The sequence below is a fragment of the Pelodiscus sinensis genome, chromosome 9 (genome assembly GCF_049634645.1).
Source record: "Pelodiscus sinensis isolate JC-2024 chromosome 9, ASM4963464v1, whole genome shotgun sequence".
Taxonomy (NCBI): domain Eukaryota; kingdom Metazoa; phylum Chordata; order Testudines; family Trionychidae; genus Pelodiscus; species Pelodiscus sinensis.
The window spans coordinates 64932582-64994891 of record NC_134719.1 but is presented as its reverse complement, the minus strand read 5'-3'; the positions used below and the strand labels follow the sequence as shown (position 1 = coordinate 64994891).

The following is a 62310-nucleotide window of genomic DNA, read 5'->3' as shown; positions in this document are numbered from 1 at the left end:
CATGCCAGGGTAACTGCCACTCGCCAGCCAGCGCCCCCCCCACACCTTGGCCAGGCACAGCCTGGGACTCTGACCCTCCGGGCAACAGCCTCCAGCCCCGTCTTGCAAGGCAGGCCGCCCGGCCAGGCCACCCTGCGCAGATGTTAATCAGAAAAGGCTTCTGACCGTAAGCCAGGTCTCCAGCCCCACCCTGAGCTCAGCAGGCCTTCCACTGGGGGTTGGTACATCCCTCTTCCTGGTGCTAGTAGCAGAGCGGCCAGGTGGGGTCAGGCCAAAGGTCTGCCGACTGCGGCCAAGGCCCGGTGCCCCCGAGGGCGTGACCAGGGAATTAGCGCGTGCTCCCTCCCGTCGGCCATTCCCAGCTGCTGCCAGCTGCGTGCCCCGGCCGAGACCTGTGGAACATGCGGGGGGCGAATCCCTGAGCAACTTGGCCAATAGCCACCACGCCGGGATTGCTGGACGCCACACACCCAGGTCACCCGCGGCGAGAAGGGCTGGCCGGGGCAGTCACAAGCAGCGCAGAGGCGGTTAGGCTAATACCCGCCGGGGGAGTAAGCAGGCACGTACCTCACAGTAGCTTTGAAACAGACGTTGGGCCTCAGAACCGTTTTCTACTGGTGCGGCCTACTGGCCTCAGGGAGCCTACTCCTGACCTACGGCCGTTTGCAGACAACCGCGCGCTCACCGGAGGACGTGCATTGTGGAGCAGGCGTGGTCGGCGCACATTCTACACACAGGGGTGTCTACGCTGCAGTTTTTCTGGAAAAACGGCCTTTCCATGTGGACACAGACGAGCGAGTTTTTCGGAAGAAGCTTCTAGGAAAAAGCACATGCCCTGTGTCCATAGTAATCACAACATGAGTGCGAGCTAGTGGCCACACTGAATGGATGCTAACTGTCAAAGAAGCAGATTGCTTTTTTGTTGCGTTTTTGCTGGGTGGATGCTCTCTTTCGAAAGACGTTTTTCCAGACGCTGTCTTCCAGAAAAGCTTCTTCCGAAAGATGCCTGCAGTCTAGATGTAGCCTGAGTAACCTCGACTGATTCCTTTATGCTCCCTGTTTCCAGCATGTAGCCACAGAATCTATTTTCAGTGGATCATGACTGTGCTGCGACTTGTAGCTGTGTATGACAATCGCAGGCAGGACTAGACGCGTGTCTGAAATGGTTTGGAGCAGTGGGGTACGCAGCGCTGTTCCAGTGGACACGGTGACTCACCTAGCCATTTGCCTCATGTCACAACAGGGTACATAAAGCCCTAGCAAAGTCCATTCAAAGCACCGTTTCCGCAGCCAGTGCCATGCTTACACTGCGCGGTGCACTGAAGTGTGAGCACAATATTTATAACACGATTTATTTTGTAGGGCAAAACTGAGCGGTAAGCACTGGGTCAGCACGCTGTGACACGCTTGTAGTGTTATATCTGAGTTTGTAAGTGAGGCGACACTCGAGGCCTGCCAGACAAATCAGCCCCCTGGAACGGTACAGTCGTCTGGAACGGCTGAGCGACCCTGCCAGGTTAGTTAGTGGGCCCACGGGAGGGGCCAGCCCTCAGCTGGAACACAGCAGCACAGCTGTGGTGGGACGGTGTTTCTGCCCAGCCTCACTCAGGCTGTCTACACTCGCCGCTTCTTGCACCAGAAATATGCAAATGAGGCTGTGTGTGGCATATTGCTATGGACGGAAAGGAAGCCCCAGATACTGAACCTGGCCCCGGCTGCCGCGACAGCCCGTTGGGTGAGGGGCCCTGGGCTGCCAAGTCACTGACACGTCCCTGGCAGGGGGCCAAGGGTTATGGGCACCGCGGCTCCCTCCGTGCGTCTCATTGGGCTGGCGCGTCCCAGGGGCCAGAGTCCTGACTCGTGCAAAGTCCACGGCTTGGCTGGTTAACCCCACCCACTTTTCACCAGGGACCAAGCCCTAGCTGGGATTCCTTCTTGAGGCTGGCTGCCATGTTCGGTCCAGTGGTTTCCAGCGGCGAAGCGGGGTGAGAGAGAACCAGGGGAGGGGTGGGCAGGAGCCGTAGCTGCTCCTGTTATTCTCATAGAGCAGGTGCTGGACAGTCCCTGCCCCAAAGAGCATGCAGCTGATCTTGGGGGTACGGCGCTGCCGCTTCCCACACTGTGCGGGGGGCAAGGCGAGGGTTACGATGGGCATCTCGGTAGCGTGTCAGAGGCTGCGGCTTGGCCTGGTGCTCGCCAATCCAGGAGTGGGAGAAACTGAGGCCAGAGGGTGTGTAGAGGGCACTGGAACACTGCTCTGGTCTGGCCCTGCACTGCGAGAGGCTGCTGCCCCGTAGGCAGAGCAGCCACGAACGAATAAGCGAATCTCTGCAGGGGGAGGAACTCTAGCTGGGCTTGCCAAAGGCCTCAAGGCACCCAAATGGCACAAGTCTGGCTCCGCGCTCTCTGGGTGGGATGCAGCCCGTGGTAACTGTCTACAGCCAGGGCAGAGTAAAGGGGATAAAGCAAAGCAACGGGTGAGTCTCCCCAAGGGAATAACGGAAGCCCCGTGGTTTGGAGCACCAGCCCGAGACTGGGCTGAGCCAGGTGTGAGGGGCTGACAGGGCCACAGTTTAACACCCAGGGGGGTGGCACCAGCTCCGGGGGAAGAGAGCCGAGGGCATGGAGGAGTCCGCAGAGCAGCCTGGGGTCGAGGAGAGGGCGGGGGCAGGCTGCGCGCTGCTCGTCGGCGCCGAGAACCGGACCAGGACGCGCCGGGAGCTGACACGTGGGAGGGAGGCTGCCTCCTGTGCAGACGCAAGAAGCAGCCCAAAGGGAACAAGCCGCCTTCGCTGCACACATGGAATCGAGTCACCCCAGCTGCTGGTCCCTACAGAGCCCCCCAGACGCCTGGCGTGGCACCAGCACTGGCCCTGCCAGAGACTTGCAGGCGCTCCTGGCGTCCCTGCCTCCCAGCTGGCCGGGGGGGGGCACAGAGTGGGGCCTAGCGTTGGAGGAATGGGCCACCCCCAGCGGGAGTCTCTTTCCCTGGGCTGCCCGTGGCAGTGCTGGCCGTGGTGGGGAGTCCCACATGGGCTCTGGCCATCTGGGCCTGGGGGCACCGGGTGACCAAAACACAGGACTCAGGTGCGGAAGCGGCTTCCCCACTGCCTGCGGATACGAGCGTGGGGCCCGGCTCAAAGCTGGGCCACGGTTTTGGCTGCAAGGGGACCAGAGCCCGTCTCTTTTCCACCCGGCTTGCTGGGATGCCGGCCAACTTCCCCGTTCCCTCCCGAGTGCGACGCCCCCGCCCCGCGCCCCATCCCGACAGACAAACGGGCTCTCCCATGGCCACCAGCCCCACTCCGCCAGGGCGTTTATTGCTTTTAGCAGGCCAGTGACACAGCGACTTGGGACTGCATTTGTCCAGGCGTGGGCGTGGTCCTCAGACTCTGGCCGGAAGCCCCTCCGTGCAGCCCTGGGGGGAGGAAAGGGAGAGGCCGGTGAGCGGTCAGCCAGCAGGCTGCAGGGCTGCGCTTGTGGTGCATGGACCCGAAACAAACCGGGCTGCGAACGCCCCACCTCCAGGCCAGGGGCCGACCGGGGGAGGGCAGCGTGAAGGGCAGAGGGAGACGGCCGGGCTGGCTGGCGCGTCCCAGACTCGGGCGCCACGCGCGTTGGTGGCTTTCCGCGGTGCCGAGCATAAGGGCAGCGGGACGGGCTCTCCGCGGCAGACGCCGGCCGGCTCTGGCGTAGGAAGGCGGGGGAAGGCGTGTGACCCACTTGCCTATGGGCACGGGGCTGCAGCATGCCCGTGCGAGGGGCGCGCAGGGAACCCAGCTTGCCGAGGGGAGCTGGACCCGTGTCTGGCGCATGCACCGTGGCCGTGGGAGAGACTTTACCTGCAGGTTACTTGAAGGTGTGGCTCTCGGTCCCGCCCCGGCCAAACCCTGCAAGAGAACCAGAGCGGGGTCACCGCTGCGCCGGGCAGGGAGCCCCACCCCACAGGCAGCGCTTGCAGCAGGCGGGCAGGGAACCCTCCGGCTGGCCGGCCCGGGCCCAGCGCGACAGGCCAGACCTCCAGCACCCGGCGCCACAGGGCTGAGGCAGGGGGAGCGAGGGGGGCTGGCTCCAACGCCCAGGGGATGCTTCTGGGCCCGAAGGCCGGGAGACAGAGCCCCGCCGGCACGCAGCAGCCCGCCCATCCCTGCTGGCTGGAGAACTGACCTTTGGGGCCAAACAAGGCAGCGTAGCACGGCTGGTTGCAATAGGGCTTCCCGTCATGCTGCAGAGAGAAGAGGCACCTCAGGCCGTGTTACGCGGGAGCCCGAGACGCGCAGGCCCCAAGAGCAGGTGCTGCTCAGGCCCCTGCGCACGGGGAGCCCTGCGGGTATGGGCCGCGCGTCGGAACATCTGTGCCCCTGGGCACCCCGCTTTCCTGCCCCCTCCCGCCTGCCAGTCCTGGGGCCCGGACACTGCTCTGACAGCTGTCCCCCGCAGGGTCCTGACCTCACTCCCAGCTGTGCTCGACACACGGCCACATGCCGGGAGAACCAACCCCTGGCCTGGGCTAAGGCCCGACCCCCGTCCCTCCTCAGCTGGGACCTGGGGCCGCCCAGCACGGCAGCAGCGGGGCCAGGCTGGTGTGAACCGTGCAACCCGCCCTCGGCGACACCGACGTGTGCGGCTGTGCAGGGCGAGCGTGCGAGAGGCGTGGCACTGCCGCAGCGTTTCCCGCTGGGCCGTGCCCGGGTCTCACATGCCGGGAGAACCAACCCCTGGCCTGGGCTAAGGCCCGACCCCCGTCCCTCCTCAGCTGGGACCTGGGGCCGCCCAGCACGGCAGCAGCGGGGCCAGGCTGGTGTGAACCGTGCAACCCGCCCTCGGCGACACCGACGTGTGCGGCTGTGCAGGGCGAGCGTGCGAGAGGCGTGGCACTGCCGCAGCGTTTCCCGCTGGGCCATGCCCGGGTCCCACAGGCCGGGGCAGAAAGAGGCCGCTGATCACAGCCCCGACAAGCCCGCCCCCGCGCCAGACGCTGCCCTCACCTCCGCATGGCCGCCCGACGACAGGGTCTTGTTGCATTTCTCACACTTCAGGCACGGGCGGTGCCAGTCCTTCCCCAGGGAGGTGACCTTCTCGGCTGCCAGGGGAACCAAACAGCAACCGTCAGGCGGCTGCGACAGGCACGTCCATGCCCCCCACCCCCCAGCGAGGGTGGGCGAGCCGCTGTGGGCCCTCAGCCCCACCCCACTGGCCCTGTCGGCCACCCAGGCTGAGAACAGGGGCGGGTCAGTGCGTCTGTCAGAGGGGGCCAGACCGGGGCGGGGCGGGGCGCTGGCTCGCTGAACTCTGGACTTTTGAACCCTCCTCGCGCCTGCCCTGGCATTTGGTCACTGCCAGAGCTCTCGCTCGGCGCGCAGCTCGATCCAAAGGCTGCGGCAGGGTCTCTCACTGCCGCGGTCAGTGGCGCTCGCTCACGGTTCGCTTTTGCGAGGCCTGGAGGCAGACGCCCCGTTTTCAACTTCAGACGCCCGCAGAGCACTTGCAAAATAATTCCAAACCCATGCGGCCCTTGCACGAGTGTGTGCATGTGAGAGCATGTGTACACGTGTGTGAGAGTGTGCACGTGAGAGAATGTGTGTGCAGAAAAACAGGCACTAGCATGCGCAGTACTTGCTCCGCACACACCAAAGTGCGGCTCACACAAGCATTTTCCACCCAATATCCAGGCACACTGCTGCCAGTAGGAAGGGCTGGGTTCTGAAACGCCTGCTGCGTCGTCACCTCCCCCTGCTTTCTGGAAGGGCCGACGCGCCTGCGTCTCACACGCTAGACCCGGCTCCGAGGGGAGGGACTTGCAGCAGGAAAGTGGGGCCGGGGCCGAATTCGAGAGCAGCAGTACGCGGCCAGCCCTCGCCCAGCCAGGACGGCTCCTCTACGCAGGCACAAATTCTTCTGCACAAGTGGGCATCTGAGCGCCAAACCCATCAGTGGCCTCAGCTTACGCGGCTCACAATAGCCCGACAGCCCGAGATCACGGCCCCTTCAGTCTGACTGTCACGGGAGAGGCCTGGCCGGACACTGGGAAGCCAAGCACGGGCCAGCCAGCCCTTTCCAGCCACAGGCCCAGGGGGCCTCCTCTCGCCAGGGCCTGGAGGCCCCGTTTCTTGCTAAAAGGCCCAGCAGGCAGCGTGCTTGGAGACGGGCGCCGGAGCCAGGCCCTGCTCCGGAACACGTTTCCGCGAGGCGGGAGAGAGGAGCCCGGGGTGGGATGCACTTTCCTAGTGGGGCGGGTGTTCTGCCAGCCATGCCCCCGTGGCTATGTGCACCGCGACGCAGCCGAGCTTCGCACGAGACCCCTTCGGTACCAGGCCCTGTGCGTGGGCTTTCCAGCCGGGTCCGAGTGCGGGGACAGTCACGGAGACCTCTGCACACTACGCTCTGCGCTGCAGCGGCATGCGGCTCTGCCGGGGCCCTGGCATTACGCCGCCTGTCCCGGGGGTGACCGCTAACTCCAGGAGACACGGGGGTCTCGGACGGCACCTCGCGGGCAGGCGCCAGGCTCCTGGCGTGAACAGCTCCCTCGTGCGTCGTCCGGCAAGCAGGCTGGAGACGAGCCGGGGACGGGGCATGAGCCTGATCCTTCCCCGTGTGAAAACGCCTCGCAACTCAGCGGGGATGCAGCTGCCAGGGCCGCAAGGAAATTAAACCGGCGCCTTGGCAGCTGTTCTGAAAGGCTTCAGAACCCGGCAAATGTCAAGACAGCTTCTTGCAGCGCCCCCCGGATCTCAGAGAGCAACGCGGCCCCACGGCCAGACCCTCGGCGCGTCTCACCTTTCCCTGCAAACCCCCGGCGGGCCGAGCCGCGCTATCGCCCCCTTGCAAAGGGGAACTGAGGCACAGAGCGGTCCGGTGACTTTCCCAAGGTCACGCAGGACACCTGTGGCAGAGCAGGGACTCGAACGCTGCTCTCTCCAGTCAGAGGGCCACTGAGCTGTCCTTCCTCAGGAGCCTCCCGCCACTGGGGAACTGCAAAAGGCCAATGCCCCACGAGGCGCGTGGCATCCCCCCAAGGAGCAGCCTACACGAAGCAGCACGTTTGGCTCCCAGCCAGGCCCCCAGCTCGGACGGGAGGACCTGGCAGTGTAAGTGAAAGGCAGGGCAGCGGCAGCTAACCTGGAGCAAAGGACCCGTTGCCAGCCGTACACGCCCCCCGACTGAGAGGCTGAACTCTTATTGCAAGGCTGCTAAGGCAAACCCCGCGCTCTGGCTCGTGCAGCTGAGATCACACCAGCAACTTCCTGAAACCAGCCCTTCCTTGCCCAGCAGAACGCGCACAGAGCCCCATCGGCTTAGTCCTGTTCCACCCGGCCGGGCTCGGCCAGCTGTGAGTGACAGCTGGCTCCCCTCCCGCGCTCACAGGACCAGACAAAGCCCCGTGTTTACGCCCGGGGAGGTGCAATCCAGAACCAAGCCAGCCTGCCTCCAGGTGCTGACAGTTCTACTAAAGCCTTTTGTACCAGTCAGCGTAGCAAACGTTCCCTTGGCAGGAGGGAGATGCCACGGACGTGACGCTGCCCAGTGCCAGGGTAGTCATGTGCCAAGCAGAGCCTTATCTACACTGGGGAAACTTCCACAAAATTCCCACTGGACTGGAGTGGGCGTTGGCACCAGCAGGCTAGACAAGGCTCTGGCACCCAGAACGGATTTCATCCCCTTTTGGTTGAGTCTACTGGACATCAGGAACTGAACTGGTGGCTTGTCATGGGCACCTCATCTCGAGCAGGCCTCCAGCCAGCGCTAGCACCGCGTCAGGAATTGGTAGGGAATTTCTGGCATGACGGGCAAACGCGAATGGAGGGGGAACCAGAGAAACAGTTAAGTCTCCATCACAGAGAGCTGGGACGTACGAACTCTGGAATTCTTGGGTTCTGAGCCGTTCCCTGATTATTTTTTCCTGGCACAGGAGACAGAAAAGCAGGACACACCCTATAAGCAAATAGAAGGCGAAATATAAGCCGCAGAAAGACAAAACCCTCAATGTGTTCCCAGCCCATGGCTTAGATTGATTTGATACAGTCCTTCTACGACCAGGTCTGGTGAGTTCTCATGCCAGGGACATGGGGAAGCCAAGAGATCGGGGAACTTCTGCAAGTGGTTTCAGTAGCTAGAATGAAACTTTGGCTGGAAAGGTAATTGCCAGGGCTAGCCACCCAAACCTCTGACACACCCACGGCAGGAAGCGGGATCTCGTTACCCGCTGAAGTGCTCTGAGCCAGCCCAGAAATCTGCAGCTTCTGGGGAACGCGTCCAAAGCAGGGTGCAGCCACCCATCTGGAGCTGGCTAGGGGCTGGCTCCAACGCCCAGGGCAGTCAGCTCAAGTCCAAAGCCTGTCCAAGGCATGGCGCGAGCGTTGTAAGAAACCCCAAGCCTGACCGCTACCTCCCCGGCTCTGTGACCCCACTACGAGGAGACGTTCCTGAGTCCACGGGGCCCTCCGCTGTGCCCAGGGATTCCTCGCTGGGATCCACAGCGGAACTTGCTGCTCAGAATCCAGTTCACTGCTTTGTACATTATTTAGGAACCGCTGGACTCTGGCCTGGAGCGTCCCGGTCCCTGGCTGGCTCGCTCCCTGCCCACCCCATCGGCCACCCTAAGCACACAGCGGCAATGGAGCTTGCAGGGAAGTGTAACCTGGCTGTAAGCCAGCGCCTCTACTGATCTGCCTGAGTGACCATGTGACCGCTCACCGACAGTCGGAATGGCGTGACCTTGTCCCAGCCTGCGAGGAAAGGCCCCGTGACCCCGCACAGGAGGGAACAGAGGCAGCGAGCTGCGGGAGGCTCTCCCAGGGCAGCCCGGCAAAGGCCCGAGCGAGTTCTCCCGGGGTGCTGGGCCGCCTCCAGAAGGCCTGGCCGGCTAACGGCGCGGGAGTGGAGGAGCTGGGTGAATCACTGCGCTGTTTGGTCCGGGAGCCAGACTGAAACGCCTGCTTCATTTGAATGGAACCAGATTTCTTTTTCTTGTGTTTTCCTCACAAACAAACCCCCCCAAATGGTGCTTGGGTGAAACGAGCTGGTTGGAGAATGATGACGCACAGCAAACTCTCCAGCCAGGCAAAGGGAGCCCGACCGGCAGTTTCAAAGGGGCCTTGCATGGTGTTTTCAGCCGAAACGACCGCTTGAATTTGCCCTGAAGTCACAAATAGTTTCAGTGCCCTGGAAAACACATTTTTCAGCAAATGTCCTGTCAGCTGAAAACACTGCGCCCAGATGTACTTGGCAGAGCTCTGTGCTCACCATGGCCCAGGGCAAAAGACCGCACAAGGCTCAGGGGCTGACACGGAAGATGGAAACGCACCTGGGTATAGTTATCTGACGTGTTTGCCTCCGGAAGCTCCTGCCAGGAGAACCCTCTTTAGCTGATAGACACAAGCTGCCCAGCGCATGCAGCTTAGATGGAAACATCGCAGGATCAAACCGGATTTAGCGTCTAGTACAAAAGCACAGCGCGTCCCTCGGCTTTTGGCGTTAGCGTATCTGCCCGCTCAGACCCACACGTACAACGCCCTCTCCTTCCCACCGCTTCCTCCAGGCCTTCTTTGCCCTGCAAATTCCAAGCGTGTGACCTCGACACAACTTCCCACCTGTTAGCCATTGCCACTGGCTCCTGCAGCGGGCGCCAGACGTGCACGGCACAGGGCCAGAGCCGATTTGAGATTTCTCCAGCAAACCTCAACAAACAGCACCCGCCTCCTAGCACCGTTCCCCTCCACGGAAGGGCTTGCAGCTGGGCAGAGGCCGGGGCTTCCTGTACTAGAAACTGACAGGGTCTGACATTGTGTAAGACTGGGTGGTTCGGGGGTTCTGCACCCCCTCCCGGTAGGAAGGAAGAGGAGGTCTCAGCGACGTCCCGCACGATGGGCAGCGAGAGAAGAACTTGTCTCTTTCCTGCAGAACCCGCCCCCGTCTGCGGCCCGGAATCCAGTGGGCCGCAGCGTGAAGCCAGTGCAATACACGTGGTGTAAAAACGACAGTGCCCCACCCCACCCTGCGGGCTGTGCTTTGGGGCTCCTCCCTAGTAAACCAGGAGATCCTTGGTTCCAGGACTGGCATTTTCTCAACCTGCCTGCGGCCCTTGTGACTTCTCCGGGCCGTGCAGCCGTGTGTGTTGTGTGGGAGCGTGGCGAGCCGCTGGCGTGTGCACACGGATTTCCAGGCCCTCTAGAGATGACCCGAGAGCCGACCGGGCACGGCGGGGGGAGGGGGAATTATAAAGGCAGCATGTAAGGAGGGGTGGGGAGCGATGCTCCCGAGCCGCAGAGCCGCTGTCCTGCCTCGCTGCTGTTCCCGTCTCCTTACTCCCAGCCTGGGGGCAGGCACAAAACCCGTAATCAAAACATCCTCCTCAGGCTGCGGGCAGAGGAGCCCTGCTGGGGCGGGGGCACATCACAGACCCCGGGGGTCTCGGCCTGCTGATCGCTGCCCCTGCCCAGCCTGGGGGGAGGCAGGTGATGACAGCAGCTGGCAGCGGGGGGCACAAAGCGAGCACCGGCCGCAGCAGCAGTGCCTCGCCAGAGCATCCTGGGCGCGGCCCCTGCCCCACCCTCCTGGGCTGCTGCCAGGGCGCTGGGCTTTGCCTTAGCAGGGTGCCAGGGGCTGGTACAGACGGGGAGCAGGGATGGGGGGCAGGTAGCTGTGCTGTGCCCCTGCAGGGAGCCAGGAAGGTGTGGCGGGGAAGGGAGAGGGGGAGGGCAAGCTGCCCCTCAGAGCTCTGGTGCCAGGGAGCCCGTACAGAGAGGGGGTGCGGCAGGCAGGGCACTGCATGGGCACAGGCTGAGTCCCTGCCACCCCTTGGAGGGGGCTGGGTGGCAGGCACCCTGGGGAAGGGGAAGGGCAGGGGAGGCTGGGTGCAGGAGCAGGGCACCCCTCGGGTAAGGGAAGGCAGGAAGCTGGGTGCCCTCCTTCTGGCAGCGCGGGGCAGGAAGCAGAGCAGAGGGCAGGCGGGGCAGGAAGCAGGGTACGGGGGACAGGGGAAGGCAGGGCGGGAAGTAGGGTGCGGGGGGCAGGGTGCGGTACTTACCGAAGTACCTCTCCTTCTGGCAGCCCGGGGCAGGGAGCGGGGCAGGGTGCGGGGTGCAGGCGGGGGGCAGGGTGCAGGCGGGGCGGGGGCAGAAGCGGAGTGCAGGCGGGGGCAGGCGGGGTGCGGAGGGCAAGGGGCAGGCGGAGGACAGGGGCAGGCGGGGGCAGGGTGCGGGGTGCAGGCGGGGTGCGGGGCAAGGTGCAGGCGGAGGACAGGGGCAGGCGGGGGCAGGGTGCGGGGTGCAGGCGGGGCGGGGGCAGAAGCGGGGTGCAGGCGGGGGCAGGCGGGGTGCGGAGGACAGGGGCAGGCGGGGGCAGGGTGCAGGCGGGACGGGGGCAGAAGCGGGGGGCAGGCGGGGTGCGGAGGGCAAGGTGCAGGCGGAGGACAGGGGCAGGCGGGGGCAGGGTGCGGGGTGCAGGCGGGGGGGCAGGGTGCAGGCGGGACGGGGGCAGAAGCGGGGTGCAGGCGGGGGCAGGCGGGGTGCGGAGGACAGGGGCAGGCGGGGGCAGGGTGCGGGGTGCAGGCGGGGCGGGGGGCAAGGTGCAGGCGGAGGACAGGGGGCAGGGCGCGGTACTTACCGAAGTACACCTCCTTCTGGCAGCGCGGGCACTTGGGCATGGTGCGCGGTGCGCGGTGCGCGGTGCAAGGTGCAGGGTGCGCGGTGCAGGGGCGGCCGGGATCTGCGCTGGCTGCTGCAGGGAGCGGCTCTGCCGCGGGGCCTCTCGGGCCGACCAGGTCACCCCCCGGCCCGCCCCGCCGAGCGCCCCGCCCCAGGCAGGCGGAACAGGGCGGGGTGGGGGGAGAAGGGCCGGGCTTGGGGCTGCGGTGGCTGCGCTGGTGGACGGAGGGGGCGAGGGAGTGAGGGCAGCCCCCCGCCTGCACCCAGCCCCCCCCAATTCCCCCCCCCGTGCATCGCCTCTCCTGGCCCCGGCCCCCCCAATTCCCCCCCCCCCGTGCATCGCCTCTCCTGGCCCCGGCCCCCCCAATTCCCCCCCCCGTGCATCGCCTCTCCTGGCCCCGGCCCCCCCCAATTCCCCCCCCCCGTGCATCGCCTCTCCTGGCCCCGGCCCCCCCCAATTCCCCCCCCCCCCCGTGCATCGCCTCTCCTGGCCCCGGCCCCCCCAATTCCCCCCCGTGCATCGCCTCTCCTGGCCCCGGCCCCCCCAATTCCCCCCCGTGCATCGCCTCTCCTGGCCCCGGCCCCCCCCAATTCCCCCCCCGTGCATCGCCTCTCCTGGCCCCGGCCCCCCCCAATTCCCCCCCCCCGTGCATCGCCTCTCCTGGCCCCGGCCCCCCCAATTCCCCCCCCGTGCATCGCCTCTCCTGGCCCCGGCCCCCCCAATTCCCCCCCCGTGCATCGCCTCTCCTGGCCCCGGCCCCCCCCAATTCCCCCCCCCCCGTGCATCGCCTCTCCTGGCCCCGGCCCCCCCAATTCCCCCCCCGTGCATCGCCTGTCCTGGCCCCGGCCCCCCCCTTCCCCAGCCCCTCCCCTCCCCCATCATTGCCTCTCCTGGCCCCAGCACCCCCCCCACGTGCCTTGCCTTTGGCCAGGGGGGCTGGCGGGTTCTCTCCCGCAGTCTGGGGGTCCTGGCAGGGAGCAGGTCTCTGGCCAGCCTGGGCTCCATGAGCAGGGAGCCACTCTCCCTTTCCAGCCGGCCCCCTGGAGCTCGTGCTAAGCTGACTGCCGGGGGGGGGGGCCCAAGCTCTCCGAGGTGCCCCCAGAACAAGCACGGCAGCTGTTTGCTTAGTGCCAGCCGTGGCGTGGCCCCCCGGCCTGGAGGGGGGGCTCTGCCCAAGGCCCAGCGGGTCCCAGCTGCCGGCGCCTCATGTCTTGGCACAAGACGGGGGGCAGGGGCTAGCCACATGGTGCCCAGCTGCTAGACAGCCCCTGTGGCTGGGTCCCATGGACACTTCCCCCCGAGCAGGCCTGTTCCTGGGCGCCCCCTGGCCAGGCTCCTACGTGCTCTGTGTCGTCCTGCTGTGCCCCCGTCTCAGCCCCTCTCTCATGGGCCCCCCTGCTTCACTGCCCTCCTCTGGGTGCCTCCTTGTCCATGGAGAATGGGGGCAGCCCAGCCCAGCCACTAGCCCGGTCCAGGGGCTCTGTAAGGAGAAGCTGGCTGCCCTGTCCATCCACTCCATTGCCACAGCTGCGCTAATTCCCTGGCCACAGCCCTGCACTGTCTTCACCCTTGCCCTAGGGCTTTGTCCAGAGCCCCCGGTCCAGGAGCCTCCTGCCACACTTCTACAGCTCCGGCAAGGAACTGAGTGGGTCCAGCAGCAGCTCTCTTTTATACCAGCTTGCTGGGCCCTGATTGGCTGCGTCTCACACAGCCGCTCTAGGAAGCGTGGAGGACTTCTTTACTGCTCTTTTCTGGGGCGAGGCGTGGCAGGGCCACAAAGCTTCCCGCAGGGAGCCTCGGGCCCTAGTCCGCACTGCCACCGGTGACTCGCTCTGAGAGGCCAGGAGAGCTACTCGGGCGCCAGCGTGGCTGCGCTCTGCACCGAGGGGACCTGCCTCCCACTGCAGGCTCGGGGCCACGGGAAGGGTGACGCTCTTACCAGTTCAGGGCCTTGTGCGCTGCTGCTGCGTGGCCCGGCCTCGTTCGTGGCAGGGATGTGCCGTTGGCTCCACGCTGCAGTGGCGCCATGGGCACTCGGTCCCCGGTGCGTAGCCAGCCTCCAGCGCCGCACCAGCCAGACCGCTAGGCGGGGTGCAGCCCTGCGCTGGAAATCACGCAAGAAACCTCTCCGGCGGGCCGAGACTCCCTGGTCCCCGCAGGCCTCGGCCAGCGCCAGGCCTTGTCTGAACACACACGCTGCAGCCGCGTCACCAAGGTCCCTTCAAGCCCGGGGTCCTGTGGCACCGCGGAGACTAACGAACGTATCTGGTAGCTGAGCTGTCGTGGGCAAGCCCGCTTCCTCAGCCAGCGCGCTAGAGGAATAGCCAGACCCAAGTATTTTATAATGGGGGGACCTGTCAATCGCAGGCCTGGTGCTAAGGAGGCTAGAGAGGTGGGCTGGACGGAGCTTTTCATGGAACACAGGTGCTAAAGGCAGGAGACTGAGAGCACGAGGGGGAGTTTAGTGAAACCGACGCCACCTCCTGCCTGGATGCCCTGGCTTTGGCTCACACGTGGCTCATCCTGATCTGAGCTGGGATCGGTCGGCGCTGGGGTGTCTAGCATAGGCCAGGGGCTAGGGCCGCGTGGAGGTCTGCCGGGCTTAAAACCTCAGTGGCTTTGAAGTGGAAACAAGGGCGGTGGGGCCAGGAGCGCTGTGGCCGGCACGGCTGGATACCAGAGTGGCAGGTGTGGCGTTGCGGGAGGGTCAGCCTAGCCCCGGGAGTGTGGCTGGGACACGGGAGGCGTGAGCTCAGCTCATCATGGGAGCGGGTGGAGTGAACTTGGTGTAAGACGGTGGGCCCGGCCAGGCTGATGTGACGGCAGCTGCAATCGGCTTTTAGAGCGGGGGGGGGGGGCACAGAGGTCGCTCCTACAGCCTCCCAGAGAGAAACCCTCCGCTCCCCTGGACTGACCTGAGGCCCGCACTCCCGCGGGGCGTCAGATACCCCCCGGGGGCGGCTGGCACACTGGCTCTGAGAAGCGCCGGGGAGCGAGGGCTGGAGTGACGCTGGAGGGAACAGACCAAGGAGAGCTGGGTGGGGGGTCGGGGAGGGGAGCCAGCCCCCCATCTTACCCAGGGGCCCACAGAGGCTGTAGGCCCCCCGTCAGTGCCTAAGGGACGTGGCGAGCCACTCCCCTGCATCACTCCAATTGCACACCCGCACCCCCCGCCCCAGTGTCAGGGCACCACGCCAGCACCAGACTGGAGCAAAGCCGGGGGTGGGAATCGCGCCCACCACTCCTCCGGCTGCTGGAGCGGATCCGGGGGGACAGCAAGTCCTGGGATCAAACATCCCAAGCACCATAACCCCCCCGTCCCAGCGGGGCGCACGGCTCCGGTTTCCAGCCCGCGAGCTCAGAAACACGCTGGGTCCCGAGGGGCTGGGGGGTTTCACGCTCCCGTTAGCCCACCAAATGGGGGTCCGCGCAGCCTTTCTCCTACTCCGCTACGTGCGCACCCCGCAGGCAGCTGACTGGGCGCCAGCCCCGGGACTTGGCCGCCTCGTCTGCCAGGCTGCAGGGGTTTCCCTGGGAGCAGAAAGGCCTCCACAAACATTGGGAACAACGGCAGAGCAGACGGCCCCACGAGGTCCAGTGAGCAGCCTGCCAGGAGACTCTTACTCTGCGGAGCCAGAGGCCTCGGTAGCTCTCAGCCTGAGGAGGGAAGGACAGGGGGTGGGGGGGTCTTTAAATTGTGGCCAGGACCCTGAGCAAGGGAGAGAACCAAAGGAGCCTGAGGGGGATGCTGGGAAAATGGCAGGCTTCGTTTCTGACACGTCCTGGCCCTTCCTCACGAGCCGCCTCTTCGCCGAGTCGCTCTGAGATCAGCAAACTGCAGGGACAAACCAGCGGGGTACAGCCGAGCGCAGGCACCTGGGGGGCAGCTGGACTTTTGTGCTGAACACTGCCCGTCAACAGGGCAGGATTTCTCGATGGAGCCCCGAACCCGCCCTGTTAGAAAGCTGGTGTCCTACTCGACTCCACCGGCGGAGGAGCCTGGTTCCCTCCTGGCTTTGGCCCAGCCTCTGACCGGCCCTTAGCTGCACAGCTTGTCATGCTGTTTACTCTAACATCCCCTGCCACTACAGGCTCACGGGGCTCTCTGAATTCCAGCTCGGGCGCCGGGGGCATTGGCTCAGGAGTGAATCGAGGGCCTGTTTTCAGTTAAACTAACAGGCAATGAACTGGGACCAAGGGAAAAGACAAAGATACCCTGAGCACCACGTTAGCCAGCGGAACCTCCTGCCACATGATATTAGCGACCCGCTAACTGGTAAGTCTCGGGAAAGGATCAGAGTGATGGTTGTCACCCAGTGTAATTTCTAGTCCAACGGCCAGGACCCTGCAGCCTGGAGAGCAGCAGTCCTGGAGCTGGCCCTCAAGGAGGCAGTGCGGCAGCTCCACCGAGAACCACCCCAGCACTGCCCTCTGCTGGCGAATTCACAGCAGGGTGGGGGCGTCTGCCTGCCCACGTGAACGGGCAGCGCGGCAGGGGCCCTTCCTGCCGCAGGGAGAGGCTGCCTGCGTCCCTGGGCAGACCGAGGTGGGCGCACGAGGGCAGACCTCTGTCCCTGCTCCCCACTCTGCAGCAGGCAGGCAGCCCCGGGGTAGGGGAGCAGGGCTCGTGCAGTGGCCGCGGGGCGCATGGGCTGCTGGGTCTGGTCTTCCTGCAGGCCGGAGCCCCCCCGCTCGTGCGTTTCGCTGCCCTTGAGAACGTTGGCAGAGCCCCTGGCCGGGGGGCCCCTCGGCGCTGCTGTGGCTGTGGGGGCTCCCTGGGCTCGTGCCGTCTGGCAGCGACGCGCTCGCAGGGCCCCGCCACGGTGCAGCGCCTGGCAGGGAGCTTGTGAACGCAGCCAATCGCAGCTAACACGGGCGCCGCGGCCCAGGCAGCCTTTGTGCCAGCCCCGAGGGTGGGGCCGGGAGCAGGGTGGCTGCGCTCGGTGCAGCCCGTGCTGTTTGCTTGTGTTAAGGGGTGTTGTTAGGGAGGGGCGCCCACACCAGGACTCCCCGTCCGGCAGCGGGTTGAGGAGCGAGGCAATGCATGTGACCCGTCGGGCGCACCTCCTCCCAGTCTGCTGCAGCCCCGCCGGTCCCGCCCCGGGCCGGAGGCATTGGCAGGCCCCCGCGCTCTCGGAGGGGGGCTCCCCGGAGAGCGGCCGCTCACTGCCCGGGCTTGGGGCGCCAGGGGGCGGCTGGGGCTTGTGCACTCCCGGGGGGGAAGCGGAGCTGCCCCGTTACCGTTGGGCTCAGCAGCGCCCCGAGGACACGGGGCCGGACACGTCTCCAAACTCCCTTGCCCAGGGCAGTCGCACTGTGGATTTCCGGCTCTCCCTGAGCTGGGGGCCTGGCGAGCCACAGGCAGGCGCGAGGACACAGGCCCCTTCCAAGGTGTCCGCTGAGCGCCACACTCCCCCCGTTTCCCTAGGCTGCCCGGGGACCCCGGAAAGGCCTCGTCCTCGGGAGCGCTCCAGCAGCCAAGCAGGGCTGCGCCGCGCCAGCCTGGGGCGCACTGAGCCCCTTACAAAGAAACCCCGCACGGCTGGAGTCTTCATCGCCCTCCTAGCCTCAGGTGCGCTCCAGGAGGGGTGCCCCGCCCAGGGCCCCCCACCCGCCCCGCCTGGCGGGCCCCGCCTCTCTGGTGCCCGGAGCTGCACATTCCTCCAGCAGCAGCAGGACCCGCCACTACTGATGGGAGGGCAAGACAGAAAATACGGGACCATTTTGCCTGTTTTTAATAAACGCCAGGCACAGCTGCAGGAGGGCTGACATACAGGCCTGTCCCTTTAAAAACGGGACAGCTGGTCACCCTGCGGAGAGAGCCAGCCAGAGACCCTGGTCGGGAGACCGCAGCCCGCACCCCTCCCACGCCGACAGCGCAGGATTCCTTCCTGCCCCCCACGGACACACGAGCGCAGTGCACCAGGAGAGCCCCCCCGGGCCAGCGGCTGGGTGCCAGCAGGGTGCGGGGTGACCGGATGGAAGGGCTGTGGAGGAGACAGGCTGCAAGGCAGAGTGCGGGGCCGGGGCCGGGGGGGGCGTCCAGCCACATCAGTCACAGAGATTTACACGCTGCTAAGCCCCCTCTAATCTGCGCAGGGAGACCACAGCGCGAAGCAGCCAGACGGCCCAAGGCGGGACCGGCCTTGATCGAGATAAATGGGCAGCCGATGCTCCAGGCCTGGGAACCAGGGAGCGACGCGCCAGCCAGGCCAGGCGCTCGCAGACACGCCTGCTCGGGCCACAAAGCGGCTTCTGCTTGACAGGCGGGGGGGGGGAGGGAGCCCGTCCCAGTTGGCCGGTTCCCCCACTGCCCTCTGAGCACCTGGGACAGCGTCTGGCAGTGCAGCCTCCTGGCCTGGCTGGGCCCCGGTCTGAGGAGTCTGGCAAGTCCCACGTCGCCTGCGGGGCCGTGAGCACGGCGTGGGGCTAGCTCGGACCGAGGCCGGCATGCTCAGCCGTGCAAGCTGGGGCCAGCAGTCCGCTCCCAAACCCTCCAGCGACCCTCTGGCCACCCCTCCCTGCGCCTTTGCTGGGAACTGGAGGGACGCTGGCACGACCAGGGTGTCCCCCACCCCGGCTGCCTGGGGCTCATCGAGTCCAGCCCCCTGCTCCAAGAGGACCGACCCCGAGTGAAGCGGCCAGCCAGGGCTCTGCACAAGCGCCGCCTGGACGTGACTGCCCCGGCAGGCCCAGGCTAGCCGCCTCCATGTGCTCTGGGGAGCTGGCCCGAGCCCCTGCAGGCTGCGGCGACAGGGCCCAGGAGGAGCACGTGGCAGGGCTCCAGGCCAGGGCTCAGGGTGGCTGTAGCACTCAGGGGAACACGGCTCACACAGGGCAGCGCCGGCTCCCCGCCTGCCCACGTCCCTGCCACAGGGCCAAGATGGCAGCTGATTCCTGGCTCCCGGCGCGTGGCACCGAACCGAGCTCGTTTGCTTTTACACTTTCCCCCAATAAACCTGTCCAGGGAAAAGCCCGTCGCGGAACGGCTCCGGCTGTGAGTCACCAGCCAGCCCGGCCGGGCGGTGCCTCTTCCCGCACGCCTAAGTCCCGTCCAACTTTAACCAGCGCGGGCGTGTGCGCCCACTGGCAGCCGGGCCAACGCCCCGCATGGCAGAGACTCACTGGCAGTGTTTGTGTACACGCCAGGCGCCATGGCAACGTAACACAAGTGTGTGGCCAAGGTGTGGCCCTGCAGCCGGCAGGAACAGGGCACAAGGCCCAGCACGGGACCGAGAGGAGCCTCCGACATGGGCCGAAGAGAGCGCGGGACGCTTTCTAGCGGGAGTCCTGCCTGCCCACCTGCCCACTCGCCTCAGCTCACAAAAGAGATCTTGGCACTGGGAAAAGTTCAGAAAAGGGCAAAGAAAATGACAAGGGGTTTGGAACGGCTGCCATTTGAGGAGAGATTTAAAATCCTGGGACTTTTCAGCTGGGAAAAGAGCTGACTGGGGGAACATTACAGAGGTCTATAAAAGCATGACTGATGTGGAAGAAGCACTAAAGAAGAGTTAGTGTTCCTATAATGCAAGAACCTGTGGAACTCCTTGCCAGAGGATGTTGTGAAGGCCAAGACTTTAACAGGGCTCAGAAAAGAGCTAGGTAAGTTCATGGAGGTCAGGTCCATCAGTGGCTGTTAGCCAGGCTGGGCAGGGAGGGTGTCCCTGGTCTCTGTTTGCCAGAGGCTGGGAATGGGCGACCGGGGAGGGATCGCATGATGGTTCCCTGTTCTGTTCACCCCCTCTGGGCACTGGCCGCTGCGGGTAGAGCGGCCCATGGGCTGGCCCCGTCACACCGCTCTTTTGGTCTTCTATTGAGTGGGAGGAGCCTCTGCTCTGGTACACGCCCATAGGGCAGCCCTGCCATGGCTCCTGCCTCAGGGAGAGCTGTCCATAGCCACCTTAATCTCCTGTCACCCAGCAACCTTCCCTGGCCCTGTGCCTGCTTGGACTATTCCTCTCGCTGTCTGTGGCCACGCCACGGGGAGGACACTCACGCACTGGGTGCCCCTGTTCCCTTGGGGCTCTGAGACCAAGTACCCATGGTGCTGGCTGCTGGGACATTTGCCCTTTGTCTCCTTTCATCCCCTTCCTGCCACCATCTTTCCTGGGACTACACCCTGAGCGCGTGCGCCCTTCAGCTACTCGCAGCCCTGGCTCATGCCTCGGCCTGGCTGTGCACGCGCAGCGCCACCCCCTGCTCGGTACAGCTGTTTGCCCGCACGGGCCCCAGCCGGTTCCCACTGCGCTCAGTGGCCAATGGCCCGCTGCTTTCGGGTCTCTAACACCCCAGAAACAGAACGGCCAAGTCACTTGTGAAACTCCTGGCCATGGCTCTGCAAAAGGCGGTGGCTGATAATGGGAGAAGGGGTTTCATGCATTGCCGCAATGTCAGCCATTCTGGTAAGCTAACACAATGGCCCATAATGCACTAGTGTCCCAGAACCCACCTCTCTGAGTCACGGCCCAGGTGACTGTTGCACTAGCGAGCTGCACGAGCAAGGCAGCTGCTCTCTTCTCTGGGCTTCCACGGCCATGGTGCCCAGCAGCCTGTGCGCCATGGGGTCCATGCCCCTGTGCCACGCTGAGCCCGGCAGAGCCTCACGAGGAGACATGCCCGGCCCCTGGCTCCCGGGAACCCACCAGCCTCAGTGCACACTGCGTTTCGGAGCACTCCAGTAACTGCCGCGTCAGCCTGGCGGGCAGGAATGCAAAGGGCCTATTGTCCGCCAGGCTGGGAGCGGCTGGCTCTGGCAGGCTCTGCATTCAGAGAGCCCATGGGTGACTCACAAACAGCACAGATGGTGTCACAGCTTGGCCCACCCCCAGAAAACGCCTGTAGAGACCCCGAGCGGAGTCGCAACTGACGTGTCGGGGCCCGTGCGACGCTGGGGAACGTTTCCTGACAGTGAGGTGCTGAGTCCAGCCGGACTCACCCCACAGTGCCAGGCCAGCGGGCACCACTGCATGGGGACGTGCTGCGAGTGCACTGCAGCGGCTTTCCAGACATTACAGAAGCGCAGCATCCAGTGGGCAAGCCCGTGATTTGCTGTGCCTGCGTGCAGGGCCTCGCCTGTCCTGCCCCCCACGCTGCCCAGGCTGAGAGCCGGAGGAAGCGCCCGGCCAGCGGAAGGGGGTGGCCCCCTTCTGCCAGCGCCTGCCCTGCCTCTCCCAAAGCCTTTCTGGCTTCTCAGCCCTGCGGCCGAGTCGCACTCCGGGAGCTGCTGGTGTGACGGCGCGTTGGGGTCCCCCGTCTCCTGCACCCCGAAATGGCACAAACAGACTGCACCAGCCGGTGGACTAGAGGAAGTTTATTGCCTCTCCAGGATACAGCACAGCACAGATGTAGTCTGGTCCCAGAGCTGGGCTAGGATGCCTCAGGCCCCCTTGAGATGGGGGAGACTGGGCCCCTAAACTCCAGCCTCTTTCCCTAGGCTCTCCTCCATGCTCCCAGACAGTAACTAACTAAATTCCCTTCCAGCCCTGCCCCCCAGCCAGGGCAGCATTCCACCTTCCTTTGTTCCTCTCCATGGGGGGTGTCTGGCCACTGGTTCAACAAGTTTGGCATTACCTCTGCCTAGTGAGGTTTTCCCTGCTGGGTCTTGCTCCAGACAGCAGGGGTCACCACAGCCCAGCAAGTACCCCCACTACGTCACAGCTGGAACCTCGTGCAGGGCGCACGGGGGCCCATCCCGGAGCTCTCTGCCGGCTTCTCCACATGCGCCTCAGCATCCCCCAGTGTCTCCCCACTCGGAGAGAGCGGCGCCCCAGGGCGTCCCTGTGACGTAGTGGGGGTACCTGGCTGGTTTCTATGCTGCTGGCTCTGGGGTAACCCCCACTGGCTGCCGTGGGTACCACGACCCAGCACAACAGGATGAGTCACTATGCAAACCAGTGGCCAGACACCCCCCCATGGAGAGGAACAAAGGAAGGTGGATGCTGCCCTGGCTGGGAGGCAGGGCTGGAAGAGGGTTAGTTAGTTGCTGGCTGGGAGCATGGAGGAGAGCCTAGGGAAAGGGGCTGGAGTTTAGGGGCCCAGTCTCCCCCATCTCAAGGGGGCCTGAGGCATCCTAGCCCAGCTCTGTGACCAGACTACATCTGTGCTGTGCTGTATCCTGGAGAGGCAATAAACTTCCTCTGTTCCACCGGCTGGTGCAGTCTGTGCCATTTCGGGGTGCAGGAGACAGGGGACCCCCAACGCGCCGTCACAGTCCCCTCCTGGAGCCAGCCTGCTCCTCTCGCTCTGCCCCGCACTGACAGCTGCGGAGAGTCGCAGCGCCTTTGTAGGCTGCCCTGTCCCCTGATTGGCCGGGCCCTCCAGAGCCTCTCTAGCCTCTCGGAGGACTTATCTATGGCTCTTTCTGGGCCAGCGCCTTGTGTGCCCTGTCGCAGCCACTTCGCTACAGCCTGGCCCCCTCTGCACTTTTCCCTGCACGGCTCCGGCCAGTTAATGGACTGGGGGCGAGCAAGCAGCTTTCTGCACCCGGCTGCACAGGGCTGCCAGCCACGTCCCTCCTGCACCTGCACCCCAGGGAGCAAAGCACGTCCCACCCTCCAGCCCCTGCGCAGGGAACGCCTAGGCAGGGCCGCTCCAGGGCACCCCACATGCAGGGCGGAGCCCCCAGCCACACCATGCAGGGTCAGCGGGCAGCTGAGGCGTTTCCTCTCCAAAGCCAGCCCGGGCCTGGCCCTTACCCAGGGCTGCTCAGCTGCCCCGGAGCCAGCCCTCGGCACTGGGGCCGCCTTCCCCCTCCCCACAGCAGGTCGGGGAGCTCTGCACAGCCTGGGCCCTCAAGGCCTCTGAGATGGCCACTGATGTTCTAGCTCCCCCCACAGCGCGAGGGGCCCGTTCCTCCGTGGCTGACGCGTGACAAACCCGTGTGCCAGACCGCGCGGCGCGTGGCCCCGCCCCGCATTGTTCAAAACCTTTATTGTCAGCAGTAACAGGCAGGAGGGGGGTTGCCGGCTCGCTGTGGGGGCTCTGGCCGGCCAGTCCCGGGGGAGCCCGGCTGCGGCATGGCCGGTCACGTTAGGCTGGGGCGCCGGGCCAGGCTGGAGGCAGGGTGCAAGCGAGGGACGTGAGCTCCCGTCTCCCTCGTGGGGGCCAGAGTGAACTGCTGGGGGGTGAGCCGGGTTCTCCCCAGTCACCGACGCACAAAGCACATTTCCATCCCCAGACACACACACACACACACACACACACACACACACACACACACACACACACACACACACACAACACCGCGGGAACACACCCGTCGCCCGCACGCCCCGCCACTGTCCCACCACACACTGACGCCCCCTGCCCAGACAAGGGGGCCCAAAGTCCCTGCGGGCCAGGGGCGCCGAGCCCGTGGCTCCCGGTAGTGAGGCCGCCACGCCCCGGGTGCCACGGCTCCAGGCAAGGAGAGCGTGCGGGCAGGCTGGGTCTCCCGGGGAGGCAATGCACGCAGGCCTACGGGCCGACTCCCGTGCGTTACGCAGCTGGGTCGGGGGCGAGGGCCGGTTGCTGGGCTGCGGGAGCGCCCCAGGGGAGACAGCCTCCTAGCCAGGCATTTGCACAGCCTCTCTGCAGGCTCCCCGCCCAGCCAGAGTGGCTGGGCCCAGCTGACTGTCAGTCTCGTGCTGTTTGCCCCCAGGGCGGTGGGCTGCTCCACCCAACACAGCCTCCATGCCCCCCCCTCCCAGCCAGAGCAGGCAGGGGGAGGAGTGGGGCAGTGGGGCTGGCAGCGGGCGAGGCGCTAGGGGAGGGGTGAGCCGGGGTGCTGAGCATCCCTGCACCCCTGGAGCGGGCGCCTACCCCACCCCCAGTGCCACACGGCAGGAGAGCACAAATCCGCCACTTCTCCGTTAGCGCCACGGCCAGAGCCCGGCCCCACCCCGCAGCGCAGCGTGAGCCTGCACCGGCTGCCACCGCACCGGGCCCCGTGGCAGGGCTGGAGCTGCGATGCCGGGGGTGCCCCCCATGGCTGGCGGGGCTGGGAGCCGGGGGGCTCAGGAGAGTCAGGCACCTTGGGAGCGACCAGCGACACTCTCGGCTTTGCCTTTGCCATCAAAGCTGATATTGCCGGGCCCGGGGGAAGAGGCAGCGGGCGGGGCGGCCCCGGAGCACCGGTCTGTGACCCGCCGGCCTGGGGCTGCGCTGTTCTGCGAGGGGAGCTGGGGGGCGGGCGGGCGGCGGCTCCTTAGGGCTGGTCCTTTGCCTCGGGGTCTTTGTCGTAGATGTAGCTGCCCACAGCGCCAGTGTTCACTCCTGCAACGGCGAGAGCCCGCGTGAGGGCCAGCACCCGGCGCAGACACCCCTCGGCCGGCACCCGGCGCAGACACCCCTCGGCCGGCACCCGGCGCAGGAGCCCCCCGGCCTGGCACCCGGCGCAGACACCCCTCGGCCGGCACCCGGCGCAGGAGCCCCCCGGCCTGGCACCCGGCGCAGAGCCCCCCGGCCTGGCACCCGGCGCAGACACCCCTCGGCCGGCACCCAGCGCAGATGCCCCTCGGCCTGGCACCCGGCGCAGACGCCCCTCGGCCTGGCACCCGGCGCAGACGCCCCTCGGCCTGGCACCCGGCGCAGACGCCCCTCGGCCTGGCACCCGGTGCAGACGCCCCTCGGCCTGGCACCCGGCGCAGAGCCCAGCCACGCGGCCCGGGAAGAGCAAGGGCCTGGCCGTCCCTGCAGGGGACCCACGAGAGCCCTCCCGTCTGAGGGCCCCGGACTCGGCTCCGCGGGCTGGGGGTGCAGGGAGTCCAGGGGGAGCTGGTAGCCTGGAGGGGCCAAAGGCAAAGGGGGCTGAGCATGGGGGAAATATTTGCATTGGGCTCACGCCATGGAGTCAGGGGACCCTCGCCTAGCCCAGCCCCGCCCCAGCCCGTCTAACCCAGCCCAGCCCAGCCCTGCCCTGCCCTGCCCCGGGACATCTAACCCAACCCAGCCCAGCCCCGCCCCAGCCCGTCTAACCCAGCCCAGCCCAGCCCTGCCCTGCCCTGCCCTGGGACATCTAACCCAACCCAGCCCAGCCCCGCCCCAGCCCGTCTAACCCAGCCCCGCCCCGGGATGTCTAACCCAGCCCCGCCCCACCCAGCCCTGCCCTGGCTGGGGGGCACCAGGGAATTGCCTGCTCAGTTGGTCCCCAGCTGGCTGCACTTCCGTTCCCGCCGTGGCCGCCACCCTCCCCCTGCCCCGGCGAGCAAGGGGGCCGCCCCTCCCGCCCAGCAGTACCGACATGCAGGGTGCCCCGGCGAACCCCACCAGGCTACACAGCGCGGCCTGGGCCGGCCCAGCCACTGACAGGCGCCCCACGGCCCCTCTCGGAAACCCCCTTCTGAGCCCGGCCCCACTCACCCTTCGGCCCGAAGAGGATCCCGTAGCAGGGCTTGTGGCAGTACGGCTGCCCGTCGTGCTGCGCGGGGAGAGACACACGTCAGCCCCCAGCCCGAGAGGCAGGGGAACGTGCTGCAGCTGGGCACTCCCCCATGCCCCTCCCTGGGGCACAGCCCCCCTCCCTCCCGCCATGGCAGTGCTTTGGGGGCTCCCTGGCATCCCCCCGTCTGCCCCAGCTCCTGGAGAGCCCCTCGCTCGCTCTGCACGGCCATGGCGCTGGCTCCGCAGCTCTGCCCCTGCCGCACAGACCCCACCTCCGACGCCTGCGGCCCTTGGCCCACAGAGCCCTCGTGCGCCGAGCCACGGGAACCTCCCGCTGTGGCTGGAGGCGGGATGCAGGCAGGGACTGGCTCCCAACTCCCCCCGCCCAGCTCCTACAGCAACGGGGAGGAGGAGGCAAGTGGACCCACCGCAGGGCAGCTCTCAGGCCAGGCCCGGCTGCTGCCTGGAGACCCCCAGCACCAACGAGCCAGCCAGGGTGCGCTGGGGTGAGCGACTGCCTTGGGGCCACGAGCCCCGAGACTGGGGAGGGGTCAGAGGCGGGGCGAGAAGCAGGGGCTGGTTTGGAAGCGAGGGGGGCGCTAGCCTGGGGCTCAGCTTCACCAAGCCCCGGGTCACGGCGGCACCGCAACCCCGACACGGAGGCAGCTCCCGGAGGGGCACTGGGGAGCCAAGCGCCTGGTCGGGGAGCCGCACGCGGCCCTCGCTAGCCCGCACGCCCACGTGCCCGGCCCTTCCGCCCTCGTGCAGGGCGTGGGGGAGGCGGCGGTGGCGGGAGCCCGCACGTTGGGCGGATGCCGTGGCGCAGGCGCCCAGGCCTTACCTCCGCGTGGCCGCCGGGGGTCAGCGTCTTGCCGCAGCGCTCGCAGCGCAGGCAGGGCCGGTGCCAGTCCTTCCCCAGCGAAGTCACCTTCTCGGCTGCGGCAGAGACAAGGGACCCGTTCCAGCGGCAGCTCTGCAGCCCCCTGCCTTGGCGCGCGCCGGGGCGGCCCAAGGGATCGTGGGTAACCGCACCGCTGCCCCAGGAGCCACGCTGGGGGGCCTTCGCCTGCGGCCTGCCCCTTCCCGGCCACAGGGCAAGTCGGAGCTCCTAGCCCACGGCCACGGCCGCCAGACTCCAGCCCCTCGCCCTGTCTGGGTGGGGCCCAGAGGGCCAGCCCGCCTCTCCCTGGGCACTCTTGGCCCTCCGAGCGCCAGCGGGCTGTGGGCGCCCCAGGGAACCCGGCAGAGAGCCGCTTAGGCCATGCCTGACGGTGGTTTCCATGTCGCGGGAGGGAGTCGGCAGCTCAAACCGGGAATTAAAACCAGATTTAGACCCCCCCGCCTACCCTCCCGATAGCTCCTCCTGCACATCTCCGCAGCTCAAACCTCCCGCAGACGAAGGGTTCCCACACCTCAGGCCAGTGACCCAGGTTCTACTGCCGGCAGTGTCACAGACGCCCCATGCGGCCTTGGGCATGTCACATAACCTCTCTGGGCCCCTGCTTCCCAGCAGTACAACAGGGCTCGTCATGTCTCGTCAGCCGTGGACACGGAGTCTAAGTGCAGTGGGACAGGACCCTTGGCTTCCCATGTACATGGGCAGCACCTCGCGCCCCGGAGAACCGCCCCCAGCCCACACAGGGCCCTGTGGCACCGGCCTTACCGAAGTAGACTCTCTTGCCGCAGCGTGGGCACATGTTGGGCTCCCCGGTGAAGGTGGTGACACTGGAGGCTGGAAGGGAGAGGAGCTGCTTTAGCACCCTAGAGAAATCAGCCCCGTGGGCCCTGCACCACCCCGGGGTCCCCGGCTGAATTCAGGGGTTCCCGCTCCTCGTCAGCCAGCTGTCACCTCGGAGGGGGCTTTTGTTCGCTGCACAATCAACAGGCTAAGGCCAGGGATCCAGGCCAGGTCCTCGCTATCGACCGACACGGGCGTAAGGACGTCACTCGGCTGAGACGGGAGCCGCCCTGCCCCCGCCCTATGCCCTGGGGTAGCCAGTGCTCCACCGGCAGGAGGGCGTCTCCCGTTCACGCGGCTCCCGCCTCACCCGCCAGCACGGAGCCGCTTCCCTGCCACCTTTCACGTGGAGATCTGCCCCCGCAGCCTCGGGCCTGCCCCACACAGCCCCCTGCAGCCCCCGCCAAGCCAGGAAGGCGGCAGCCGGGCGAGCCGTGGCCACTGCTGTTCAGTGCTGCAGGCTGAGGGAACGTGCGCCCGGGGGGACGCCCTCGGCTATCGGGGCTGCAGCCGGCCCAGGCCCAGGCCGGGATGCTGGGGAGACGCAGGCAAGGCCGAGGGCAGGCCCCACACAGGAGGGGCCCCTCAGGCGCAGAGGGCGAGTGCGCTCGGAGGGCAGCTCCCACAGGGGACGTTCAGGCAGCTGGGCTGAGCCAGACACGCCCCGGGACCCCACCCGGGCTGTGCTCCCATTAGCACAGCTACTCAGCCGCCAGCCCGCCCCACATCCCCCTGGGCCAGCCCCGCACAGTGACACCCCCGGGGCCCGGGCCGAGCCTCTGCCAGGCCCCACCAGGGCGCCACTGCAGCAGCTCCTGACCCGCGGGCCTGCGGGACCGTGTGCCACGGGCGCCCCCTGGTGCTCACTGCCATCGGCGCGGGCCACACAGAGAGCGCCAGCAAGTCCCTGGCCCGGTGCAGTGAGGGGACCCATGCGTAGGCCCACGCCCGGCCCGGCCCTCCCCTTCGGCGCTCACCTCTGCTGGGCCCCTTGGGCGGGCCGCCGACCTTCTTCTCCTCCGCCTTCGGCACGTGCTCGACGGGCCCCGGAGCCGCCTGCTCTTCAACCGGAGGCTTCTCGTAGATATAGGAGCCGGCCCCGCCGATGTTCACCCCTGCGACGGATCAGGCGCGTGAGGCTGGATCTGAGAGTCCCTGGCGGGTGCTGGCCAGTGTGCACGCCCAGCTCTGCCCAGCCTGCACCCCCAGCTCTGCCCAGCCTGCACCCCAACCTGCACCCCCAGCTCTGCCCAGCCTGCACCCCCAGCTCTGCCCAGCCTGCACCCCAACCTGCACCCCCAGCTCCACCCAGCCTGCACCCCAACCTGCACCCCCAGCTCCGCCCAGCCTGCACCCCCAGCTCCGCCCAGCCTGCACCCCCAGCTCCGCCCAGCCCTGCCCAGCCTGCACCCCAACCTGCACCCCCAGCTCCGCCCAGCCTGCGCGCCCAGCCCTGCCCAGCCTGCACCCCGACCTGCACCCCCAGCTCTGCCCAGCCTGCACCCCAACCTGCACCCCCAGCTCTGCCCAGCCTGCACCCCCAGCCCTGCCCAGCCTGCACCCCCAGCCTGCACCCCCAACTCTGCCCAGCCCTGCCCAGCCTGCACCCCAACCTGCACCCCCAGCTCCGCCCAGCCTGCGCACCCAGCCCTGCCCAGCCTGCATCCCAACCTGCACCCCCAGCCCTGCCCAGCCTGCACACCCAGCTCTACCCAACCTGCACCCCCAGCCCTGCCCAGCCTGCACCCCAACCTGCACACCCAGCTCTACCCAGCCTGCGCGCCCAGCCCTGCCCAGCCTGCACCCCAACCTGCACCCCCAGCCCTGCCCAGCCTGCACACCCAGCTCTATCCAGCCTGCACCCCAACCTGCACACCCAGCCCTACCCAGCCTGCGCACCCAGCCCTGCCCAGCCTGCGCACCCAGCCCTGCCCAGCCTGCACCCCAACCTGCACCCCCAGCTCTGCCCAGCCCTGCCCAGCCTGCACCCCCAGCTCCGCCCAGCCTGAACACCCAGCCCTGCCCAGCCTGCGCACCCAGCCCTGCCCAGCCTGCACCCCAACCTGCACCCCCAGCTCTGCCCAGCCCTGCCCAGCCTGCACCCCCAGCTCCGCCCAGCCTGAACACCCAGCCCTGCCCAGCCTGCACCCCAACCTGCACCCCCAGCTCCGCCCAGCCTGAACACCCAGCCCTGCCCAGCCTGCATCCCAACCTGCACCCTCAGCTCCGCCCAGCCTGAACACCCAGCCCTGCCTAGCCTGCACCCCAACCTGCACCCCCAGCTCCGCCCAGCCTGAACACCCAGCCCTGCCCAGCCTGCATCCCAACCTGCACCCTCAGCTCCGCCCAGCCTGAACACCCAGCCCTGCCTAGCCTGCACCCCAACCTGCACCCCCAGCTCTGCCCAGCCACCTCTGCCCAGCCTGCACCCCAACCTGTGCGCCCAGCCTGCACCCCAACCTGCACGCCCAGCTCTGCCCAGCTCCGCCCAGCCTGTGCGCCCAGCTTCACCCAGCCACCTCTGCCCAGCCTGCACCCACAGCTCACACGCCCAGCTCTGCCCCTCCCGGTGGCCCAGGGGCACACCCTGCCATGCGCTCTCGCCGTGGGACAGGGCACATCAGCAGCACCCCACTGACGGCTGCTGGGCTCCTCTCCCGGCCCGGGCTGGCGCCAGCCACACGCACACCTGGGAGGAGACGCTGCCCAAGCAAGCAGCCCTGGCGGGGCCTGCAGGGAAGCTGCCACGACGCCTCCCCATCACCCTCTCCCACCCAGCCCTGGGACGCGCGGTCCCACTCCGATCCGGAGCCAGGCGCCGCGGGGTCTGGCGCTGGCCCGGCGCTCTCTGGACCCCCTGCAGGAACCCGCCCCCAGCTCGGCCGACGGGCGGCATCTGCCGTTCCGGGCTCCGTCCCCCGGCAGGCGGCCGGCGCGGCAGACGTACCTTTGGGGCCGAACAGCGTGGCGTAGCACGGCTTGTGGCAGAAGGGCTTCCCGTCGTGCTGCGGGAGAGGGGAGCAGGGGCGTGAGGACGGGGCTGGCCGGTGCCTGCCCTGCACCTCGGACGCCAGCCCCGGAAGAGAGTGTGCGGACGGCAGGGAGGGAGTCCCGTCGAACACGCCAGCCAAACCGTGCCCAGACGGAGGCAGAGCATGCTGGGGAGGGGAGGTCCTGCATGCTCCCCCTTTGGGACAGCCTCCGCTCCAACCTCCAGGGCTGCCCCCCATCGCCACCTCTCGAGTCCCGCCGGCAGCCTCCGCTTTCCCTTCCAACGGCCTGGGCATCGCAGCCCTCGCCTGCCGTTCGAATCACGCCCCGCCCCACGCTCCCTGCGCGAGCTGGGGCTGGGCTCTTTGTGCCTCAGTTTCCCACCTGGGCCCTGGGGACAGTAGCCGTGCCCTGCCGCCCAGCAGAAATGCAGGGAAAGCAGAGATCAACCCACGCCTCCTCCGAGGCGCCACCGTGGGAGGCGCCGCAGCTGCTGAACCCCCCGGGACCCCTTGGCAGGCATTGCCCTCCCACCGGGGCGCAGCCGAGAGACTGTGGAGACCTTGTACAGCCCTGGGCCGGCGGATCAGCCGCGCACGCGACGGGCACCATCCCGGCCAAGGCCCCGGGGACCAACGCGCCAGCAGCCAGAGCTGGAGGTGCGGGTGGCTGCCGCGTGGGAGAGGGCCTGGCCGCCCACGGAGCCGACGGCTCAGCCCAGCCCACCCCCGGCAAGCCGCAGACCTGCCCCGAAGCACTCACTGAATCAAAGGGACCTGGGCCCTGGCGCCGGCTCCGGGCAGTCCGGAGACCCCGGCCCGAGCGCCACCGCCACGTGCACCCGACAGCGCAGCGCCCCGGGCGGCTGTGGCAGTGACTAGTGGGGGGCACTGTGCCGTCGGGGGCATCTGCTCTGTGATCCGGGCCCCCTGCGCTGGGCGTGTGATCCCCACGGACTGACCCACACGTGCACTGGCCCAGACTGGGCAGACGACAAGGCTCCTCCCGGGGGGAGACACAAAGGGGGAGGCGGAGACACCTGGCTGGGGCAGGGCCTGGGAGCGGGGCAGTTTTTGGCTGGGAAACCTGAAGAGAAGAGACTAAGCCGAGTCCTGGGGGTTCAGAGGCCTGGGGCCCCCACCCCAAGGGGCCTAGAGCTGCCAGCCCCGGGCTCCTTATGCCCCCGTCCCGTCTGTGCTGCGCTGTGTCCTGGAGCAGCACTAACCCCCGTTCTACCGGCTGGCGGAGTCCCATCTCGCTGGAGACGGGGTGCAGGATGGGGGGTCCCGACGCGCCGTCAGTCCCCTTTCCGTCTGGAGCTCAATTATCTCAGACCCGCCAACGGACAGAGGGGGGCGCCAGAGCCCGCCGGCCCCTCTGCGCACAAGGCTCTGAAGGCTGCACTCTGACCCCCGGGGCCGGCTTTCCCCTGCGGCTTGGACTGCCCTTGCTTGTCGGCTCCCCGGGGGCCGTGGGGCCAAACCGCATCACCCTGGCGAGACTGGGCCTTTTAGCGGTGTGACCGGCCAGCTCCCGCGCCGCTCCGATCGCAGGGGGCCGTCAGCGCCTCGGACTCGAGCGGCGAGCTTGTGTGCACAACCATGGTTGCGTTTTCAGCCGGTGGTGCCTGGGACAAGCCTCCTCACGCCCTAGCGAGAGGCCTGACCAATTGGGAGGATTATCCGCAAGTGGAGTATCCGCCGCTCCCGCTCTGTGTCGAATCCGGTCACCCTGTTTGCAGCCAGGGAGCCGGGACGCCTGTCACGCAGCTGCATGCGTCTGGGCTGACGTCTGATCACCCCAGCGCCGCCTGGGCAGGTTAGCCAGCCCGCGGGTCGTTTTCCAAAGACGTTTCTTTGACCAGACCCGCCGAAAGCCAAGACACGTGTCGGCTGGGAACTCAACGCTGGTTTTAAACCAGTCCTGTTTGAAACGCGCTGGAGCAAATCCCCTCCCACGAGCTCCGAAGTCCCAGAGGCTGCTACCCTGAGAATTCATCGCGCACCCAGGCGCAGCGGGGCCCGCCCACCGAAAACAGAAAGTCTCTACATCGTCTCTAACGGGCTTTTCGGCAACCCCGCGGCACGTGCGGGGGAAGGACTGGAGCAAGCGGCCAGCCCGCGTTCGAGATCCCGCCTGACGCCCCGCTGCACAGCACACATGGGCCCTGCTGTGCTCCCTCCCGCTGCACTCCGCTCGCACTGGCCAGGCACAGGCTCTGGGACCAACGGCTACGGCGTTATCTGCTCTCCCTATCAGATGGGCTGTGCGCTGGGAGGAAAAGCAGTGACAGAGAGATACGGAGGGAGAGTTTTTCCCCTTCTGTCATGCCCTTATCACGAGGCCGGGGCCATGTGTGCAGCCTGGGGGGACGGGCCGGGCAGCCAGCGGGCCGGAGATAACGCTAGTCCAGCTCCCGGCTGCACTTTCCCACCAGCTGGTGGGAACGGAGTCAAAGAAAAGAGAAAGTGTTTGTGGGCTCTGGCGGCTGAGCTGGGCGAGGCGGAGCAACCCCCGCCCCCCCGCCCACATCCAGCCAGCTGGCCACGGGGCTCCGGCTCCGCTTGGTGAATGTGGCCCCAGGGGCCAGAACGCGCTGCCCCTGCAGACGAGACCCAAAGCCCAGGCCTCTGGGGAGTCGCCAACAGAAGCCTCCTGCTCCCCCCAGACGCTGGAGCCTCCTGCTCTCCCCAGACGCTGGAGCCTCCTGCTCCCCCCAGACGCTGGAGCCTCCTGCTCCCCCCAGACGCTGGAGCCTCCTGCTCTCCCCAGACGCTGGAGCCTCCTGCTCCCCCCAGACGCTGGAGCCTCCTGCTCCCCCCAGACGCTGGGCACGTGGCCATCCTGGCAGGGCTGCCCGCCTGGGCTCCGGGCAGCTTGGCCCGGGCCGGGGAGTTCTAGAAGCAGGGCTGAGCCTGCTCCTGCCCAGCCCTGCCAGAGCAAGGAGCCCCCGGCCGGGTTCTCAGCACCCAGGGAAATCCCGGCAGGGCACTTGCGGCTCAGAGCCAGACACCATGGAGGCGAGGGGCCTGCGCAAGTCCAAGCACAGAGCTCTCCCTGGCCCTGGAGGAGAGAGACCGAGCTGCCCGAGCCAAGCGGCACAGCCTCTGCCCTCGCTCCCCTCCGGGCGGGCCCGGGGCAAGGAGGCGTCTGCCGTCCCTGGAAGCAGCTAGAGCCACCTCCTTCCCTGTCCCCGGGGGCCGGCTTGCGCGGCAGCACTGGAGGACACCTGGGCCACGGCCACGGCCCGCTGTGCTCCCAGCCGCCCGCGCACACCGGCCTCCCAGAGGCGCCCCTTGGGGACACTGCAGCAGCACGGCAGAGACCAGAGCGGCCGCAGCTCAGCTCCGAGCCGGGAGAGGGCCCTGCGCGCCCGCAGCCTCAACGCAAAACAGGCTCAGAAATCTGGCTGCCAGCCCCCGAGGAGCAGCTTGGCACAGAGCCACGCACCACTGCGCTCACTCGGCCTGCCGCCACCGCCACGCTGCAGATGCTGGAGTCGAGAGGGGAGCAGTAACCACAGACCAGCTCCCTGGCCTGGGCTCTCAGACGTGCAGGGCAGGAGCCAAGCCCCCGAGACGGCAGCGGGATGGCTAGCCACGGCCAGGGGCTCGCGGGCGGGGAGAAAGGGAGAGGAAAGGCTCAAGAGCTGCAACCAGCCCCGGCCCTGGAGCAGCAAGGCCGAGCACGACCAGCACCGTCCCCACCTCCAGAGACTTCTCTGTGCTGCTCAGGTGCCAGGGCCAAGTAGGACGGCTGGCTGGGCACGGGAGCCAAGCAGCGGGCGACAGCTCCCAGTGGCAGCGCTCAGCCTAGTCCCTCCTACCTGGAGCCCCCTGATGAGCAGAGTGCCCACTTCTAGGCTGTGTTTCTTCGGGTGGTGCACATTCACACATGCCTCGGTGCACACACAATTATTCCGCACATGGCTGGGAAAGATTAAAGGGAGCGTTGCTCCTGACCCTCCCTGCCAACCGAAACCGCACAGCACACGGTAAAAGGGCTGCAGGAGTCAGAGGACTGGCCGGGCTCATGCCCGGGGGCTGGCTGGGAACAGGCTGCTGCAGAGGCCGGTGTTTCAGTGCGCTGTGCACGAGCGAATCAGAGAGCAGAGTAGGCGTCCGGCCAGCTCCCTGGGCCACCTGTGCCGGCACTGGGTTCGGAGACGCTCCCAGAGGCCCTGTCCTGCTCCCACTGCAGCCAATGGGAGTTTGGCCCTGGCTTCCAATGGAGAACCCAGCCCCGAAGGTGAGACGACCTCCAGGGTTCCCACGGCCCAGCTCACGGCTTCACCCGCGGCGCAGAGCGAGCGCTGCCGAGTCCACGCCCGAGATGCACAGGAAGTGAGCGTGGTGCAGCCAGCGTTACCATGGCAACCTTTCTTCTCTGACTTGCCTGCTTTGGGGCAATTTCAGAAGGAAAACTGAATCCCGTCCCCTTTGGCTTTGCTGTTCGGGGAGCAGCGCCAGACGGAAGCGGCTCCGCTTCGTAGCGTCAGGTCGAGCGCGCTCCCCTCCTAAGCCCCAGGACAGTGCCCGGCGGGCGCCTCCTCCTCGCCCTCTATCTCCAGGGTCAGGCCGAAGGAGACCAGATCGGTCACGGTTACAGCACCCGCGCCAGCCGACCGGCCCGCGTCCCAGCGCAGACGGGCCGAGATCGAGACCAGGAAGCAGGAAACAATGGAGCTGGGAGGTTCCCACCGAACTGGTTCTCCTCCTTCGCCAGGGCGCTTGCTGCTCTCCCAGCAGCCTCACGCCGGAGCCCCTCTGATCGGACGCCCAGCCCCGTGTTCGGAACGGGAGATGCCAAAAGGCGGCGGGACAGAAGCAGCCAGCCTTCCGGGAGGCCCATCTCTGCAGCTGCCCTGCATGGGGCTCCCAGGGGGCTGACGGTCCCAGAGGGGGAATCCGCAACGCGGCACGTCTGCGCCCCTCGGCCCTCTGGCCAGCCTCCCCACTGGTGGGCCCCCGGGGGCCTCTCTCCAGACTTCATCCGCCGACTGCCCTCACAACCCTCGTCCATCCCTCCCCCGGCTGCCGGGCGAGCGGAGCCCACGTGAGTCAGACAAGACCATCCTGGCTGGTGCTGCCGGAAATTTGGCTGCTGAGGTTTCTCCAAATATTTACAGTGGGAAAGGAATTCGCATTTTCTCATCCGGTCCTAGCTGCATGGGCCTGCCTCGCCAGCCCCCGGCTCCCGCTCACGGGTCCCTCGAACCGGGCAGGGGTGCTGCAGGCGCAGCTTCCTCTCTGCTGCCGCCTCCCTCCGGGGTGGGCGCTTGGCAAGGCTGCGTCTGAACCCGCTGAGCTCGCAGGCGGCGCTGCTCGTCTTGGGCGTGCCCAGGGCACCCTCCCAACGCCGGCTGGGGCCTGGCCGTGCGGCCAGCTCCCGTTCCTTCCCTCCCCCCGCGGCAGGACCGGCGACTGCCTGGCGAAAGCAGCCTGCTGGCGCCCTTCGGAGCGGCGATGGGAACGCAACGGGCGCCCGTGTTTCCCGAGAGCCTCTGGGCCAGGCCTTTTGCTCGTCCCTCTGTCTGCAACAGCCCGGAGAGGCCCCGCGTGCCGCGGCCACGGCCCCGCCCTGCTCTTACCTCAGCATGGCCCCCCGGGGTCAGGGTCTTGTTGCAGCGCTCGCACTTCAGGCAGAACTTGTGCCAGTCCTTGCCCAAGGACGTCACTTTCTCGGCTGCGGGAGACAAGAGAGCAGGGTGAGCCCGTGGGGCTGGCGAGGGGCCAGCCTGGTGCCCAGGGCCGGGGAGGGGCGGGGGGGACAGGGTCTGCATTTTGTGGCCACTGCTGGTCTCTGCAAACATGAACCAACGTTCCCCTCGTGGGCAGTGCAAGAGCCTCCCGGATAATGCCCTAGAGGGCAGTCCGGCCTATCAGGGAGAGCGGCCGCGGGGGTATTCGCTGTCTGACTCGCCTAAAGCGCAGAAAGGCCCCGTGAGGGAAAGCGGAGGAGCCACGTGAGCCCAGCGGAGCTGTATCCGGCAAGTGCAAGTGGTGCTTTACGGCCCCCAGACCAAAGCTCTGCCGGGGGCTGCGTGCAGCTGCCTGGGGCCAAGACACTTGGAAAAGCAGCATGATCCAGGGCAGCCACCGACACTCAAGACATGGAGTCGCCTCACCTCTCAGCCCCTGCCCCAGGCTGCGTCCGCGAAGGGAGCAGCGCCCTGCCGATGGCTGACTCCTGGCGCATTGCGGCGTGGCGCCGAATCCCCAGCCAGACCGGCGCCTAGCCCCTGAGGTGGGAACAGGCCCCTTTCCTCCACCAGCCCACGGCGGGGACGTGCTCCCTGGCGAGACCCTGGCAGACACCGCGACCAAAGCCCTGCGAGTCGTCTGGAGGGGGAGGACCCAAGGGTGCTGCCAGAGAGAGGACTGACGGCAGCTCCTCCTGCCCCACAGGTCGGGGTGGGCCCTCGGCCCTGCCCCCCAGCCTGCAGGGTCTCATGCACAGGCTCGGGGCTTGGTCCCACTGGCGGCAGATTTTGAGGGGTCTCCGGGAAGGCAGCCTCCTAGGAACCTCCTGTGCCGTAATGGGGGGCTGTCTGCTCTGTGACCGGGGTCCCCCTGAGCGGTGAGGTGTGTGTGGCACAGGGGGGGCTGTCTGCTCTGTGACCGGGGTCCCCCTGCGCGGTGAGGTGTGTGTGGGGCAGTGGGGGGGCTGTCTGCTCTGTGACCGGGGTCCCCCTGAGCGGTGAGGTGTGTGTGGGGCAGTGGGGGGGCTGTCTTCTCTGTGACCGGGGTCCCCCTGCGCGGTGAGGTGTGTGTGTGGCATGGGCGGGGGCTGTCTGCTCTGTGACCGGGGTCCCCCTGAGCGGTGAGGTGTGTGTGGGGCAGTGGGGGGGGCTGTCTGCTCTGTGACCGGGGTCCCCCTGAGCGGTGAGGTGTGTGTGGGGCAGTGGGGGGGCTGTCTGCTCTGTGACCGGGGTCCCCCTGCGCGGTGAGGTGTGTGTGGGGCAGTGGGGGGGCTGTCTGCTCTGTGACCGGGGTCCCCCTGCGCGGTGAGGTGTGTGTGGCGCAGTGGGGGGGCTGTCTGCTCTGTGACCGGGGTCCCCCTGAGCGGTGAGGTGTGTGTGTGGCATGGGCGGGGGCTGTCTGCTCTGTGACCGGGGTCCCCCTGAGCGGTGAGGTGTGTGTGGGGCAGTGGGGGGGCTGTCTGCTCTGTGACCGGGGTCCCCCTGCGCGGTGAGGTGTGTGTGGGGCAGTGGGGGGGCTGTCTGCTCTGTGACCGGGGTCCCCCTGCGCGATGAGGTGTGTGCGCGTGGCGCAGTGGGGGGGCTGTCTGCTCTGTGACCGGGGTCCCCCTGCGCGGTGAGGTGTGTGTGTGGCGCAGTGGGGGGGCTGTCTGCTCTGTGACCGGGGTCCCCCTGAGCGGTGAGGTGTGTGTGGCGCAGGGGGGGGCTGTCTGCTCTGTGACCCAGGGCCCCTGCGCTGGGAGGGGAGATTCTCACTGACTCTCCCAAATGTGGATTCACCCAGACACCCAGGCTCAGCGTCCCAGAGAGAGACAAAGGGAGGGACAGAGACCAGCACCGGGCTGGGGGCAGGGCTGGGAGAGGGTTTTAGTTTCTGGCTGGTATCATGGAGGAAATAGCCTAAGCAACAGGCTGGAATTTAGGGGCCCAGGCTCCCCCACCTCAAGGGGGGGCTGAGGCATCCTAGTCCTGCCCTGGAACCAGATTCCATCTGTGCTGGGCTGTGTCCTGGAGAGGCAATAAACTCCCTGTGCTACCGGCTGGGGGAGTCTGTTCGTGCCATTCCGGGGGTGCAGGAGGCGGGGGACCCCGATGCGCCACCAGTGCCAGATTTTCGGGAGAGCTCAGCAGGCAGCGTTGAATCGGGCGCCCCCAGCAGGGCCCGTGCTGCGGGGCCGAGCTCTGCCGAAGGCCTGGCCTGCCTCCAGTCACTCGCAGGGAGCCGGGCTCTTTCGAAACAGCTGGCCCGGCTGCGAGGGGGGGGGATCCCCTGGTGCCTGTTCCAGCCATTTCACAATCTCACTGGCAGGAGAGTCCAGGCGGAATAGCAGGGACATTCCCTGTTAGTTGCTGCTGCTCTTTCCACCCCCGAGGTCCTCGGCTGCCAGTTGTAGCCTGGGCCCACCTCCGCCTGTCAGTCTCCTCTGCGCCAAGCTACCGTCTGGCTCTTTCCGTCTCTCGCGAGCCCAGGGAGGGAGCTCAGAGCCGGACGTGGCCAGGGACTGGGAAAGTCTGTTCAGCCTGGAAATCATACGGCCCATTTGCTAGTGCACGGCCGTCCCGCGGCAAGGTCCTGGCCAGCCCTCTGGCTGTGCGGCTCCCGCCTCCTCCCTGCCCAACGGGCGGGTTTGACTGGCCCAGATGCATTAGCTTGGCGGCCGAGTCTCGGGCTGTGCTCCCCCCACAGATCCGCGCTCTCCAGCCCCTTCCTGAGCACGCCGCAAGGACCGTCTGAGCGCAGAACCGGCAGCAACCCCGCCCTTGCTGGGCTTTGGCTAGGTCGCCCTGTGCAGTGCCTGGAACAATTCAACACTGCAACCTACCCCCCCGTGCGTGCACGCACACGCATCCCCGCTTTGCCGGCTCCACGCTCTCACTAGCCGCAGCAGGGCCCTGGGCTCAGGGCGGGGAGCCGAGAGCTCAGGTGAGCTCTGCATTCAGTGCGCCTGCGGCCAGGCCCCGTGTTCAAGAGCCTGAGTCCAGCTCCCGGGCACCCTGGCCCAGGCGGAAACGGGGCTCCGCTTGCTGGTTCATCGGCATCCCGGCTGTGCCACCCCCCCCCCCCACACACAGGGATTCATGGATCCCAAGCTAGAACAAGCGTCTGTGATCTCCTCTGGCCTCCTGGACAGCCCAGGCTGGACCCCACCTCCCAGAGAAGCACCCAGCCTGCATCAGCCGCTGGTCCAAACCCAGCCATCCTCCGACAGCCACTCTCCGGCCTGACCGGCCCCGCTGCGGGCTCAGCCCCGGGTCGGGCGGGCCAGGCCCCCAAAGCAGGTCGCCATCCCTTTGAGAGGGGGGCCGGGGTGCGACGCGTGGGGCTGAAGCCCCCCAGGGCGGCGAGACTCGGGCTTTGGCTCTGTCCCCCCCCACGGGCAGGGGCTGTCGCGGGGTCACATGGCAGTGCAGCCTGAGAAGCCGGGGGCTAGACCAAAGGGCCCCGATTACATATTTGCTCCCCGGGCCAGCATGTCGCACCCGAGGGCAAGCCCCCTTTGGCAGGCCCAGCAGAGCCAGCGCCTCGCGAGAGCCAGGGCAGCCGCCAGGAGCTGGAGTCTGGCCCAGTGGGAAGCCCACAGCAGCGCGGTGACCGGCCCAACCCTGCCAGTGAGCAGCCGTGTTGCGGGCCGGAGGCCCCGCTGCCAGAGGGAGGGCGGCAGGAGCTGAGCCCGCAGGAAGGCCCGGGGCAGGCGCGGGGGCCTGACTAGCAGTGTGCCGAGGCCCCAGAGACCCTGCAACGGGGCAGCCGGTGCCCAGGTCCCCCCCAGCCTCAGACACGTCCGAGCTCCCCGCTGGCGTCCCTGCAGCTCCACGCAGATGGGGCGGGCGGGGAAGAGGCCTGAACCTTGGGACGCCAGCCGGTGAACAGCCGCCCGTAATGACTCTTGCTGCACCGTGCTCCATACCTGCCCCGGCTTTCCCCCGGCACGCCAGCAGCTACGGCGCCGCCCACACAGAGCCAGGCCCAGACGCGCTAGCCGGCCAGACACCGGGAATCAGGCTCCATTCACCAGACACACAGGCTGGGCCTCGCTTCCTTTTGCCTGGTGTCTCATTGGCCTCTTCAAACCCCCTGTCGGCGCTCTCCGGGGGCGCCACGTGCCGTTCTCCGGGGCTCGCTTAACCCAGTTCCCACAGCGCGGACACAGACACAACGCTCCCGCCGGGTACCACGCAGGGGTGTTATCAGCTACCAGCGTGTGGACAAACCCTTCCTCTTCCCCCGCTCAGGCATCTGTGGGGCCTGGGTATCGCAGAGGAAGCCAAAGCAGCCCCCTCTCGCCACCGTTTCTGAACCCCCCCTTCCGCCCAAGATAGCTCTATGAAAGCCCTTTCTGTTCCCCCAGCCCCGCTGGGCCGCCTGCGTTCACGTTGCTTCCCTTATCTGCTCTGCGCAAGCCAAGTCGATTCGTCCCACGGCCTCCCACCTCTTTCCCAGCTCCTCGCCGGGCCGGGCTCTTTGTTCTGCACGGCCGCTAAATCGCCATTGTGGCGCCCCGCCGGCCCCGCCGCCCAGCTGGAAGAGGGGAACACGCAAGGCAAGTGCACACAACAGCTGCCAAAGCCAAATGAAATATTTAAAAGGCAAATGAAGCCGCAGGACGGAGGCGCGTTCCACGCCAAGTGGCATTACGGGCTTTTCGGGCTGGTTCTTTTCACTGGCTTCGAGGCAGGGGGCGGAACCTCAAACGTGTTCTGTTCCCATGTTGTTCTGCCGCGGCTCCGGGACAGCTGCCTCCCATGCAGGCGACGCGAGGGAACAATTCAATAACCCCTTTGTTACAGGCCGCCCAGGCTCCGAACGAGCTGCGGGAGGGTTTCTCTGGGGATGAAGGCAGATCCCAGGACAGGGAGAAATGTTGATTCCAGTTATGTGGGGGGGGGGGGGGGGGGAGGAGAGAAGGGGCGGGAAGGCCGCCAGTGGGCATTGGGCCCAGCAGCTAGAACAGCGGGCCCCAGACTTTCCCAGGTCGCTTCCCAGGAAAGGGTCTCCTGGGGGCAGGGCATGCGGCTGGAGTAAGGGAGCCTGGGCAGGGGACACAGCGAGGGGTGGGTTTGGGGCCAGGAACAGAGCCAGGGCCAGGGCCAAAGCTGGAGGCAGGGCTGGGACCAGGCGTGGGGCTGCGGCTGGGGCTGAGAAGAGCTGGGCATGGAGTAGGTCTCGGGAGCCCCCCCACTCGCCCCTTGAAGGAACTGCCTCCCTCGCACGTGGGCCTCTCCCGAGCTTTTCAGGTGGGGCGGAGACTCCAGCAGGCCCTCACGTCCCATTAACAGGGCGCCGGGGAGCGAAAACATCCTCCCCCAAGGCCAAGGGGGCACCCCGAGACCGCTCCCCTCAAGGTGATGGGGTAGAGCACTCCGTCCGGCCCAGCCCCCGCCACTGGAGACCAGAGCTCCCCTCCAGGCGCCCAGCTGGGCCCCGGGGCAGGCAGCCCTGGCTGACCTCAGATTCCCCGCGGCAGATGTTTGCCAGCGATCCTGCTCTGAACAATGGCCCCGCGCTGCCCAAGGGAGCGCAAACAAGCTGCCGCTTGGCCAGGCTGCCTGCCAGTGGATTAGCAAGGCCAGGTCCCCCCGCCCGCATTGTTTACACGCGGCAGAGGAAACAGCTTGGAGAGACCCAACCCCACTTCCGGGGCACGGAGGTCCCATTTGTGTTCAGTCTCCGCACAGAGAGAAAACAAGCGCCCTGGTTATCGGCCATGTGTCCGTATCTGCTCTACAAATACACAGTCGCGGCCCCCTTCCAGGCTACAGAGCCCAGACCCCGGCCCACTCTCCCTGGCCCTCCTGGGAACAAGCAAGGTGCTGAGGTTTCATCCAGTCTCGGGCAAATGGGTTCCCAGATCCAGCCAGTCCTCTGTGGGGACAGTGGCAGCCCCCGTTAGTCAAGGATTGGGAGTGCCGTGAGACAACCACCCACCCACCACAAGGACTCCACATCCCACTGCTGCCACCAGCGCCTCCTCTACAGGCTGTGCCCCAGAAAGGATGGTGTTAGTCTACCATGTCGTCTGCTTGGATCCCTTTGCTGTTGTGCCATGGTTCACGGGCTCCATTCTGCCTCCCTCCTGCAGATTCCAGGCCGAGGCACTCAGCCTGCGAAGCCCCTGGCTCCTCCTGAAGTGTGACACATGCAAAACAGCACCAGAGACTGCTCTACCATTAGAAATGAGGGAATTAATAAGGCATGAAGCAGATTATTACAGCAGAGAAACAGCAAGGCATTAGGCTGGAGAAATAGCAGGCCGTGTGTCAGTTAAACCCTGCGCCATGTCACCTTCCCATGGGGCAGAGTTAAGGTTACAGAGGAACATGAAATTTGATATTTCCTGACTCAAGTACTTCCCGCTGAATCCTCAAATCCCCTTCCCGCAACACAGTTCTTTGTATGGGACTTCCATTGCAGGGCAGGGCCCTGTGGATCCGCACAGTCAACCTAGACCTCCTTCCGCCTCCTGTGCGCCTGTCCCCGTGCAAGGAGTCGACAGACGCCTGGCCCTGCACCCTCGCCACTTGTGAGCTTGACCCGTCACACGTGGGATCACCAGCTCAGAGCCCGCTCAGCAAGCAGCCGGGCCCTGGCTCCTACGACATGCATTCGACTACGGATCGTCTTGGCCAGGTCACGGGGGAGGCTGGAACCAGACCAACAGCAACGGCCCCATCAGAGGGGGCGGGGAGGACAATCCCAAAGCTCTTAACAGCCCGCGCCAGCCCGGGGCTGCAACCCACATTGCAGGGGAGACGCTGCCACCAGATACACCCTGGGCCACAGGCCCCTCTGCCTTCCACCTGCATGGACTGAGCATCCAGCGGGACCTCGCCCCCCGCCCACTGGCAAAGAGCAGAGACACGCTGCCGCGGGCGCTCACCTTACCCCGCGCTGCGCCCAGTCACACTCCGTGCTCAGCAGCAGCCCAGCAATGACATAAATAATTCAACCCGCCTGCCAGGGCAGAGCGTGCGCCCCCAGGGCTCTCCGAGACGCGCCAGCCTGGCTCCAGCAGCGTGTGTGTTCTCACACCAGTCGTGTTACTAATTTGCACCATCATTAGTGCAATTAGCAGGGCTCTGCTCCGTGCGCCAGCCCAGAGCTCCCCAACGCTCGGCCCCGGCCTTTGGCTCCTTTCCACCTCCCGGCCTCCCTGCCATGGGATCCCAGTGTCGGGGCAGCCTCATCGGCCTGCAGGGAGCGACCCACAGAACAGTGGACGCAGCGCTCCGGGTCCCTGCAAGACTCTGGCAGGCGCCCCCGGGAAGTGGTCAGTACAGTACTGGAGCTGCACGCGCCTTACGCAGGGCTGAGGCCTTGGGCCAGCCTCGCCCCAGGTGCCTGCTACCCACCCGAAACGCACGCCAAACCGCCCGAGCAAGGGGGTGCAAATCAGCCAGGGGACCCGAGGTCTCCGCCAGGTCCCAGCTCCGTTCAGGGGCAGTTTCTGTGTGTCGGGGGCTCTAAGGCTCAGAACCAACCCCCAGCGTCTAAGCACCTGGAGAAAGGATTCTAGAAACCCGAATTGCGCCCCAGGAAAGGGATTTCTGCAGCCAGCTCTCCAGCGCGGGATGCGGCGATGAGGTCATGTTCCATTCCAGAGTCCGGCCCGCTCTGCCAGCTGCCTGCACAGAAGCTCAGCGCTCCCTCCAGAGAGGAAACGGAGCCCCTGAGAACACCAGCATGTGGTTTTCATTGGGCACTGGGCAGCAGGCGCGCACGCCACGCTCCTTCCCCCGAGCACAGAGCTGCCCAGGAGAGCGCTGCAGGAACCCGGCGCGCCCACACCTGCCCAAGAGGAGCGATCGCGGAAACCCACCGACTGGCAACGCGGGGCAGCGTCTTGCTCCCTGCACCGGCCACACCCCGGGACGTCACGCGCTGCAGCCAGGCGGGGGGGAAGGCTGGAGCCTAGGGACTAACCTTCAGCAACTCTGCTGGTCTCCCGGACGGCACCACCGTCCTCAGAGCAGGGGGGCCATCAGCGCTGGCCAGACCCCACCCTGGGAAGTTAACCAGGGCCGGCGCTGGATCAGAGACAGGGGCCTGACGGGCAGGAGGCTTCCCCGACACAGCGGAGAGGGCAGGCCTTGGGCACATCACCTCATGCAGCAGCTGCTCTGTTCCAAACTGGGGAGCCCCCGGAGCCCCACAATAACTAGCCTGGAGGTGAAAGAGGGAAAGTCATCCAAAGACCAACCCCCCGTCATGTGTTACAACACAATAAGCCTTTGCCGGGGTATCTGTCCCCGCCAAGCCACAAGCAAGGGCAGCTCAACAACGTGCACAGTCCCAGCTCCTCTGTAAGGGAGGGATTACCCCTCTTTTACCAATGGGGAAACTGAGGCACAGAGCAAGGGAGCAACTTGCCGCTGTCAGAGAGAGCTGGGGCAGAAAGTCTCAGGCTCCAAGCCCCCGTTGTGATCACGGACATGTTCCCACCTTCCCCAGCCCCACTGCCAAGCCCCGTCCATCCCAGCCAGAAGCATGTTCCCCAAGGCTGCTCTACCCTGCCCGCACTTCGGAGGAACGGCTTCTCCCGGCTCAATGAATCAGGCCTTTGTCCAGATTCTTGGCTGCCCTGGAATCTCTGCTCAGCCAGTCCCTGCTCCCTCTCCTCCGCGGAGGGCGGATCCCTGCCAGGAGAGGGCGAGGGCCCAGGACACCTCCCAAGGAGGAGCCAGGAAAAGCCGGCAGGGGCTGCCCCACCTCTCAGACCCAAGGCAGGACCATGGGGCCCCACCCAGGCTGGAGTGTCAGCAGACACAGCTCTGCTCTTGGCTGGGCTCAGAGACGGCGAGTCTGCGCTAGATGGCAGCCCGCCCCCCCCGGGCACCGCTCCTACCAGCCCGCCCCCCCCGGGCGCCGCTCCTACCAGCCCGCCGCTCCCCCCAGCACCGCTCCTACCAGCCCGCCGCTCCCCCCAGCACCGCTCCTACCAGCCCGCAGCCCCCCCCGGGCGCCGCTCCTACCAGCCCGCAGCCCCCCCGGGCGCCGCTCCTACCAGCCCGCCCCCCCCGGGCGCCGCTCCTACCAGCCCGCCACACTTCAGGGTACATTCACCTCCCTTCCCGCCCACCCTGGGCAGCCCCCACCCCGGCCCGGCCCTCCCTGGCCTTGCACAGAGTCGCCAGCGGCTGCCAGGTCTCTGCCCGGGCAGGTGGGCAAGCAAACGCCAGGGCAGCCGCCAGCCCCCAGCCCCCAGGCTGGTCATGCAGAGCGCTGGGCCCGCACGCTGGCTGGGACAGAGACCCTGCCAGCAGCAGCCCCCTACCACCCTGGCCCTGCGCCGACCCACAGCCCCTCCCCCACCACCCCGGCCTGGCACCAACCCACAGACCCTCCCCCACCGCCCCAGCCCGGCACCAACCCACAGACCCTCCCCCACCGCAGCGCCGACCCACAGACCCTCCCCCCACCGCGGCGCCAACCCACAGCCCTTCCCCACGCAAAGCAACAAGCCCCTAGTGCCCGCCCATGGGCCAGAGCCTCCAGGATGAGCTACGGAGCCAGGCCAGGGCATCCTTGGCCCACCCTCCAGTGCTTCAGGATAGCTCAGCCTCCCCTTCTCCTTTCAGCAAGCCGAGGAAAAGGCTCTTCCATGCCCAGTCAGGCCAAGGCCCCCGCCATGGGCAGGACACGCTGGCCTACGGGAAAGCCTCCGCGGCTGCAGTGTTACAGGAACCGCGCTACCGGCCTCCACCCCCCGCCCTGGATCGCTCAGTGGCCGACCGGGCCCTCCCTCCGTTAGGAACCTTCCCCCCATTCGGCTGCGTCCCACACCCCTCATCTCCCGGCTTTTCCCAACACGCCCTCTCCCTGCTCACGTCCAGCCTGCCGCACGGGTTGGCCGCTAACGTCTCCACTCGCCGGTGCAGCCGAGACCCACCCGGCGGGTTCCTCCCCAGTAACTCAGTCCCCCGGCCCTCGGCCCTGGAGTCCCCGGGGTTGCTCTCTCTGGCAGTCCGGCCAAGCCCTGCACAGCAGCATTCTCTCCGGGCAGTCCCCGCGCCTCCAGGCGAGCCGTCCCAGCCACCAGCGCCAGCGGGACCAGAACCCGGATCCAGCCACAGCCTAAGGCCGCCCTGGCCTCCGAGGGCAGCCACGCCGCACGCCGGACACGCGTCCGTTAGTACCGCAGCGCCCCGCTCCTGCCACAGCCTCCTTCCGATGCATTTGCCCCAGACGCTTTAGCTTTCAGCTCCTGTCCAGCACCAGCCCCTGCACAGACGCACCCTGCTCCCGTGCTACCCTCGCCCGCTCCCGCCAACCCCAATTAACTTGGTGCTCCGCACCCGCCGCAATGTCTCCGATTCTCTTTCATTGGGGTGCCCCCTCTGTGTTGAATCCTCTCGCTGGCCCTGGGGTTGGACACTTGTTCTAAGGTGCTGTGCTGCTGGGCATTTGATTCACCCCTCCCCAGAAGTAGGTGCATTTCAGTGACAGAGTCGCTGGGGCGCTATGGCTACTGGGCTGTGCATTCGGGGGCCTGTTGTGAGACTCCTTGGCGTGAAGGGCGTTGCACAGCACAGAAATACACCCCGGCCATGCTGTACCATCCCAGCCCTCTCCCACGGACCGAGCTAGCAGCCCCCTGCAAACCACAAGCTCAGCAAGTGTCAGCTAGCGCGCTAGGACGCACGCCACCCGCTTCCAGGCGCTCCCAGGCCGCTGCTGCTCTGGTGGGAACGTCCCTCTGCGGCACGCTTCGCCGGCAGAAGGCCCGTGCCGGCCTCGCAGAGGGAGCTCCGGCTTGGCATCCCTCCAGTCGGCCTCACACTGCCAAGCCTGAGCCCAGGCGGTCAGCTGCCTTCTAGCCCCAGGCAGCCACGAGCTGCCCCCCACCCAGACGCACTGATGTCCCTGCTGCGTCCCGGGCGAGCCCCCCGGACGCAGGGAGCAGCCCAGGAGCTGGCCTGTCCCCGGAGCCCTTTGCTTTGCCCCCGGGCAGTGAACAGAAAGGTGCCTCCAGGCAGCTCCCCAGGAGAGGGCAGATGGGAGCCGGACGGGAGCCGCTGCTCCCAGCAGGACGGAGCCTGGTGCTTGAGTTTGCTGCTGGGGATTGTGCACACAGGTGCCCAGCTCCTGCACCTGCCCCACCCACTCCCAGGCGCCCCCCCAGCACTGAGGGCGGGGCGGGGCGGGTAGATGGCTGCTGCTCTTTGCAGCGTGAGAACGAAGCCCACGTGCCACTGACGCTGGTGGGACCGCGCGCTGCCCTGTGTGGCACAGACGCAGCCCGTGGCCAGGCCAGTACACAGGCGCCGGGACACTGACACTTCCTGACTCCAAGGGAGCTTCAGCACCGCCCCTGCCTCGTGTCCCCGCCAGCGCCTGCGGCTTTCCCATCACAGCCTCCTTGTCCCAAGGCAGCTCCCCCCCGGCGCCACGAAATCTCCCGGCTCCAGGCCTCAGCACGCCGCAAAGGAGGGAAACGGCTTCCGCCCCCCCACCGCATGCCGAGCTGGGACCCTGGCGCGTACCCCCGCGTCGCCACGCCCAGGGGAGCCGCGGCAGCCTGGGCCACGCAGCGCTCTGCTCGGCGCTCCCTGCGCAGCGTAGTACACCTCCCCCCGGGAACGGCTGCCCGCGCACGCAGGACGGTTCCAACCCCTTAAATCAGCCGTGTCCAAACAAGGACACCCCGACCCAGGCCAGCGCCTCCCCCTCTTGCTGCTGACGGCCCAGATTAGCCGAGCTAAAAATACGCCGAATCCATGCAGAGGTGGCAAAGGCAGAGCACCGCGAGTCCGGCTGCGGCCCTGGCCTAGGGCGGGAGGGCGGGACTTGGCCTCACGCTGCCCGCTCCCCTAGCATGCCTCAGGGCCACCCCGGGCTCCTCCCCCACGGCAGCTCGGGGGGCACGGCTTGGAACGTGGGGCAGCGTGCCCCACACAGCTGCCCCCCACTCGCACCTCAAGGCGCTCCCGCCCTCCGAAGAGACGCCGTCAAAACGAGCAGACAGCAGCGCCGCGCAGGGAAAACGCGCGCCCCCGCCGGGGCCCTGGCAACGGGCCACCACCGCAGGCAGGACGCTGGGCTGGCCGGGCCTCGGACCCAGCCGGCCGCTCCGACGTGCTTCCGAGAGGCGGCGGGGGAAGGAGGCCGTTCTGGGCTACAGGCCCACGCCTGGGAGTCAGGTCGGCCCTGCCCTCCCTCCCTCCCCACCCCAAGCCCCTCCGCTGCAATTCGTGCTTTAAACCTCTTCCCCGGGCCGGAGCCCAGGCGCCCTCCCTGTCAAGCCCCCCACGGCGAGCTGCCAAGCAGCCAGCCACGCCGTCCCCTGGCAGAGCTCGCTGCGGGGTCGCTGCCGCCGACAGCCCGTTGCCATGGTTTGTGTTATTTAAAAAAGAAGGAAAATCACTGACGCATCTGCCTGCCAATCTGGTCCAGGGAAAGCGGCTCAGATTTTGCAACCAAACAGAGAAAGCAGGCTGGCCCCTCCGCGACCCACTGCCGCCCAGCGGGCCCGTCGGTAAGGCGCTCGCTCGGCCGTGCCCTCCTCAGGCCCGGGAGCATCCTCCTCCCCGGCACCAGCCCCGCGCAGGGAGGGATGGAAGTAACTGCCCGGCGGGGCCAAGTCACCGGCCAAGGCAGCATCCAGCGCGGCCCAGCCAGACCGGCCTCTGGGGCCCAGGCAGCCTGGAGGTCTCCTTCCTTCCTGGGCTAGGAAGGGACCCGTGCCACAACGCCTGACAGGCTGCGCCCGCCCCGTACAGCCCCCGAGACCAACGTGACGCCAGAGGAAGCCCGCTGGAGCGAGGAGTCAGGCGTGTGCTGCCCCGTGGGCTCGCCGGCTAGGAAAAGCAGCCAGAGACATTTGCCCCTCTCGCTAGTCCTCTGGCAGGCCCGCGGGGGACACTGCAACAGCCTGAAAACATCCCTCCACAATCCCATAAGGGCAAACGTCACTGAAGCCCCCCGGCCCGTGCGACAGGCTTGAAACCAGGACCTATGGCACGGAGAGCCTCGCTCGCTGGCAGGCAAAACCCAGGGCCACATTATGACTTTCGTGGGCCCTAGACACTTTCGCCTTTGTGGGCCCCTTCCTCCATTAAAAAAAAATATTAAAAATGATTTTTGATATCACTTTAAATACTTCCACATTTTTTTTTCCTGTTTTAGGAAAAATTTAATAGATTTTTGTGGGTCCTAAAAGTTTCATTTTTTTCTGATGTGAGAAAAAAATTAAAACATTTTCTTCAACCCTAAAAGTTCATTTTTTTCTTCTGATTTTAAAAGAATTAAAACATTTTTGTGGGCCCCTAAAAGTATCGTGGGCCCACGGCACTGTGCCCGCTGTGCCTAATGGATAAGTCGGCCCTGGCCAAACCCACTGGGGACTCAAACTTTGTAGAGGCCACTAGAGAGGGATAGAGAACCCGTCTCCTCCCGCAGGCTACACGCGAGCCAAAGAGACCGGCAAGGAGGGGCGTCCGGGGTGCCCAGACGGCCGCTGAGCGCGGGCCCCAGATCAGGGCCCCTGTTCCCTGTAAGCTGCGTGCTCCGCACATGGATGGAAAAGCTCCAAGGGAAGGTCGAGCAGGGCCCAGGCTCTTGCCACGCCTGCTGTCTCCCAGCGATTCAGGGAGGAGTGCAAGTGCCGCTCGCTCCCAGCTCAGCCAACACGCAGCAGGGAAACACTTGGGAAGGGGGGGGTCTTCTGCCAGGGCCGGGCACACCCCACCTGCCGCTCAGCTGCTCAGCAAGGAGACGCCAAGGAGCCGCAGCGAACTGGGAGGCCGAAACCCAGCACCACTCCAGGCGCTCTCGCCTCCCACGGGGGTTTCTGCCAGGCCGTGGCGGCGCTAATTGCTGCTCCTGGGCTGGAGCACAGGCAGGAACGAGCAGTTAATTAAGCAGGCGTGCGAGTCCGCCTGTCGAGATCTGCCCGAGACTGGTTGCAGGGAAACGCTCCGGCGTGGGGGACGCAGGTCTGCCCAGACAAGCACAGGGGTCGCTTGCCAGCGCCCGGCGTCCTGCCTTTCAAGCCAGCGGCTCTCCGGAGCAGACAGAGCTCACATTAGATCCGCGCCGCTCCAAGTAGAGTGGGACACGCCCTGGGCCGGCTCTGCTACCCAAACTCTTGCTAAGCGGCAGCCGCCCAGGGCGGAGGCAGGGAGCAGGCGGGAGCGGGGAAGGCTGCAGGAAGGGCCCTGCGATTCTCTGGCGTTCGCCCGTGTGTCCGTTTTCCCTGCCAGTCACCCCATGCCGCAGCTGGGGGCCGGCTCCCGCATGCGAGGCCTTTGCCCGCTGAATCCCCGCCAGCTGCTCGTACCCCCAGCCAGGAGCCAGGCGCGACGAGCGAGCAGCCTGGCTCCTGAGCTGCTCCCCCCGCCCGGAGAGCAGCTCCTCTCCATCGAAACAGGAGATTAGGGAGGAGCCAGCTGCAAGCAGCGTCCCGGCAATAAGGCAGCTGGGCTTCCGCCCCCAGCACGGGCCCGGCCCGGCGGCCTGCGCGTCCACAGAGCCCATCTATAACCCCCTCGCACTCGGCCGCTGGCCTGGGACGGAGATGGCCAGGCCAGGGCCCTGGAGAGGAGCAAGCACCACGGGTACTTATTTCCTGCAGAGCAGCGGCCCTGTGCTAGCGCGGGTCTCGCCAGCGCAGAGCGGAGCACGGGGCTGGCCAGGGCCCGGCTCCCGAAAGGCGGCGGCCGGCAGAGTGGACACGCAAGTGACCGGGGGCAGCGGACACGGATACCAGCCAACGGGCCCAAAGCCAGCTGCCCCCATCACATCAGCCTCCCCGCCTGCTTGCTGCCTTCCCCTCGCCTGGGCGGCTGTGCCAGGGCTGCGCTGGGGGGAGCGTGGGCAGACCGCCCCGCGCATCAGGGAGAGCCCTCGCCTCGTCTCCTGCGGCGGCGGCGCTTACGGCGTGATGCCGCCTGCCCCAGCCCTCCCCTGAGCACCCTCTCCCCTTAGCCGCTGGCTGAGTCTCGGCTGCCCCAGGCTCCTCACCCCACTCTCCAGTTCCCTCGGCTCGCTTGCTGCCGCTGCTGGTTGCCCCGGGATGCTGAATTCTGGGCTGTTTGGCCACTTCCTGCGCGTGCCGACGGGCACATGCAGCCCATGCCATCCTGGCCCAGAGAAAGGCCCCCTTGCAGCAAAGCTCCCGGACCCCAGCAGGCACGCGAGCTCCCGCCAGGCGAGGTCCTGTAGAACAACGCCATCGGGACAAAGCCAGCCGGTTTGTCATCTGCCCGCGCGGGCTCCAGCGCAGGAAGGCAGCCCAGGCCTTTGCTGCGTAGTTTGTCTTTTTAACTTTGTATTCGGCTCCGAATGGTGAGAGAAGCCCACACGACGCCCTCCTCCCACTGTGGGGAGAACAGGCAGGTGGAGCGGGCACGCCAGAATTTCCCCGGGCACAGGCCACAAAGGCAGGGACCTTGCAAAGCTCACTCGACAGCCTCTCTTTTGGACGGGTCACGTAGGAAACAGGCCGTTGTTTTGCGTCAGGCCGGCTGCGCCCCCCAGCTAGTCCCGGTGGGCCACACCAGAGCATGTGCTACTTGCAGGTTGGGGTCTCAGAGGCAGCTACAGAAAACCAGCATCAGGCAGTTACTTCTCCCCCTAAACAGATGAATTATTCACTGGATCTTTCCAGCGTCATACCAAAGAAGTCAGACTAACCCAATGGCCCAGCTGCTACCAGGCAAATGTCCCAAGCCACAATGTGTTTTTTTAAAAAGTCTATTTTTATGTTTTCCTGTATGTTAGCCTCATTCTGTGACTCAGGAAACACCCACATCCCTCCTTACAGACAGAGGGGCCTGCCAGATTTTTCCGTAGAGTAAAAGGCAACAGGAAAACTGGATGTTCGTTTTCCATGCAGAAAACGACAGTTATTTCTGGTCAGCTGCCCATCAATGCTGGGGACAGGAAGAGGAAAGAGAAAAAGAACGTTGTTACATTTTCAAAAGATGCAGAATCTCAACTCGGGTCTTCTAAACTAATTCTCCCCAGGGGTCGTTCGGCGCCACAGAGCACCACTGCCGCACAAGCAGGCTGTCAGCGTCCGCCTCTGTGCAGGTCGGGGCAACGAAGGGATTTGCGCACACACACAACCTGCGGGAGACAACCCCGCAATTGCTTTCCCGCCGGGTTATTTGACATATTACTCAACTGGAAGTTCAAAATAAAAACTGTCCCTGGGCCCGAGCAACAGCCAAACACCTCCTCTTCTGCTCCTCGCCTGGTATATTTGGACTAGGGCTGCTCAGGAAGCGATTTCCCCACCCTGCCAAAAAAGCTGCTGCTTGTTTTCTCATCCCAGGAGAAAGGAGCCTGTTTGGATGTTGGACTGGGAGTGGGAGTATGACAAAAATGCAAGCTATTCCGCCAAAGCTCGCCGGGTTTGCAACTTCCCATACAAATAACAAGTGTTTCAACAGAACATTTTGGACCAGCTCAGATTGCTCCCTCCACTCCCCTGAACACAGGTACCTTGGCAGGGCTCTGTGACAGCGTCTCCCTACACCCGCTTCCTCAGACCCCGCGGAAGGCCTCCCCCCAGCCAGGTGCCCATGGGATGTCAGGCTGAGCAGAGCCGCCCCATCCCCTGGCAGGGAAAGAAGGCTTCTGCCCCAGCAGATTTCTGCTAGGGATGTGAATGGTTAACCAGTTCAGCTCCCCCGCCCCGGTTTCAGCAGCTGACCAGCTAAACGTTATGTTTAACTAGTTCACTGGTTACACGGGACTTTACATCCCCAACTCCTGCAGACTGTTGCGGCAATGGTGGAGGGCCCATGGTGTCTCGTCTCCCTCTGCTCGGTTATCACCCGCCCCCTGCATCTAGGAAGCTCATTTCCATAGCTCGGTGGATGGTCACTCAGGGCCAACGTGGGGCAAGAGGAAGGCAGAAGGAAGAGAGCACAAATCTTCCGCAGGACTGATGCTTCCGCTCGTCACGGAGCCCGAGAACGCGGCTGAGCCCTCCCGAGAAAGGGACGGTTGGAAGTGAACTCTACCAGGTACCCCTGGTTCACCTGCTTGGGCTCAATACGGCCCCATCTCCCTGCCTGCACCTGCGCACTCAGAACAACCTTCCTACAACCACCAGCGATCCCACAAGAACAGAGGCGCCAGAGAGCGAGTGAAAGAGGAAGGGACGTCAGGCTGGAGCCTGCAGGAGCCCAGAGATGGTATTTTCAGCTTAAAAGGGAAAGATTCACTCAAGGGCAGAAATCCAGCAGGCTGAGCTATTCCCGCCCCCACAAAGAGACTGACTTAGAAGGGGAGAAAAGCGAATTCCGAGTTCTGAGTGTTTACTTGGAGACGGCTGGAGCGGCAGGAAAGTGCATGACCCTTCCCAAAGCTTTGAAGGCGCCGATGCTCTCAGAACCCAGTGCTACCGCACTACCGCACCCACTAACGAGGGCTCGCGGGGGGAGCTGCTTAAGAGGTCGCACACTTTGCTCTATGGGAGCAGATCACGGAAGGGAGGTGGAAACTATCCGCCAGGCTGGGAATGACTAGGGGCAAAGCAAGGCCGACGAATTCAATCAGAAAGCGATCTGGGCAATGGAGATGAATCCCCCAGCTGTAAAACAAGCCAGCAGTCACTCCCAGGGCTGCAAAGCCACCATGACAGGTCGGAGAAGGGGGCAGGTCGACGCCCGGCCACATTCTGAACGGTGCGATGTGGGTGAGAAAAGCAGCATTTGAAGAGGTGCATTTTCACATGGCAGCAAGGAGTCAGCAGATCTGGGCTCTGCTCCCAGCTTGGCCACAACTAGCTCTGTAAGCTGGGCAAGCTCACTAAACCCTGGACACCCCCCGAACAGGCATCCCCCGATTCAGCAGCTGCTCCGTGCCTCTGTTTCCCCAGCTGCACTGCGTAGCTCTGCCAGGCCCCCACCGGCAGAGTATTTACATACATTTTCAGCAAGGGAGAACTAAGCAGAGCAGAGACTTTGGAAATGCTTTGGATGCGATAGCACCCTGCCCCCTCTGTGCTGTGGCTGAGAGGGACCCAGAAGCCACCAAGTCCGGCCTGGCAGAATGGGGAGCAGGGTGCACATGGAGTTCACCCTTTTGCAGTCTGTAGATGCGGCTGCAACTTGTTTCTGACTTTTACCACCCCCCAATAGTCCCTCTAATCTTTTCCAACCACGTGCGGATTTTTTTCCCCTCAGTGTGCGGAATAAATGTGCACACTGAGGCATGTGTGCATGTGCACCACCCGTAGAATCAAAGGCTAGCTGGGGGCGCTCTGCTAATCAGCTGGGCGGACTTGGAATCTCTCCTGAGTGGCCACACAAGCGCTCAGCCTACAGGGAAACCTGCCACCCACTGCTACTTCCCCCTGCTGCCACGTTCTCCTGTTAGAACAGCCACAACTTTGCCCATTCTCTGCAAAGGGCAGCCTGCCCCCAGCCAGCCCAGCAAGACTGAGCAGGCCAAGGCCACTCACAACCAGGGCGAGGTTTGCAGATGGCTGCAGAGTAACCCGCCCACCTCCGCTCTCTGGAAAGAGACTGGAACAAGCCATTCGAGAACCACTGTACGTCCTGGAGGCCAAAGGGAGTTGCCAGCGTGGACTCGTCTAAGTTACTGGCCTAACGAAGAGGGGAGAAGCGTCTACACTACGTGGGCAACACGGCACAAGGAGGGCTGGGGGCCAGGGCTAGAAGTCAAAACACCCTTGGCAAATTGGAGAATTTGGTTTCAATTGAGTAAGATGAAACTGACTAAAGCCAAGTGCAAAGCCCCTCCCTTAGGAAGGGAAAACAAAGGCACAGCTAAAACATGGTGGGGGCAGGGCTGCTGAAAAGGACCTGGGGCTCATGGCAGATCACCCATTGAATTGGCAGGACAGGCCAGTGTCCGGAGCGTTACATGCCGTACACAGGGCGTACCGGCCAGCTCCCTCCTCCGCTAGCACGCGGTGCCCATTTCTGGCTGCCCCACGTTAGGAAAGAGGGGGAAGCGGGGGAGAGTCCAGAGGAGAGCAACCCAGACGCTGAGGCGGTTCAGAAACCCTGTCTTGGGGAGAAGGTTAAGACGCAGGCGTGTCCAGTCTGCAAAACGGGCCCGGACAGCCAGTCTGCAAAGATGCTAACGGCTGTGAGAGAGGACGGGATCCCTGATCTCCGGCCCAGGGAAGCCAGGGCCAGAAGGAAAAGGACAAATCCGCAGCAAGGGAGATGTAGGGGATGTCAGGCAGGGAAAACAGTCTGCTGCCAGGTATTGCAGCAGCAAAGCATTTGCTGGGGGGCGGGGGGAGGATGAAGCCCCAGTGAGCCCTAAACCTGCGTGGCTCACTTGCGGGAGTAGGCCAAGCCCAAGGCCAGGCTCTGGAAGAGGCTGCACCAGGAGGCTGGGGAACCCCCTCACTGGAGCTGTGCAAGATCAGCTTGGTGGGACCCTGGCCGGGGACACTCCAGGGGGCCGGACTTGGTGGCTTCTGGGTCCCTCCCAGCCACAGCACAGAGGGGGCAGGAGGGCTGCTGAGCCGAGCAGGCTGGGAGATGGACCCCAGCTCAGCGTGCACCATCTGGGCGGGGCTGGCCCTCAGCAGACCCCCCCGTGCCCGGGGCCCAAAGACCCCCGGGCTGGCCCAGGCACCGTTTCAAACACAAGGGATGCAGGTGTCTGCCCCTCCCCAGCAGAGGGTTTAGCTGGGCCCTTCTCCCTGCCCCCCTGCCCCTCGCCTTCAACCCAGCCCGGCAGCTCTGCCCCAGCCAGGGGAGCCGGCTGGGGATGGACTCAGCCCCTTATGCCCAGACAGGGGGGAGAAGCAGCTACGCCCCCCCCCCCGGGAATAAGACCCAGCCTGGGGAGCTGCAAGGGGGGGCTCCCAAAGAGGGGAGGCTGCAGCCGGGAGGGGGAGGGGGGCAGAGCCCCTTTCCGCAGGCTGGGGGCACGAGCTACAGCGAGCGAAATGCAGGGGATGCCCCGTTGGGGGGGGGGGGGGGGGGGGGCGGTGCCCGGACCGGGAGGGGGTGAGGAGCGCGCGGGTCCGGCAGGGAGGGGGACCAGAGGGGCGCGGTGCCCAGGGAGGGGGCGCGGTGTCCGAGGAGGGGGGGGGGCGCGGTGCCCGGGGAGGGGGGGGGCCCGGGGGGGAGGGGGCGGCCCGGGGGGGAGGGGGCGCGGTGCCCGGGAAGGGAGGGGGCCCGGGGAGGTGGCCGGGGGGCGCGGTGCCCGGGAAGGGAGGGGGCCGGGGGCGCGGTGCCCGGCGGGGAGGGGCCTGGGGAGGTGGCCGGGGGGCGCGGTGCCCGGGAAGGGAGGGGGCCGGGGGTGCGGTGCCCGGCGGGGAGGGGGTCGGGGGGGCGCGGTGCCCGGCGGGGAGGGGGGCCGGGGGGGGCGCGGTGCCCGGCGGGGAGGGAGGGGGCCGGGGGGGGCGCGGTGCCCGGGAAGGGAGGGGGCCGGGGGCGCGGTGCCCGGCGGGGAGGGAGGGGGCCGGGGGCGCGGTGCCCGGGAAGGGAGGGGGCCGGGGGCGCGGTGCCCGGCGGGGAGGGAGGGGGCCGGGGGCGCGGTGCCCGGGAAGGGAGGGGGCCGGGGGCGCGGTGCCCGGCGGGGAGGGGCCTGGGGAGGTGGCCGGGGGGCGCGGTGCCCGGGAAGGGAGGGGGCCGGGGGTGCGGTGCCCGGCGGGGAGGGGGTCGGGGGGGCGCGGTGCCCGGCGGGGAGGGGCCTGGGGAGGTGGCCGGGGGGCGCGGTGCCCGGGAAGGGAGGGGGCCGGGGGTGCGGTGCCCGGCGGGGAGGGGGTCGGGGGGGCGCGGTGCCCGGGGAGGGAGGGTGCCCGGGGGCGCGGTGCCCGGCGGGGAGGGGGGCCGGGGGGGGCGCGGTGCCCGGCGGGGAGGGAGGGGGCCGGGGGCGCGGTGCCCGGGAAGGGAGGGGGCCGGGGGCGCGGTGCCCGGCGGGGAGGGAGGGGGCCGGGGGCGCGGTGCCCGGGAAGGGAGGGGGCCGGGGGCGCGGTGCCCGGCGGGGAGGGAGGGGGCCGGGGGCGCGGTGCCCGGGAAGGGAGGTGGCCGGGGGGCGCGGTGCCCGGGAAGGGAGGGTGCCCGGCGGGGAGGGAGGGGGCCGGGGGCGCGGTGCCCGGGAAGGGAGGGGGCCGGGGAGGGGGGCCGGGGGGGGCGCGGTGCCCGGCGGGGAGGAGGGTCCCGGGTCCCGCGGGCGCTCACCGAAGTAGACGGCCTTGGCGCAGCGGGGGCACTGCGCTGCCATGCCGCGGGACGCTGCTGTGTGCGGGGCTTGGGGCTCCCCGCGCTGCTCCGCCCGGCCCGGCTCCGCGCCGCCCCCAGCCCGGCCCGGCTGCCCATTGGCCGCGCCGCCGAGCCGGGCCGGGCTGGGGGCGGCTCCGGCCCCGCCCCGCGCCGCGCCGCCGGCAGGTGCAGGGAGCCGCCGCCCCAGACAGCTGGGTGGGCGCGGGGGCAGGATCGGGCCCCTCCGTCGAGCTCCCGCTCAGCTGTTCCCCGGCCGCCCCTGGCAGGCTCGGGGCGCTGCAGCAGACGGGCCTGCACAGATCTGGGGGGATGGCCCGGGGGAGCCGCGCTCGGGGCCCTGCTCACACCCCTTGGGGTTGTTCTCGCAGCCCCCCCCCCAGCTGGAGGCGCCAGGGAAGCGTCTGGTTTTTGGAATTTTATTCAATCCCCCCCCCCAACACACCCACTAGCAGAGGCAGGTCCAAGCCCCAGGCCCTGCCCTTGGAGCCCAGCTGGTGAGGTTTGGGCGGGGGAGCTGCTGGTCCACACAAGCCTTCCCCTTGGGCTCGGGCTGGGCTAGCAGAGCAAAGGTCCTGCCACGGCCTCAGGCCTGCTCAGGTGCCTGGAGCCCAGGCCAGGCCCCTGCTTGGGGGACCAAGAGCTTGAGCCTGGCTCAGGGCATGTGCCTGTAGGACAGGGGGGCAGGCCTGGCGTGCTGGGGGGACACACACCACAGTGTCCAGCCAGGCGGAGGGCTGGGCACCCAGCTGCATGGCCCTGCTGTCAGCCAGCCAAGAGGGGACCCGCCCGAGAACTGGGGCTGGCGCTGAAGCTGCTGGGGGGCTGGCGGCGCTAAGCCAGCCTGGTAGGCGGCGTGGGTCCCAGCTGCCTTCCTGCCTTGCGTTGATTTGTCCGAGCAAGGGGGCCTGATCTGCTAGAGGCCGATGAGTAAATGGGGCGGGGGCATTCACAAAGGGGCTAATGCTTCTAGGCATCCTTTGCAAGCACAGGCCCCGGGAGGCGGGGCGAGGCTGGAGCCAGTGTTCGGTGGCAGGAATAGCCCAGGGCTGGGGAAACAGCCCTTCTTGGCGAGCGAGGCCGGGTTTGCTGAGGCTGAAACACACAAAGGGGCCTTGCAGGAGAAGGGCTTGGTGCCAGCCTGCACAGGTCAAGGCAAAGCACCGAGTGCCGGGATCAGTGGCCTCGCCTGGGCCCCGATCCCCAGCGCATCAGGGGACTCTGGTGCTCTACCCCCGGGCGGAGCTGGGCAGAAATGCTCCGCTGTGTTTTCCAGAGGCACCGGGCCACCCTGGCCCATGGCGACCCTAGCCCCGTGTCCAGATTCTGCCCAGCGGCGCGGTGGGCCCTGTGCCCGGCCCGCCGCCACCTGAACAGCACCAGGCCCTTGTGAAAAGAAATGAAAGGGCGGCGAATCCTCATTTAGCAGCTCCCACGGGCCAGGGGCTTGCTGCAGTTTTGCTGAGTTACCGTGGCAACCACTGTCAAAATTCCTCCTGCTGTTTAATAAAGAGAGAGGGGACCGGCGATGAGCCTGGAACTCGGATGGAGGCGCAGCTCTTTGTTCAGAAGGGGCTGGCGGGGGCCAGACTCACGGGGCAGCAGGGCGGGACCCGCTAGGATGCTGGATTTCAGCTAAGTGGCTTTATTTGTGAGCGCACAGTAACGTTCAGCCCAACGCATTGTGCAGGCAGCAGCAAGCTTGAGGCTTCGAAACCATTTGCTGAAATGGACCCACTCCCAAACCCGCCAGCGCTGCGGGAACAGAGTCTCCAGCCCTCCCTGCGCCCACCACAGCCCAGTGCAGAGCAGAAACCTGCGCCCCACTCCCTCTGGAGCAGCAGGCGGGATGGAGAACGCTCCAGGCTCGCTGACAAAGGGCGAGGGCTGGAGCCTCCACTGCCCCCCGGCTCAGTTGTTCCATTACGCTCACCGGGGACACGTACGCCTTATTTCCAGTGCAAGCTGGTCCAGCTGCCAGGCCCTGGCCTGGGTAGAGCCCCTCCCTGCAAGGCAGCGGAGCCTCAGTGCAGTGCAGACACTTGCAGACTATAACCAAGCCCCCCTTAACCTACCCTCGGCTAGACACACGGAGCTCGATCTGTTTGTATCGCTCCCCAGCCAGTTTCCTCCTCTCCCTCTCCAGTTTAGCACTGGGAATTGTGGGCACCGGCCCCGGGAGAGGGTGCGGGTAGGAGGTGTGGAGAACTTGTTTTCTCTAGTGGAAGTGTCCTGCAGGCATTCTGGCCTGCTTTGTGCCCGGTGTGCGGGACTTAGGCCCACACGGAAAAGAAAGGCGCGTCTGCACAGCAGGGCTAGAGTCGAATGAAGCTACACACCCCGAGCTATGTCAATTGCGCAGCTGAAGTTGAACTTGCTTAACTCCGCTTTTGGGGCTGTCTGACAGCAGGCAGGCGCCGGAAGAGCCCTCTCCCTTCGCCTGCCCTCACTCATGCAATGGGGGTACTGGAGTCGGAGGAAGAAGTCCTCCAGTTCGACACTATTTCAAAGCACCGGCTCGCAGTGTAGTCGCGCATTTTGTTATTCCAGAATAACGCGGCGGAGCAGACGCCCCTAAGAGAGGCGTCCCCAGGCTGGTGCAGCAACTTCTCTCCCAGCAAGGAACTGCTCCCTCTAACAGCCCTCTCCGCCTAGCCACAGAGCGGCCCCGCGCAGCCCTTAGAGCCCTCGTGCTCATAACGGCTCTTCCAGGCACTCGCTGAGACCTGCACGAGCCCCCCGCCCCGCAAAGGAGACGAGGACTTGACTGTCTCGCAGCCAGCCCATGCAAAGTCCATTCGATCGCGCTGCCTGCCCACAGTGACCTCGTCCTGCATTATAGATGAAAGGCTTTGGCAGGAGAATCCAGGTATTCTTTGAGCTCCCGGATTTGAAATTTACCACCTCCATTAGTTCAGCTCCAAGAGGCCCGGCCTCGCTCAGTCCTTGAGGTCCCCTTGCAGTTTCTGGAATGCCTGCAATGCATTTCCAGTCAAAACCCTTCAGTGGCAAGAGATAGAAACCACACCATGCAGGAGCAGAAACCTCAGCCCCTCCCGGAGCACTGCCACCTGCTTCCACACCACAGCACGACCATTCCCCTGGGTCCTACAGCCACAGTCCTGCCCCATTTGGGCGCTCATTTCAGGTGGCTAGTGGAGTGTGCAGGGGAGCACATGGGGAGCCAGGCTCCCAGCCGGCTGCCGTGCATCGGTAGGGCACGTGTTGCACAACAGCTGGGTTTCGCACCATCACCCGCACACCCGTAAGAAGGGAACACAGTGAGGTCATCAAACAACCGCAGTGGCTTGTGTAATTTCTCAGGGCTAATTTCTCCCTCCCTCCAGCTGGCTGCTGGAGCAGGTCGCTGTACCTGCCTGCCGAGCTCTGCTGCTGTACCTGTTCCTCCTCCTCCTCCTCCCACCCCCCTCTCCCAGGTCCTGCTCTCCTGCCTCACTCCAGATCCCTGGTCTGACCTCCTGGCCCCGACACTGCCTCTGGCTTCAGCCACCGGCTTGACTCCTATATCCATCTCTGGCTGTGCCAGCTCCTGGCTGTAACCATTAGGAATGAATGCCCATAGCCCAGTCCCTACAGCTTGCTCAGACCACTGGCAACTTCTCGGAGTGGGCCTGCTGAGGCCGGAGCCAGGAGCTCACGTGCCCAAAGGGCAGAGCGCGCATTAGGACTGGGGACGAATGGCTGGCTGGCTGCATTCCCTTTGGTCCACAGCCGCGCCTGCAGCGTCCCAGGGCTCTGACCACTGCGCAAGGGGACAGCTCGGACCAGCCCGGGGTCGCACACCGGGGCGGCGGGCAGACTGCTCCAGGCCGCTCACGCCCGCTCCGGCCCGGGGAGGCTCTGCGGGGAGCAAGGAAAAGGAGCCTCGAACAAGCCCCGCACAGAACTCCTGGAGCGCCGCCTCCCCGCGGCTGGCATCGGCGTGTCCCCAGCCCCAGAGAGCTGGCTGGCTACCACGCCCGTGTGAGGGGAGGGGGCGAGCCCCAGGCAGAGCTCAGACCCTGTTCCCCATCCCGCAGCTCACCTGAGCGGGGCCCCCCATGGAACCCTGCCTGGGGAGATGCAGCCTCGTGCTGGGAAGCCCTATGTAAGCCCAGAGTTGTCTGAGCAACCCGGGCCATGGCTGGCTGCTACACCGACCCTGCCTCACTGCCAGATGCCCGAGGACCCCGGCTCCCAGCCTGTTCCCAGACCCTCATCTGGTCCCCGGTCTGGCCTCCCTCCAGTCCCTGCTCCTGTGTCCTGCCCCAGCACGGCCTCCATCTCTGCCCCTCACGGTCTCCAAACACTGAACGATGGCCTGGCATCTGCCTCGGCCCCAGCCCTGGTTCCAGGTGCCTGACCCTAACCATTAGACATGACAGCCCATGCCCTGGTTCCTACAGGGCACAGAACAGAGGGAGCCATTGCTCGGGGAGGGGGGGAGGGAACACAGGGCAGACAGGCATTGCTCATGGAGGGGGCAGAGCAGCTGGGCTCTCTGCTCTCTCCTTTCCCCTCCCTGCATGGGAGAATGGCATCTGTGGCCCCCACCCTGGGCTGGGCTGGGCTGGGCAGGGCAGAAATGGCCCAGGGCCCCGGCGTGCCTGGCGGCGCCCAGCTGGGCAGGGTGCCCCTGCGTGGATGGCACTTGCCGAGGTTGGAAATTCCCCGGATGTTTTGTGGGGGCAGACGAGCCCTCGGGCCTGAGGCCCCCGCGCTGCCACGGCCCTTCCCCGAGCCAGCGGCCACAGGCGCCCAGGGAGAGGGACACCCTGGTCCCCAGCATGGGGGAGGGTTAAACTTTCCTCCAGGGTTGGGCCCCTAAAGTATTCCAATGGAGGTGCGGGCCCACAGCCAGCTGGGGCCTGCCCCCACTTCGCCCCAGCCCCTCCTGCAAGGGCCACACCGGAGCCACGCTGCCCGACCATTCCTCCGCCGGGGGGGGGCACTGCAGTGCCCAGCTTCCCAGCTCTGGGGGGGGCACTAGGCTGGTGCAAGGACCAGCAGCCGCCGCAGGGGCTGGGCTCTGATGGGCCCAGAAAGGGCGGGGCGGGGCTGGGGGGCTGGCGTCTGGACCCCTACCGAGAGTGGAGGCCGAGTCGGAGCCCAGGGGCGTGCAGACCACGGCGTAGCGCCGTCCGGCGGGCTGCAGCCAAGCGGCCCACACCCCCGAGCGTGCGAGGAACCGCCCAGGCCGAGGGAGCGGAGACGGGGACAGGCAGAGCGCACCCCCAGGCAGACACTAGCCCTGGGGTTTAGCGCTTGTCCCCCCAGGCTCGTTAATCCCGGCAAGCGCCAGCGCACGCTCAGAACGGAGCCGTTCCGGCTCGGCGCCCGTGGTACCCAGGCGCATCTGTCACCTCCCCTGGGGCCCCTCTCAGCATCGCTCCCCACGTCCTGCTTTGGACCCCCCTTGGCTACTCACTCAGCCCCACGGCCCAGGGCCAGCGGCTCTGTGTGGGACAGCCAGGCCGCTAGCCGGGGGGGGGGGAGGCGAGGCTGTGCACAAGTGCCTGAGGGGAGACCAAGACACACGTCCCTTATAGCAGTTGGGGCTGCCCCCCAGAAACCCCAAAACTCCACGTGGTCTGCGCCCCACAGACACACGGGGCCCAGCCCCAAACAGCCCTGCAGGGAGTTGGCTGTGGGGGCCGTGGGGCTGGCTGTGGCAGAACAGCTTTGGGCCAGGGCCATGCAGAACGAGCAGGGC

The 62310-nt window shown here is 66.5% G+C and overlaps 2 protein-coding genes across 3 annotated transcripts; both read right to left on the bottom strand.

Annotated features, from left to right (window-relative positions):
* Positions 1-3288: 3288 nt before the first annotated feature.
* On the bottom strand, positions 3289-11771 carry CRIP1 (cysteine rich protein 1). The gene is made up of 5 exons (XM_075937081.1): positions 11605-11771; positions 4989-5083; positions 4168-4225; positions 3843-3890; positions 3289-3418 (listed from the first exon to the last, which is right to left on the bottom strand). Exons 1-4 carry the CDS (start codon positions 11642-11644, stop codon positions 3850-3852), a joined length of 234 nt encoding a protein of 77 aa, XP_075793196.1. The 5' UTR covers positions 11645-11771; the 3' UTR covers positions 3289-3418; positions 3843-3849.
* A 10787-nt stretch (positions 11772-22558) lies between these two features.
* On the bottom strand, positions 22559-56711 carry CRIP2 (cysteine rich protein 2). 2 transcript variants are annotated; one of them, XM_075937079.1, is made up of 8 exons: positions 56559-56709; positions 35325-35419; positions 29691-29748; positions 27721-27858; positions 26669-26737; positions 25847-25941; positions 24985-25042; positions 22559-23898 (listed from the first exon to the last, which is right to left on the bottom strand). In XM_075937079.1, exons 1-8 carry the CDS (start codon positions 56599-56601, stop codon positions 23831-23833), a joined length of 624 nt encoding a protein of 207 aa, XP_075793194.1. In that variant the 5' UTR covers positions 56602-56709; the 3' UTR covers positions 22559-23830. The 2 variants fall into 2 exon arrangements, with proteins under 2 accessions (XP_075793194.1, XP_075793195.1); XM_075937080.1 differs by lacking the exon at positions 35325-35419 and having other exon boundaries at positions 56559-56711.
* Positions 56712-62310: the final 5599 nt, after the last annotated feature.

What these genes read in the sequence shown, in the direction of transcription:
- CRIP1 (XM_075937081.1), bottom strand. Translation starts at nt 11,644, where the DNA reads ATGCCCAAGTGCCCGCGCTGCCAGAAGGAGGTGTACTTCG. An exon ending in CGTCGGGCGGCCATGCGGAG is followed by an intron (nt 4,226 to 4,988) that starts GTGAGGGCAGCG and finishes TTCTCTCTGCAG; the next exon opens with CATGACGGGAAGCCCTATTG. An exon ending in TGCCTTGTTTGGCCCCAAAG is followed by an intron (nt 3,891 to 4,167) that starts GTCAGTTCTCCA and finishes GTTCTCTTGCAG; the next exon opens with GGTTTGGCCGGGGCGGGACC.
- CRIP2 (XM_075937080.1), bottom strand. Translation starts at nt 56,696, where the DNA reads ATGGGCAGCCGGGCCGGGCTGGGGGCGGCGCGGAGCCGGGCCGGGCGG. An exon ending in CGCCAAGGCCGTCTACTTCG is followed by an intron (nt 29,749 to 56,558) that starts GTGAGCGCCCGC and finishes CCTCTCCCGCAG; the next exon opens with CACGACGGGAAGCCCTTCTG. An exon ending in CCCCCGGCGGCCACGCGGAG is followed by an intron (nt 25,043 to 25,846) that starts GTAAGGCCTGGG and finishes CTCCCCGCGCAG; the next exon opens with CACGACGGGCAGCCGTACTG.